The sequence below is a fragment of the Momordica charantia genome, assembly GCF_013281855.1.
Source record: "Momordica charantia cultivar OHB3-1 chromosome 6 unlocalized genomic scaffold, Mcharantia_2.0 BLBB01000006.1, whole genome shotgun sequence".
Classification (NCBI taxonomy): Eukaryota; Viridiplantae; Streptophyta; class Magnoliopsida; order Cucurbitales; family Cucurbitaceae; genus Momordica; species Momordica charantia.
In genome coordinates, this window is record NW_028275164.1 from 10,895,267 (window position 1) to 10,967,355 (window position 72,089).

The 72,089-nt window shown below is 32.7% G+C and overlaps 3 protein-coding genes, 1 long non-coding RNA gene and 3 pseudogenes across 5 annotated transcripts; 1 reads left to right on the forward strand and 6 right to left on the reverse strand.

Annotated features, from left to right (window-relative positions):
• Nucleotides 1-12,915: 12,915 nt before the first annotated feature.
• On the reverse strand, nt 12,916-20,783 carry IQD5 (IQ-domain 5). Of its 2 annotated transcripts, none has more exons than XM_022286260.1 (8): nt 20,614-20,783; nt 19,523-19,646; nt 19,210-19,340; nt 17,186-17,431; nt 16,833-17,060; nt 15,797-15,910; nt 14,505-14,997; nt 12,916-13,367 (listed from the first exon to the last, which is right to left on the reverse strand). In XM_022286260.1, exons 3-8 carry the CDS (start codon nt 19,300-19,302, stop codon nt 13,231-13,233), a joined length of 1,311 nt encoding a protein of 436 aa, XP_022141952.1. In that variant the 5' UTR covers nt 19,303-19,340; nt 19,523-19,646; nt 20,614-20,783; the 3' UTR covers nt 12,916-13,230. The 2 variants fall into 2 exon arrangements, with proteins under 2 accessions (XP_022141952.1, XP_022141951.1); XM_022286259.1 differs by having other exon boundaries at nt 19,210-19,388.
• Nucleotides 20,784-29,755: 8,972 nt separating this feature from the next.
• LOC148210674 (uncharacterized) lies at nt 29,756-31,793 on the forward strand (annotated as a pseudogene).
• A 4,371-nt stretch (nt 31,794-36,164) lies between these two features.
• Nucleotides 36,165-37,014, reverse strand: LOC148210675 (uncharacterized). The gene is made up of 2 exons (XM_088124927.1): nt 36,850-37,014; nt 36,165-36,775 (listed from the first exon to the last, which is right to left on the reverse strand). The coding sequence occupies exons 1-2, from the start codon at nt 36,979-36,981 to the stop codon at nt 36,311-36,313; spliced, it is 597 nt and encodes a 198-aa protein (XP_087981053.1). The 5' UTR covers nt 36,982-37,014; the 3' UTR covers nt 36,165-36,310.
• Nucleotides 37,015-37,017: 3 nt separating this feature from the next.
• Nucleotides 37,018-38,210, reverse strand: LOC111012237 (serine/threonine-protein phosphatase 7 long form homolog pseudogene; annotated as a pseudogene).
• A 24-nt stretch (nt 38,211-38,234) lies between these two features.
• LOC148210676 (uncharacterized) lies at nt 38,235-40,006 on the reverse strand. Its single transcript, XM_088125144.1, has 3 exons — nt 39,043-40,006; nt 38,644-38,799; nt 38,235-38,266 (listed from the first exon to the last, which is right to left on the reverse strand). The coding sequence occupies exons 1-3, from the start codon at nt 40,004-40,006 to the stop codon at nt 38,235-38,237; spliced, it is 1,152 nt and encodes a 383-aa protein (XP_087981270.1).
• Nucleotides 40,007-46,875: 6,869 nt separating this feature from the next.
• Nucleotides 46,876-50,346, reverse strand: LOC148210677 (uncharacterized; annotated as a pseudogene).
• A 9,591-nt stretch (nt 50,347-59,937) lies between these two features.
• On the reverse strand, nt 59,938-61,686 carry LOC148210678 (uncharacterized). The gene is made up of 2 exons (XR_015791297.1): nt 61,562-61,686; nt 59,938-60,131 (listed from the first exon to the last, which is right to left on the reverse strand). It is a non-coding gene; the product is annotated as an uncharacterized LOC148210678 (long non-coding RNA).
• Nucleotides 61,687-72,089: the final 10,403 nt, after the last annotated feature.

Consider the following 72,089-nt stretch of genomic DNA (forward strand, 5'->3'; position numbering starts at 1 on the left):
ATCTTTGCATAAACACATGGTATATAAGAAAGGACAATTATCTCCAGTATATGAGCCCTTTTGGGTGAAAGCAAAAGCAAAGCTGTAAGGGCTATGCACAAAGTGGACAATATCATACCGGTATGGGGTCTCTATGCCCCGTTTTGTTATTTTTTCTTAGTTTGATGGATTTCACTCTGGAAAGTATTGTTGGTGTTCCTATGTCAAACAGCTTTACATTTCTATAATGGTATAATATTGTTTATTTTGGACCGTAAACTTGCATGACTTTTTAAGATTGAAACCGATATTATAAGGCAGTGTTAAGGAACACTTAAAAAAATGATAGTATTTATATTTATATAGTATACATTTTTCAATTGGTCCGTTCATAGGAACTCCCAAGTAAGTTCCTTGCATGATTTAGAGCAATTTTAGGGTGACATTTGAAGGACTTTTCTTAAGGACATATCCAAAACACTAATAGTTTTATTTTGTTTAAAATATAATTTTGGTCTCTGAACTCTCAACTTTTGTTCATTTTGGTCAATGTATTTTTAACAATGGTTCATTTTATTTCCTACACTTTTAAAAGATTTGTTTTGATCTCTGTACTTTAAAAAATTGATCATTTTAGTCCCTATCTTTAAAATTTTAATACAAATTATTTACATAACAGAAACCTTTTAATATAAAGTAATTTTTACATTTTAAGAAATATATTGACGTGTCGTATTGAAAGTGTGATAAAAAAATGAGGCAAAAAAAATATTAAGGGACAAAAATGGTCACTTTTTAAAAATACAGAGACCAAAACAAATATTTCGAAATATGTTAACTAAAATGAACAAAAGTTAAAAGTATATGGACCAGAATAAACATTGTGAAAGTAGGAGGAGAAAAATGAAGCATAGTATTTGAACCTTTTATTTTATGTATATACTTTTTTTTTTTGTTTGGCCTTCTTAGACTAAAACATGTATATTGTAAATGAAAGTAGGGAACAAAATGAACCATAATATTGGCACTTGCTCCTTTCCTAAGTTCGAAGGTTCAAACTCTCGTACCCAATTTGTTCTATAAGAAATGGAAGTTGAGTTTTAAGATCCTCCTGATTAAATTTTTAAGAAATAGTGCACCTGAGAATTTTATCATTTTAGTTAAGACTTAATATATTTTGATGTACATTCTAGGTTTTCTTCTCAACTGGTTTCAAGAATCCAATGAAGATGAAGACAGCAGTGGGTCCTCGTTCAAACCCAAAGCCTCTTCCATGCCAAAGGAGAAGCCATGCAAACAAATTCACAACCATACCGAAACCGGCTATCGTCAAAACCAAGAAAGCAGAACTCAAAAATGGTGCTGGTCCAGTTGGTGGTAGGTTTGAAAATGCCACCAGAAAGACCCGTCAAACCTCCGAATTCAAAACTCCGGCAATTGGTAGTGGGTCTGAAGATGCCATCGAAAATACAAGTCAAGCATTTGAATTCAAAACTCCGTCAATTGGTGGTGGGTCTAAAAATACCACTGGAAAGACAAGGCAAGCATATGAATGCAAAACACTGTCAATTGATGGCGGTGAGTCTGGAAATGCTACTACAAAGACAAGTCAAGCATCTGAATTCAAAACTCCACCTCCAATGTCACCCACAAGAGCTGCTCGAGTAATGGGTCTGAAAACCCGATTTGATACTACGATTTTGAAAGCTCAACAGACACTTTTCAATTTTGGAAATACTACCTTTGTCCACTGTGTTGTTGTTCCTAAGACATGCTCTATAGACGAATAAAGACGAGAGCTGCCAGAGAAGCTCTAGAGAAAGTCAAATCGATGTTTGATTTTAACGAGAATCTTGATTCAATGAGGGACTTCGAACAACTAATTAGAGGAGGCAATAAATAGCTAGCTAGGAAGCTAGAGATAGTTAGAGAATATGTATATATATTGATGATGTACTTTGATACATATATTATTTTTTAGTCTTTTCATGTTTAATGACATATATTTTGGTGTGGGTTAGATGATGAGGGTGCTAAGATTGTGCCAATATAGTTGGGATGATCGGGTGCATCTACTGATTTCTTATCACCAAAAATTTACTTTGTCTCTATAGAACGGAGAATGAGTGACAATGATGGAATGAGCAAGAAAAAGATTGAATTTTTGCATGAAGGACAACAATGACACCCTTTCCATGGAGAGCTTCCATTTCTTGATGAGGGAAGGTGTAGTGTTAGGATTTAAAAAAGAATCATTCAAGTGAGATCTTCTGTAAATTTCAATAATAATAAAAAAAAATTAACAGATTTCTATTTGTCAAAATTATATATGTTCAAATTTTATTTCACATATTTTTTTTAATAAATTTCTTTGGCACTTTAAAATTTTGTTGTCAACCTAAATTTCTATCCATAAAAGTTTATTGTTCTCTTTCTAATATTTTCATTATTTACTATTATTTCTCTTTTTCTCAAATTTCAATCTCTATATACTTTTATTTCTTCTCTCTTCTACACCCCTCTCATTTTTATCTCTTTAAAACTTTATTATTTTTTCCAAAATGTTCTCTTTCTCAAATTTTAACCTTTATTTCTCTTTCTAATCTATTTTTTTCTTGCAAATATATTTCCAATTTTTCTCTTTCAATTTTTCTCTCTTTTTATTCATTTATTTTTCTCTAACAATATATCTCAAATTGTTTTTGTCTAATTCTTTTTTTTTTTTTTTACTTTTGTCTAATTTTGTTCTTTCTATCATTTTTTTCTTTCTCTTAACATGTATTTTGTTCTCAATTTCTCTCTCTCTAACATTTTATCTTTTCGTCTATATATTCTCTCACTAATTTTTTTTCTCTAAATTATTTTCTTCATCTCTCTATTAATCAATAAAATATAAAGTTTATCTCGCTAGTTGCTAATGTGCTAAAATTAAACCGTTAATCAAAGTTTAAGCTTAATATTTTATTACGAATTAGTTAACTTAATTATTGATTTATCCGTTTTTATTACTAATTAGTTAAGTTATTTTTTAGTACAATTAGTTACGTTATTTATTAATTACTAAGGTACCAGTTCATTTTTCAAAAAAAAAAAAAGTACCAGTTCGAAAAAATTACTATTATTTGTAATTATTTTTCCAAAAAATATACATATATCATTAGTTAGAAAATACGTAATTTGCAAATATTGTCCTTTTAAAATAATAGTACCCATTGAAAGTTTTCTTATAAATTAATCTCCAATGGTCCAAAAAAATGTAATACAATGTGTATACTCAATTTGTATGGTGTAGATTTGATTTGGTTTATTGAGAATGTGAACATAGAATTGTAGAATCAGTTTTTATTTTATTTTTAATAGGTTAACATTTACTAATGGCTTTAGTTATAGACATGATGTTTAAATATTATTCTTTTTTTCCAATAGTATAGAGATATACTTTTTTTAGTACTAGTGCTCGCTTTGACAATAATATAGAGATATTGAAGAATATTAATGTGCAAAGAAACGGAAATTAAAACTTTATAAAATATTGAAGATGGAAGTGGAAATTAATGAAAATTATGAATGATTTTGAACTTATTCCGTACTAAAAAAAACTTTATTCCTGCACCTTCAAAACGAAAAACGTACCTCACATAATCACTATTTTTAAAATTTATTTTCTTATTTTATAAAAAATAATTTACAAAATTCTAACTTACTAAAAGATTTATCTTTTATGATCGTGGACTCACAAAATTAGTTTACTTTAAATTGAAATTTTGTTGAATTATTTAAAAAGCTTAATAGTTTGGAATTCAAAATAGATCAAATATCTTGTCTAGAGCTATCCATTAAGATCATAAATTTAAGTAATTAAAAATTATATTTTCAATAATTTGATTTATTTTAATTTTTGTTGTGATTTAAAACAAATTCTAAAATAATTATTTTATAAATAACCTTATTTCATTCATTTTTTTGAATGGTTGATTTCTTTTTATAAAACTTATTTTAATTTTTTATGAACAAAATAATTGAAATTAATGTTTGAATGTGTTATTTTAGAATTTGAATTTGAATTTTTAAAAATTAACTTTTTTGTAAAGCAAATGATAAACTTTTACGATAATTATATTTTAATAATTTGATAATTTTAGTTATTAGTTCCTATATACTAAATAAAACTAAAAATAATGCATTGTATTACTTAGTAGTGATAATAAAATCTATTATGAATGATTTACAAGAGTACATATCATAAAATAACGAAAAAAAATTAACATGGGCAACAAAGTGACATTTTCCAAAAATTTAGGAGAAAAAGTGCAGTTTTGAAAAACAGAGGGATCAAATAATTTTAAATTATATCTTTAAACTTTGTGTTTGAAAATTTGAAGGGATGACAGTTGGAATCCACCAATAAAAATCCCATTTATGTTAGATAAATTAATAATTAAAAAAGAAAAAAAGTCTAAAAAGATAGAAATCTATATAAGATTGGATAGGGATTTCAGTGGGAAGAAGCTGAGAAGAAAAGCATAAGAATTCAATCAAAGGGTATGATTCTTTCTGTATTTTCGATCAAAAATCTAAACAAGCTTTCTTTACTCTCGAAAATGTCTTGTTGATGTTACTAATATCATACATTTTTACATTTTTTTAATTTAAAATTTAGTTTCAATATTCTTTTTCGCAAGAAAATAAATACTGCATAATTCAAATTTATCAACATGAAGACAGGAGATCGCAGTGGGTAGTTGTTCGAAATCTAGGGCTGTTTCATTTTGGTATATTTAGTTTTAAAAAGGGATTATTTTAATTTCATCTTTATTTTTAAAATTTTAACACAAATTCTATACCTGGTGGAAATCTATTAATATAAAATTATTGTTACATTTCAAGAAATATATTGGGTGTAGTGTCCTATTGAAATTGTTAAAGATCCCTCGTTGAAAATATAAGAAACCTAACCAAAGTTTATAATATAAATGAACTAATCTTATTGAGATGGAACTTGTATTGAAAATACAGGGGCGATTTATTGTATTTTATTGTAAATGGAATTTAGTTTTAAGATCCTCTTAACAAGAAAATTAAAGAACTTCTCATCTACTTTCAGGAATCTAAGGAGGATGAAGACAGTACAAAAGGAAGCGAGAACAGTGGGTCCTCGCTCAAACACTGAAGCTCTTTCATGTCAAAAGAGAAGTCATGCAAGCAAATTCACAACTATACTGAAACCAGCTACCGTCAGAACCAAGAAAGCTGAACTCACAAATGGTGTTGGTCCAGTTGGTGATAGGTTTGAAAATGTCACTGGAAAAAAGACAAGTCAAGGATCTGAATTCAAAACTCCTCCGGTTGGTAGTGGGTCTGAAAATGCCACCAGAAAGACAAGTCAAGCATCTGAATTCAAAACTCCACTGATGTCACCCATCAAGACTGCCCGAGTAATGGGCCTGAAAGCCAGATTTGGTACTACAATTTTGAAAGCTCAACACGCACTTTTCAATTATGCAAATATGACTCCTGCCCTTGTCCCTGTTCCAGCTCCAGCTTCTGCTCCTGCCAGTTGCATTATTGTTCCCCAGACTCGCATTAGCTCTATAGAAGAACAAAGACAAGCTGCCAGAGAAGCTCTAGAGAAGGTCCAACCAGAGTTTGGTTTCAACGAGAATCTTGATTCCATGAGGGACTTTGAACAACTAATTAGAGGGGGCAACAAGTAGCTAGCTAGGTTGCTAAAGATAGTTGGAGAATATATATATATATATAATAAATGATGGTGTACTTCGATACATACATTCTTTTTACTCTTTCCATGTTTAATGACATATATTTTGGTGTGGGTTAGATGTTGAGAGTGTTAAGATTGTGTCAATATAATTGGGATGATCGAATGCATCTACTGATTTCTTATCACCAAAAAATTATTTTCTCCCTATAGAATTGAGAATGAGTGACACAAATGGAATGAACAAGAAATTGAATTTTTGAGAAAAGTGGGGAGAGTGGTCAAAGTAGAAAGAAAGATGGATGGAAATTGGAATTTTTTCCAGTTGCATGTAGAAGGACTATAATGACACCCTCTCTCTCCATGGAGGGTGGTCAAAGTATATATTTTGATGTGTACTTCGATACATACATTATTTCTTACTCTTTTCATGTTTAGTGACGTATATTTTGGGTGAGTTAGATGATGAGAGAGCTAAGATTGTGTCAACATAGTTGTGATGGTTGGTCCATATATTGATTTCTCATGACTAAAAATTTATTTTGTCCTGTGATACGAAAGGACAGAACAAGAAATAGATTGAAGTTGGGAGGAAAGTAGGGTGCTTTTTCATTTGCAAAACAATAGCGACACCCTCTTAGTGTGGAGAGCTCACATTTCCTGAATAAGCCAACGTATAGTGTTAAGAGTTAAAAATCAGTTAAGAGATTCTTTGCAGGCAGTCGTAATTGTCTAAAGCTTTAAGCTTACCTGTCGTTTGATAATTGTCTTTTTTTAAAATCTAATACAATCTATATAGTTGATTTGATTTAAATGAATTGAAATTATTGAGTTGGTTTATTGAGATGTGGACATAGTAAAATTGTAGAATCGTTTTAAGTGTTCTATAAAGTTTTTATTTTATTTTCAATATGTTAACATTTACTTACTGTTGTAGTTGTAGATATGATATTTAAATATTATTCTTTTTTTCAAATAGTACGGAGATACGAAGAAAATTAACGTGCGAGGAAATGAAAATTAAAACTTATAAAATATTGAAGATGGAAGTGGGGATGTAATGAAAATTATGAATGATTTTGAACTTATTCCTGCACCTTCAAAACGAAAAAGTATTGTCACATAATTACTCTTATTTATTTTTTCTTTTTTTAAAATATAATTTACAAAGTCTAATATACTAAAAAAATTAACGTTTATGATTGTCGACCTCACAAGATTAGTTTTTTTTAATTAAAATTTTGTTGGATTATTTAAGAAACTTAATAGTTTCCAATTCAAAATAAATCAAATATCTTATATACACCTATCCATTACATTAAGATCATAATTGAAGTAATTCAAATTTTATTTTCGATAATTTGATTTATTTTAATTTTTTAATAGTTTCGAATAATTCAATTGTTTTTTTTATATAGATAATAATGTTATTTCATTCCTTTTTGAATTGTTGATTTCATTATGAAACTTAGTTTAATTTTTTATTAACAAATAATTCAAATGATTTTTTAATGTGTTATTTCATAACTTGAATAATTGAATTTGAATTTTAAAAAAATTAAATTTAATAATGATTAAATTCTTATGATAATTTAAATTTATAATTTAATAATTTACATGATAGTATCTCTTGCCAACTCAAATAAATTCATAGCCCGTTACAATTTAACTATATACTGTGTTTATGCAAAGGATCGCACAACACCGTTTAACGAACCAAGCTCAAACCCGTTCTCCGGCTCGACCTGAACTCAAGAGTGAAGCTGCACAAGAGGGCAAACTCTCCGACGCTCAAGTCAGTGTAGGTCGGACTCAATATTAAGTTCGAGGTGAGATTCGATACCTGAGCATGAAATGAAGCCCTCTATTTATAGTTGGTGGGTCCGACAGTACTTACGACCGGCGGTTATCTGTCTTTTCTCATGTCGAACCTGTCGGATTCCGAGCAGATCGAACCCCAATCAGGTCGAACCTCGGCCTCTACACTTAGCCTTTTTCATGGACAAACTCGGTCTCCTCGGTAGGTTCGAGGTGGACCTAGAATATTCTTTTACTTATTTTTGAACACCACTGAGCGTCCTCCACGTGTACATAACATTTTTCCCCCAAACATACTGAATGTTATGACTAATTGAAAATTATATTACATAATTTAATTTTTACAAATTTATGAAATTAATTCTAATTTTAAATTGGAATCTAAAAGCATCTTTTCATATCTAGGTAAAAAGTCGAAGAAGATAGAAATTTATAAGTTGGTAGGATTTTCAGTGCGAAGAAGTTGAGAAGGAAAGCAAGAAGATCAGCAAGCGAAGATCCATTAGTCAAGAAAGGTCTTAAAATTCTCAGAAATCTAATTTATGATTCACTCTGCATTTTTTTTTCTCACTTTTATGGCCAAATTCTTGCATTCATGTTCTTATGAGATGAACCATCGATTTATTCACTTGACTTCGACTTTAGACAAAATTTTGAAAAAAAAAGTTCTATGATCTGGCCTTTTGTTTTCATCGATTGAAGCTTGTTAGACTGCATGCTTCATTTTCAACCATAATCATTATCTATTGTTTTTGTTTTATCTTTATATTTTCCTATACCTTACATTTATTTTATTATTTTTATTTTGCTCCCATAAAAAAAGTTTATCGATAACATCTTTTTGAAATTCAATCAGTCAAATTTTTTAGATTTAATTAATGTTTATAGCACTTTTTTTTTATATATATTCAATCAATTTTATATTTTATTTTTCCTAAACTTTTCATATCCACATCCATAAGGAACATTAATATTATATATTGATACAAATAAACAAACCTAAACAAATCTTAAATATTAACGGACAATATGAAATATATTTTTTTAAAAAGTAGAATAAATGGAACAAAAACACTTGAACTTTAATTAGATCAAATACTAAAGCTTTGGGAGAATTTTTATGGTTATATTAATGGTTTGGTTTTTTTTTTCTAAACGAAATTAGAAAGATAAAAGTTAAAAATTTTGAAATGTATCAAATTAAATTATAGAGTTCTTCAACCTATGATCTTAAATATTGAGCAGCACTTGGGTTGGTAAGGAGTGCAAACAAAAGTGCTACATTGGTTAAGGAATTAAATGAGTGATTCATGGTATATAAGGAAGGACAATTATCTTTATTGGTACGAGGTCTTTTGGGTGAAAGAAAAACAAAGCTGTAAAGAAAAAGCAAAGTTGTAAGGACTATGCCCGAAGTGGACAATATCATACCATTATATGTTATGTGGTCTCCATGTCCCATTTTGTTATTTTTTCTTAGTTTGATGGACTTCACTCTAGAAAGTATTGTTGGTGTTCCTATGTCAAACAGTTTTACATTTCTATAATGGTATAATATTGTTTATTTTGGACCGTAAAGTTGCATGATTTTTTAAGATCGAAACAAATATTACAGGGCATTGTTAAGGAACACTTAAAAAAAAATGATAGTATTTATATTTGTATAGTACACTTTTTTCGATTGGTCCATTCATAGGAACTCCCAAGTAAGTTCCTTGCATGATTTAGAGCAATTTTAGGGTGACATTTTAAGGACTTTTATTAAGGACCTATATCCAAAACACTCATAGTTTTATTTTGTTTAAAATACAATTTTGGTTCCTGTATTTTCAGTTTTGTTCATTTTTGTCAATAAGGTTCATTTTATTTCCTATACTTTTGAAATATTTGTTTTCGTCTTTGTACTTTAAAAAAGTGATCATTTTAGTCCCTATCTTAAAAATGTTAATACAAATTATTTACATAACGGAAACCTTCTAATATAAAGTAATTGTTACATTTTAAGAAATATATTAACTGTAGTGTCGTGTTGAAAGTGTGATAAAAAAAAAGTAAAAAATTAAATTAAATTAAGGGTTCAAAATGGTCACTTATGAACAAAAGTTGAAAGTACATGGACCATAATAAACATTTTGAAAGTAGGAGGAAAAAAATGAAGCGTAGTATTTGAACCTTTTATTTTATTTATATACTTTTTTTCTTTTAATGTTTGGCCTTCTTAGACTAAATTAACATGTATATTGTAAATGAAAGTAGGGGAACAAAATGAACCATAGTATTGGCACTTCCTTTCTTAAGGTTGGAGATTCAAACCCCGTATTTGGCCCAATTTATTGTTCTAAAAGAAATGGAAGTTGAGTTTTAAGATCCTCCTGATAATAAATTAAAGAAATAGTGCACCCAAGAATTTAATCATTTTAATTAAGATTTAATATATTTTGATGTACATTATTGATTTTATTCTCAACTGGTTTCAAGAATCGATGAAGACAGCAGTGGGTCCTCGTTCAAACCCTAAACCTCTTTCATGCCAAAGGAGAAGCCATGCAAGCAAATTCACAACCATACTGAAACCGGCTATCGTCAAAACCAAGAAAGCAGAACTCAAAAATGGTGTTGGTCCACTTGGTGGTGGGTTTGAAAATGCCACCAAAAAGACAAGTCAAACCTCCCAATTCAAAAATCCGCCAATTGGTAGTGGGTCTGAAGATGCCACCGAAAAGACAAATCAAGCATCTAAATTCAAAACTCCGCCTGTTGGGAAAAAAATATAGATCAATCCATCCTCCGGTAAGTTCTTCAAATAGGAACTATTTGATTTTCTCTTTCCACAGGCTAAAAGCAGATAAGTAAGTAACAATAACAAAGGAATAAGAGATAGAGATAGAAAAGCTTAACACCACACAGATTATACTGGTTCACCCCTATATTTGGACTACGTCCAATCTTCTGTGAAAAAGCAGGTTCAACCATAGTTGAGAATATTACAATGGAGATCTCACTCAAGATATTACTATCTTGCTTCTAAGTAGCCTAACAATGGTTACCTAGAATTACACAATTGAAAATACCCTCACTAAAACCCACGGGATACAAAATCTTTTTTTCACACACTGCCCACAACCACTCAGTCTCTCTTATTTGGATTTTGTACAAATGAAACCTTAACAAAAATGTTCTATTTATAAGAGGCCAAATATGACAATCTTGGTAGGAAAACAATGTTGTAATCCTTATAAGACAATAATATCCTACTCCTTGTAGGAATTGGTAGTAGTGTTGAAAAATCTTTTTTCCTCGTAGGATACGGTCATCTGTTTTGACTCCATTATCCCAACACCGCCAATTGGTGGTGGGTCTAAAAATGCCACCGGAAAGACAAGACAAGCATATGAATGCAAAACTCCACCAATTGGTGGTGGTGAGTATGGAAATGTCACTAGAAAGATAAGTCAAGCATCCGAATTCAAAACTCTGCCTCCGATGTCACCCACAAGGGCTACCCGGGCTTGAAAGCCATATTTGGTACTAGAATTTTGAAAGCTCAACAGACACTTTTCAAGTCTGGAAATACTGCCACTTGTGTTGCCTAAGACATTCTCTATAGATAACAAAGACGAGCTGCCAAAGAAGCCCTAGAGAAAGTCAAACCAGTGTTTGGTTTTAACGAGAATCTTGATTCCATGAGGGACTTAGAACAACTAATTAGAGGAGGCAACAAGTAGCTAGCTAGGCAGCTAGAGATAGTTAGACAATATGTATATATTGATGATGTACTTCGATACATACATTATTTTTTAGTCTTTTCATGTTTAATGACATATATTTTGGTGTGGGTTAGATGATGAAGATGCTAAGATTGTGTCAATATAGTTGGGATGATCGGGTGCATCTACTGATTTCTTATCATCAAAAATTTATTTTGTCCATATAGAATTGAGAATGAGTGAGACTGATGGAATGAACAAGAAATTGATTGAATTTTTAAGAAAAGTAGGACGAGTGGTCAAAGTAGAAAGAAAGATGGATGGTAATCGGAATCTTTTCCATTTGCATGGGGAAGGACAATAATGACACCCTCTCCATGGGAAGCTTCCATTTCTTGAATGAGGGAAGGTGTAGTGTTCGGAGTTAAAAAAGAATCATTCAAGAGAGATCTTCCGTAAATTTCAATAATAATAATAAAAAAATTAACACATTTCTATGTGTCAAAATCTTATATATGTTCAAATTTTATTTCACATATTTCTTTTTAATAAATTGTTTTCGCACTCTAAAATTTTTTTCTTGGTCTAAATTTCTATCAATAAAAAGTTTATGTTCTCTTTCTAATATTTTCATAATTTACTATTATTTCTCTTTTTCTCAAATTTCTATCTCTATATATTTTTATTTCTTTTTCTCTTCTACACCACTCTCATTTTTCTCTCTAAAACTTTATTATTTTCCCAAAATTTTCTCTTTCTCAAATTTTAACCTTTATTTCTCTTTCTAATCTATTTTTTTCTTGTAAATATATTTCCAATTTTTCTCTATCTAAAATTTTTCTCTTTCAATTTTTCTCTCTTTTTACTCATTTATTTTTCTGTAACAATATATCTAAAATTGTTTTTGTCTAATTCTTTTTTTTTTTTTTTTTTACTTTTGTCTAATTTTTTTCTTTCTCTAACATGTATTTTATTCTCAATTTTACTCCCTCTCTAACATTTTATCTTTTCGTCTATAAATTTTCTCACTAATTTTTTTTCTCTAAATCATTTTCTTCATCTCTCTATTAATCAATAAAATATAAGGTTTATCTTACTAGTTGCAATATAAGGTTTATCTTACTAGTTGCTAATGTGCTAAAATTAAACCGTTAATCAAGGTTTAAGTTTAATATTTGATTACTAATTAGTTAAGTTAATTATTGATTTATCAGTTTTGTTTTTTAGTACAGTTAGTTACGTTTCCCTTACGTTTCCCTTGTTTCTCGTTTTCAATTTTCTTGAAAAATATAAACATTTTACAACTAACCATATTTTTTGTTTCTCATTTTTTTAGAACATTCTCAAAATTGTATATAAATTTTGAAAACAACCCAATCAAGTTTCTCTTTTCTTATTCCCATTTCCAAATTTGTTCCACAACATAAACAAAAAGATTGTTTTATCATACTTCAATTTAAGAATGTTGGAGCTATGCAAATCATTTTTCTTTATTAAAAATGAAGAAACAAGAATGTTACCAAACGAACCCTAAACTTCTACACAATAAATGTTTCTTAAAAATGAGAAAGGAGAATAGAAACATTTATTAAATGTTTATGTTTTTCAAAAATTAGAAACCAAAACCAATCTGTAGATCAAAGAATCATGATACCAAAACCAATCTGTAGATCAGAAAATGAACAACAAAAATACAGGGGAGCAAAAAATCAGAAGACAGTGCATTTGAACAATGAATAAGAAGTGCCACAGAGCCACATGGTTGAAGACCATAAATAAAGATGATAATTACAGACTCACCCAACCTTATTCCCTCAGACTTTTGCCAACCATTGCAACAACTCACTCTCAAATAAACTCAGAAATTCAAAGGAATACAGATTCTCTAGTGACCGACCCGATCACGCCCATGGCGTTCGCCATATTTACACGATCCTGCAGCACCTTTCCTTAGACTATATAACTCTTAAGTGTTTTCCTTTTCATTTGGAACGTTTAGTTCACATATCAATTCTGCAATCCGGGCTTAGCAGATTTCTTTGAAATCGACTTGGGTCTGTCGTTGATGGACTTGGTAGCGGTCACTTTGCCTGCAGTTCTGTTCGAATTCCTGACGGTTTGATTTTGACTCCCAGGATCTGCAACTGTTCAAACCAAATGCAGACCAGAGGTTTGCTTAAATCTTCATTATAAAAAGTTTAAGGGTAAAAAAATTAAAAAGAATCAGCTTGAAATGTTTTGATAAGCTCCAGTAAGAAGGAAGTTTTATGTATTAATGTGATATACACTGATCATATAAATATTTTAAGCTATTAATAAGGTTTTAGTTCTATTTAGGTCAATTTGAGAACCATTTTATTTTAGCTTATAAACATTACTTCGACCTTTGTATTTCTTTCTTTTCTTTCTTTTATGATCTACTTTTAAAAAGGTTTCCAAAATCTAAGCCAACTTTTAAAAACTAAAAAAGATTTGTTTATGAAATTTGACTACGAATTCAATTGTAATTCAAGAAGGATTAAAAACACATAAAGAAATGGTGAGGAAGCATGTATAATTTTTAAAAACAAAATCGTTATCAAATGGGACTGACTTTCTATCATCTATTTTAGTACATTAACCTTGGATTAAAATAATCATTTTAGTCTTTCCTGTTAATTTTTTAACAAACCATCTATCAGAAACCTAACGTGGACCTACATTTCTCTTTCATTTATCCTATCAATAGATGTCAATATGGACAAGCGAGCCCAAATGAGGGTTGCTAAGGGTAAGACCATAAACATAAGCTTTACCCGATAAAGTGTACCAGGAGGCAGCTATCGTTCTTCTTAAAGGATTATCTATATTTGAAGGATAAGATAGTCAATAATCTCAAATAGGAAGAAGTTTCCAGAGTTTTCCCTCCGACTTCTAGAAAAGGAGCAAGATGTCTTAACTGCTAAACTAAGATTATGTTTGCTTCTATCTTTCTTCAATTATTTTTGAAAAAAGAGTTGTTCCAGTTGTAGAGTACCGAGCATAACCAACATATCCCTCGATCATCCCCAAAACTGGTGAAGTGGAGACCTACCTACACATTGTTTCAATCCTACAACTCCTCTTTCTACTCAATAAAATATCTAACAGTAATTGCTAATTGCTCTAGATATGATTATTTGATATATCAGGTATGGCTGTTTCAAGATCTTAGCTCACAATAATATCAAATATGACACAACAGACGGATAAACATGCATATAGAATGAGACACTGATAGTAAAAAGAGTTAGAAAACTCACCATTGTTAGGCATGGATAATCGCTTCTTTGCATTTTTGACCAATGGTGTGGATCTCTCTTTCGGATTGCTATGGGATCTTAAACCAGTATCAACTCTAGATTTGACTTCTTCAAATGGCCTCTCAGGGGCAAGTTTATTCTTGGGCTTTTGAATCTGTGCACTAGATACCTCTATAGTGCCAGCTGACTTAGAGGGTGATGATGAACCACATCCATCAGAATGTGAGGCAGCAGTTTTTTGGCTTGAGAGGTTTGATTGATCAGTCACTAAGTTTGTTTTCTTGCCAGTAGTTCTTTGATGAGATTTAGTGTTACTTTTGGCCTCAGCTGATCCGTCTTCACGAATCATCACTCCATCTCTGAGATTAATATCGAGAAAGCGGTTTTCCCATGGACGAACAGCCATCCATCTTTCCAACCAGTTCCAACCCCAGCTGCTTTTATCTGGTTCAAACTGAGAGAGGGCAGCCTGCTGTCTTGATCCTGCTTGCCACTGGAGTTGAAAGAATTGATCAGATCTATGCATTGAATATTAAGATTGAAGCAAACACTGAAAAACCAGGTTAAAATAAAATTTGGAGAGAGATAAGAATTTACATACTATAACCGAAACCCGAATTCAGTCCAAGAATCAATGAGCCTGAAAATTTATACTTCCAGTGCAACTACACTACATTCTTTTCTCAAGGCGAACAGTATTGCCTCAATCAAGCACCAAATAATATAATTGCAACAAAATTCTCAAAATCATAATTTTTGAAACAACATAGAATATGTTGTGTAGTACTTTCATTTGAGCATTTGGAAGGATCAAAGAAATAGGATATGAGCATGCACTCAAGTTTTGTGCTATAATGAGCTCTCTTCAGCTAATGAGATTCTTTCTCAATTTATTTGAACAATACACAGAAAACCAGAGGCAAAGGTGCAGATTTACCCTTTTATTCATAAGAGTAAGAGGTCTAAATTCTCATCCAATGTAAAATAATTCTTCTGGAAAAACACCTCTTTCTTTTTTTTTTTTTTATAACTGGAAGTTGGAACTTTGCTCCCTATACCCAGGGGCACCCATGCCTGCCCCAAGGCCCAAACCCGGGAGACATCAAGGATTTTTTTGGTATTAAGCTCACCAGAAGGTTCGAACTTGAGACCTCTAAGCCGGTATGACAAAAAGAGAAACCAGATTTCAGTTAAGAGGATGAAGGATTAAAGCACAAAACATTCTCCTATTATAACAATAAGTTAGAAATGAAGTTAATACATAGAGCAGATGAGGGATGGAACTATTCTACCTGATGAGCCAGAGCATATGCCATGGCTCTCTCACGTTTAGCTGCAGCCTCCTGCCTTTTCAATAATTTTGTTTGAATTTCTTCAACAGATCCAACACTGTCGCACCAACCTTCCTGTATCATAACCAGGATTAAAAAATGAAATGGTTGTCAAATGGAAACAGGGCCTAGGAGTCTCACAGAAAGCATTTGGCTATCAATTAAAAAACACTTTGCAATGGTAAACTAAGTGTTGCAGCCTCTACAATGAATTTTATAGCTTACTGATATTAACTTATTAATCCTTGTTAATACAACCCTTTTTAAAATAAGGTATAGACTTTCATTCAACATTTTTGTGCCAAACAAACTGAAACAACTCATTGACAGCAGTCATTCAATGGTCTGGTCAAATTCAGATTTCGTTTTCTCAGACACATTAGAATATATCAATAGAACTAAATTGTGTGTTGATATTATGAATTCCATACAAACGTACTGACGCCAAATTCAACATAAAGACAGAAATATCATTCTACATAGTTACCCAATACGTTTTTTGATCAAAATGAAAGAATACAAAAGGGTATACAAAAAGACCGCCCTAGCAAAAGGAGTCAAACGAAACAACCTCCCAAGATCTCTCCACCCCTCTAAAAGTTCTATTGTTTCTCTCCATCCATAAACCCCATAAAATAGCACAAATCCTGTCAAGCCAAAGAAAACGCCCCTTATTACCCAACAATTAATCTAACAAATTATGCACATGAACATAATGAATCAGCTTTATAAAACTCAAAATACAAATATCAAAATGAGAAACGTGGTAGAAGCATCTAAATGTGGCTGTCTTGTCACATAATATTCATCCCGCAAATCCTAGACATACATATTCACAACATTCCCACATGTAAATGTCAACTAATCTCAAATTTATGACTACAACAACGAAAATGGCTTGACCGTCTAAAAAGGGTCTAGTCTACTTAAAAATGAAAACAACAAGAAATGCACATACAAGAATACAATGTTACATGATAAGTTGCTTATTTCTTACTTCAATTTCTCGAACTCGAGCCTGATTTTCAAGATGTTGTTGCAGTTTTTGTTGTGCGGTTTCACTCTCCAATGCAATACGTACACGCCTTGCTCGAACACGAGCCTGTACTCTCACTAAAGCTTGCATACAGCGAAGAGTTATTGCAGCTTGTTTTCTGACAGCATGACCCCTGACAAGAGCTTGAAGTCTAACCAATCCCTTGAGAGCTCGGAGAGCTCTTCTGGCCTGAAAGGTAGTGAGAAAAATATTCGAATAAAAAAGTTAATCAGTGGCATTTTTCATTAAATGATTTGTACAGAAGTATAGAATAAAGTAGGCGAAATACAAGCAGAAATTACTACTAGCAATACCAGAAATCCTCTAAACATTGTTTGGATGCGTATGGCAGCCTGTTCTTCTATATTGTTCTGACGACTTTGCAATGCATCACATGTTTGAAGCGAATCAGAAAGAATAGTAGCAACTTCAGGATCCGAAAGAGTGCAGGACTCTCCAACAAATGGGGTAAAATTAGAATGAAAATCATGCTGAAGTTTTTCAGCATCTATATCGACAGAATGCTTTCTCCGATGCCAAAACTTGTTATTGACTGTCCTCTGTATGTACAAAGAAAATTACACAAAGAAGGCATTAAAACGTTGAAAAACCTTGAAGAACGCTGTTCCATTCTGAACATAGAGAATAGAGATAATTTTTCTCTTCTTTTTTTTTTTTTGGAATAAAAGTAATTAGGTTTTTGGTTTTCTGTTTTTGAAATAATTTTATAAACAATATTTCCGCTATGTATATTTTTGTTTTGTTATCTGGTTTTAATAACGTTTTCAAAATTCAAGCCAATTTTTTAAAACTAAAAAAAAAAATTGTTATTTAAGTTATTTTTGTTTTTTAAATTTGATTAAGAATTCAAATTTACTTCTAAAAAAAGTGAAAAATATACCAAGGAAATTGTGAGGAAGCGATAATAATTTTGAAAAACAAAAACCTAAGAACTGAAAATGAAATTGTTATCAAACAAAGCCTTAACTTAATGTAATTAACTCCACAGGTATATCTGAAAGTTTCAAATACTAAGGTTTAGTTTGAGAATGCTTTGGCCGTTAAATAATTGCTCACAATTGTACATTTAGAAAAATCAACTGTAGTGTGAAAGAAAATTAGAGTTTGGAACATTTCAAATTTAAACCTAAAAAATCAGGTGTCAGTGTTTGGTAAATCAATACTAACTTGTCATAATTTAGCAATAATAATGACAGGTTATCTCAATACTTAATATCCAAATTTGATATAAATAGTTATTTATAATTTTATAAAATTTAAATTAGAAAGTTTTTTTCTTTTGTTTTGAAAATAGTTTAAATTACAAATTAATTATTTGATAAGATTAAGAAAACAATTGTTATAAAAAATTGAATCTATTAAGATTTCACTCCAATTAAAATAAAAGATATAAGAAAAATATAGGAGGCAAAAGAAAAAAAACGTGCTTGTTTCAAAAGCGGCTAATGTGTTGATAATCATTTCGTTTTTAGTTTTGTGAAATTTCATTAGCTAGTTTTTCACGTCTCTTGAAAATTTGACCTAAAATTTGAAAACTTGTTTTTTCAACTTTCAAAACTTGACCTAAAATTTGAAAATGTTTACAAAAATTATATAACAAAACAAAGAAACACATATGTAAAAATAATGTTTCTAAGCTTAATTTTTAAAAAATAGAAAACCAAAAATGAAATGGCTATCAAATGGGACCTTAAATAACCAGTTTTATGAGACACTCTAAGCATTTAAAATTCTCTCATAATTACTTTTAAGTACTGAAAAAGCAATCCCAAACTAGAAGTTCTTAAAGAAGGTTCAATTCCCACTCTTCCCAAATCACTGAGCAGTGAGCATGAAAAATGTTCAAAATCTGCCTAAATTTTCCCACCTTTCTATCAGGGGGATAGTAATGATCACAAAAAGCAACTTAACTTCGACTTTTTAATTCAACAAAATATGCAACAAAAAGGATTCTCTTTTTATGAAATTTTGTTGAAAATACATATGCCAATAACAATAAGTATGTTCCACACAAATTTTCTTAACATAAAGTTCAAAGAAGGGGTAAATTTTGGCATATGTGTTGCTTCAATTGCTAGTGAACTTTAAGAAAAAAAAAATGTTATTTTCATACTAATTATCATATGCCACACAAAGGTTAAAGTTCGGATTTCAGAAGTTTTAAGTATTAATTAACATATTTTTACATACTAAAATGTGAAATTCAAATTCATGTGACAAATAGATAGATCAAGTTACAAGTAAAAGTATGAGGTTGTCAACCAAAAAATAGTGCCATAAAAACCAACATCAATCATGGGTAGGAAGGTATAAATACCGCATTTTCATCATTTTCTGAAGACTGAGATTTTTCAGATTTCTTTGAACCAACTAAAGCTTTGAACCATTTTCCTGAAACACCCATGGTCATTCAACAGTGTCGACTACAAACAGACCAACCACTAGAAACTGTGGTTCAAAGAGAACTCATCAGGGAAGAAAACCAGAATGTAAATCCTGCAGAAAGAAACATAGTTCAACAGCCAAGGAATATTGGACAAACTGGACAATTACATGGTAACTTCTTCCCACATTGGCCAAATGAAAAAGAAAAAGAAAAAACTCTGAAGTTAATGTGAAAAGGCACTAACCTCAATTTGGATCACCAATCTTTCGATGTTTACTTCGAAATCAAACAGCTTTGCCACTTCAGTGCAGTCAATTAAGTTCATTTCAGTTGCACCACGATTCCGAACTTCCCAGAATTCTTGCAACCTGCAGAAGATGAAATTTACCATTAAAAACATTCCCACCACATTACAGATAGAGATAAAATAAAATTTTTAAATTTCAAAACATCCAGTTAACTACTAACAAAGGAACATAAGTAACTTTCACACCATAACAACATCAAGAAGAAACAAAAGAGCCAGCATTTGGAACAGAATTTGAAATGAAATAACTGATCTTGATCCATAAGCACCTGAAATTACATCATCTCATTTCCAGTAACATCAAGCTCCAGCCCATAAAGTTAAAAACTCGTAATATTGTGAACACAAACACAACAGCCTCAGGATATGACACAATGCAAGTTCTGATATCATCAACTCTATCCTCCCATTTGCATGCTTCACTCATGATGAAGAGTAATGATATCAGGTGTGTAATCTGACCCAAGAAAAGGATTACCAAAGGCAAACTTCATAGGCATGCATGAATGGTGAACTTCAATTCTGAAAGAATAATACAGAGCCCTAATCTAGTGCAAGCAAACAGCAATTTGGCTTGTTTCTGAACCACATTTATGAGGAAGTAGGACAAACAAACACACTCCCAGTAGACTTAAAAACACTTAATACTTCTCCAATAAAAATCCATAGTTAAACCCCCAAATGCAAATTCCATCTTCCGACACAATTTAAGCTGCTAAATTGAACATCAAACAGAGTATAACACCAGACCCACAATCAAACATCACCATAGTAGATACAAGAACCCAAAACATCACTTTCAAAATGCTCGAGCAATGCAAGTAGGAAAACCAACAATACCCTTTTAGAAATGAACAAAAATAGGATCAGAACGAGAGTTTAAAGTAACACAAACAGTATAGTAGCCAAACCAGAGCAGATCCACAAAAATTATAGGCCAAATTAGACAAATTGACCAGAGAACTCAGTTCATAGTGAGTGGAAGGAAGTTCAAGAGCAAGAAAGTCAATGGGGGAAGTGGGAAATACCTTGGGAGCCGTCTGATCCATCAATCAGTCAAAATTAGTCAACCCCAACTCACCCTCAATCATTTGGGTCACCAAAAATTTGTCAAATTGGTTGAAGCTTGGTCACTCTAGACTCATTCTATCCACCACCCACCATTTGTTTCAGCAAAACGAGGTCCGTCATCTTCAACCTGATAAAAAGAAGTGAGAAGGACAACGTGAAAAGCGATTAAAAGTATAAATACAAACAAGAAAAATACCCGCTCGGGCAAATTTGAGCGAGAGGGTGTGGAAACCGCCTACGTACGACGCCGTTTTGAGTGGAGAGAGAGCCAATCACGGGACGTGGAAGATCAGTAGCGTCCCACGGAAATGAATTCGGGTGAGAGCCCACGCCCGGCTTTCATGATTGGACGCACGTTAGTTCCAAGTCTTGTCCTTTTTCATTTTTTATTACCCTCACCCAATTTGTTCTTATACTTGTTTAAATTTTCAAAACTAAAGAGAAAAGTTTGATGTGTAGATCCATTTTTAGAATCACTTGTAACCAAATTTATTTTTAATCAAGTTTTAAAAGAGCAATATGGAATAAAACGTCTTAACGGTTGAATTAAGCTTGTGTTGGTTTACTTTAAAATGTATAATAATATGTGAGATACGAAATATGTTCAGGTTGTGTGTTTTTTATTACACTGTTCAATTATTGATATAATTTGTTTTCGGTTAAAAATTAGTTTCATATTTACTTTTATTGGTTCAAAATTTCCTAAACTAAATAACATTGGATTATTGGTTTAACCAAAAACTACAAAATTGAACTAATGATCATAGCATCGTGAGATGAAATTCTCTCTCATTTCTCACTTGAGAGAGAGTAAATTAGTGGTTTTCTGATGATTAACTTAAACAATAAAGTTTCACACTCTCCTTAGTTCAAAGAACATACTTATACTTAGATCTTACATATGTTATTCACTAAAAACAAATATAGAGCAAACTTTTGAATAATGGATGTTAATGGATGTTTTTTGGAAAAATCATAAAAAATCATAAAAACATTTAAATTTGAATAATTATTTCATCATTTTGAAATAAGTTAAAAATTCATATTCTACGTCCACTTTAGTAATTTTTTATTGATTTTTCTTATATTTGTCCATTTTTTTTGATACAATGAAAATGTTGATTTCTTATCTATTAATAGGTTTTGGATTCACCCGACCTACTACGATAAATGCTTGTCAAAAGACATTTGTAATAAATCACGTGGAGAATTCAATTTATTATTTTATGAATTTTAGGTCTTTATTGGACAACAAATAGTTTTGAATTTCACGATTTGTTTAAAATCATGAAACTCATGAACATATATGGACATATAGAAATATTAATGAAAATGTCGACATATCGACCAAACTTAATACCTTGATTATAACATACACATGAAAGTGACAAATGATTCAGAGATCTAATAAGTTGACAACTAGATTCATGATTAATAACTCCAAGAAATAGAGTTATCACACCCGGTAAACTTATAGGGGTGTTTGGTTCACATTTTAAAATGAGGGAAGGTTAGTTAAGACGAATCTATGTTTATTTGATAGTTTTGGAAACTCATATTTGCTACAGTAAATGTTATTATACTGTCCAATTTGCTATAGTACTCTTTATCTTTATCCATACTCTTAGGTTAAATATTTTAACCCGAGCTAAGCTCAGGTTGGCAACAAGTTCGTTTAATATATTTTGTACGATTAATTAATTAAACTATTTTGATTATTTTTGGTTGAAGTTAACAGCTTTTACATAATTATTATTTAAAACGTATTAACTTTTTAATAAATATATTGACTAATTCAAAAAAAAAATAAACTGATGTAATTTGAATGATAATTAATAAATAAATTTAGTTAGCATAGCAAAAAATGAACGCATAATTAAATAAATCACTGAAAGCGTATTAACTTTTTAATAAATATATTGACTAATTCAAAAAAAGAATAAACTGATGTAATTTGAATGATAATTAATAAATAAATTTAGTTAGCATAGCAAAAAATGAAGGTATAATTAAATAAATCACTGATAACATTTATTTTGGGTTGAATTACATGTAAAATAAATTCGTATAAAATAAATAAATATTTATTTTTTAAAATAATTATTAAAAAAATTGGGCGAAGAAATATATTAAATTACTTTTATTATACTGGAAGTCAAACCCAAATTTCATAAGAAAACAAAATTTTAAAATATTTTTTTAAAAAAATAATTTTAATCATCTCAATCAAATTAATATATGAAATATCTATTATTTATCAAAAATTCTAAATTTACCAACTAAACACAATTTTAATAAACTCAAGTTTAACAAAGTAACATCCAAACACAGGTTTGTTTAACCAACTTATTTTCTACTTATAAACTCATACTTAACAAACTCGAGTTTAATAAACGTAAGCAAACCTGTGAGTCAAACACTCCTATAACGTTTAAATTATTATCGAGATTAGCCTTATGAGTCGTCAAGCTTGTTGTCACCCCATTTTCCTATACAGTAACTACCTTTATGCAGTCTTAATTTAATCTCTAGATTGACTAGCAAAGGAATATCGATCATAAAATCTCCTTTATGTCTTAGATAGCAATGTTCTTCCTCATAAAGTCTCACTATGTCTTAGATAGCAATGTTTTTACAATTTTCACAACAGTTATAAACTGTCATAAATTTACAAAAATCCGTAAATCAGTATTTTTTCTACCAAATTTGTGCCTTTACCGTTCGTAACAATTTATTTTTTTCCAGCATCTTTTACTATTCACAACTCTCATAGAAACCTAATTTTCTAGTAGAGATATTTCTTGGCTTAGTAGTTCTTTAAACCTCTTACACACCTTGTAGATTCGAGATAAAGTTTAAATAATTCTATAGAATTGATGACTTAAGTACACAACATAACAAAAATAAACTAAGGACATGTTTAATAACATTCATGTTTCTTGTTTCTCATTTCTCATTTCTCATTTGTTGTTTCTCATTTCTTCATTTTCAATAAAGAAAATAAAACTACACCTTTGGTAACTATTTCTTTTTATTGTTCTTTCCTTTTTATTAAAAAAAAAAAGATGTTGGTAACTATTTCTTGTTTCAGGTCCTCTAGAATTTTAGATTAGAAAAAATTAAAAGTTTTATATTAAATTTAAATTTTCAAATTAAATATAAATTTTTTTATGTCACTTTGTGATATTTATTATATATTTTAAAAAAATGATAATATAATATTTTTATCTATATTTTCTGAAAAAATGAAAATTAAAAACAAGAAGAAGAACAAAATTTTTGATTTCATTATTTTTAAAATTTTGACACAATTTTGAAATCATTTTTTAAAAATGAGAAATTAAAAACATGAATAATTACGAAACAATTATGTTTCTTAAAAACTAAAAACGAAAATAAAAAAAATAAAAAATAGGAATGTTACTGAACAACCCTTAGTGACTTTTCATCTCTTTCTCGAACTTTAAATAGTAATTCTAGCTAGCTATACTCACACACACTTCAATATGACTTCCAATGTTGGCTTTAGTTGAAGACCTCATGATATCTACCACGAAGAAATTTAGTTCAAAGTTATATGTATGAAATGGTTGATAGTTGTCCTACTTTAATGGTGAGTTTTGGAAACAAAAAAATAATAATAATAAATAAAGCATTTCTTATATTAAGTAGGCTTGAAAGAAGCCCTAATCAAGTATTTATATTAAAAATACTTTTGTCATAGAAAGTGTTGAGTTTGTAAGGTAATTGCAAACAAAGTCGTGACTAGGGAAGGAGGTGAACATGATATATAAGATAAGACAATTATCTTCATTGATTTGAGGCTTTTTGGGTGGAACAAAAAAAAGCGATGAGGACTATGCTAAAAGCGGACAATATCATACAATTGTAGAGATAGTGAGGTACTTTGGATACCGTTGTCTTTAACAAAAAGTACATTCCAAATCAAAATCATCACATAATGTTTAGAAGTGATTTACAAGTGCTTATAAAAAACCACTTAAAGTACTTTGCGAGAAAATACTTATAGAGTATTTTTGACCTAAATGCGTGTTAGAATACTTAAAAACAATTTTACGAGTGTAGAATCAAGTATCAAGATGATTTGTCTTTAAACATTTTTTTCACTAAAATGCTAATAATAATAAAAGTACTTTTATAAAAAATTACGTATTTCAAAAGCACTCCCAAACACGCTTTTATTTATTTAATTTTCGAGTTTTTAAATCATTTTTTATATCCAACTAGGACGCTATGAAAATTTTGAAAAATACCTTTAATGGGGTTAAAAGTGGTTTTTTACCCTTTCAGCAATTCATTGCAAGTTTGTCGTGGCACAATTTTGGCTGCTTTATTGATGTCTATAATGATTCAGAGAAAAAACCATCCAACTTTTTCAAAACTACACTATAAAAATTAAAGAAGGAAAACGATAAAGGAAACTACAGAAGAAAAATTAAGACAAAACTCCCAACTACTATATATTCTTCACGAAAGGAACAAAAAGCAGCCTTTTTTCTTTTTCCATCTAATTTTCTCATTTCTTTTTTTGCCTTAGCTGCTTCCTCCTCTCTTTCTTCTTAATAAAATATGCTGTCTATTTCTCTCAAAATTATGCACACAAAGATTCCTCCACTTTTCCAGCAAATCATGTTGGTCAACCAAGTTTGTCCGGTGGTCGCATCGTGTAATATAATTCATTGTTTAGGTGGGGTGAAGCCAAACAACCATAGATTAGCTTAGGCGTAATTCGATCATTATGGTAAAGATATTTATTATGTCAATATTTAGCTATACTTTCTATTCGTGGATTAAATTGAGTTGGGTTAAATTAGTTTTTTTAGACTCTAACTCAATTATTCAAGTTGTAAATTTATTCAACACTAACAACTCTTATTAAATAATGAACTCAACCTATGTACCCAATCATAAAATATTTGGGTATTCGAATTATTCGAATGACTCATTCAAAATATTATAGGACAAAAAAAAAATGGTAATATATAAATATTTTTTATATATTTTATAACATTGAATCAAGATCTATAACTCAATGTTTATTTATATGGTAAAAAATAAATTACACTCCCAAAATTTAAAAAGTTATTTTTAAAATTTGTGGGTGAATAAAATAAAATAAAATAAAACTATTCATATATAATTTTATGGTAAATGAAAAAATGGTTTAAAAATTAATAATGAGTTTGAGTTGGTTTGTATTTAACATCCAGAAAACTGCCAAATAAAAGGCGTCCCAAGCCGAAATATCACAAGTACCACCTCGTCCCGGACCGTCGCAAGGAAAACTATAACCAAAATCCTTTTTATCCGGCATTAATTTGGAACCACGTGCATCTAAAGCACCTTTTACTAAGATCAATGTAGTTGTATGTAAACCTAAAGCAATAGCATGATGAACCAAGAAGTCGCCGGGCCCTATTGTTAAGAATAGTGAATTACTATTCTCATTAACAGCATTTAACCAACCAGGCAACCATATGCTTCGACCCGCATTGAACGCCGGGCCGCTTGTTGAAGATAAAAGTACACAACACATCTCTGGTACATTTTTTAACTAAGTAATTGTTTAAACGCATTTTTATTTTATTATTATTTTTTTTCAAGTAAAAAGCACTTTTATTTGTTTGGCTGGCTATATATTTTCATAAAAATGCTTTTAATGCACTAATTTATTTGGTTGTTCTCTCGTTTCTCAGTTTTTTTTAGTAAACATGTAGAGTGGAGGATTAAACTTACAACCTCTTGGTTAGACAACGAAGATGTTTCCCTACAACGCGCCGCATTTTTTGGAATGTTGGAGAGCCGTTAGAGTATTGTTGGAAGCCATGTCGTTGTTCATCTCTATAAATAGAGACCCCCGCCTCCCATGTAAGATAGGCAAAACTATTCTCTCGAGTAAAAGATCGAGTGCTAACCCTATCTTCGACACATCTCATCCGAGCTTCGCAATTTTCGAGCTTTATCATTTTCACGATCAAACATAGAGTAAGATTTCCTTTCATCATATTTTCAAGCTTCGATTTGAATTGCATAACTCTGGCAACGATTTCTAATTATGAAATACCAGAGACTTGTCTTTCTTCATTCCCTCTTCTTTGAACGAAGAAATCATGGAGCTTCTTCAATGGCAGACGAGATCTAGGTTTTCGGTAGTCTGTTTCTAAGCTCAGCTGCAACTTGCAAGTTGACATTTTTTTTTTTGACAGAAACTTGCAAGTTGAGTTGACTTGGGGTCTGGATTGACCTACATTTTAAAAATAACATTTACTTTTTATAATTCAAAACCTAGAAAGATTCTTCTTTTTCCAAAATAAATAATAATAATAATAATAAATTAATAAAAAACAGTAAAAAAATTTATAGGAACCCCTTCCTAAGCACGAGCAAAGAAAGTAAATGCAAGGAAGTATTCATTTCATAACCTCATTTTCTAATAAAAAATCCCCTAGTAAAAATATATTTGGTTTTTGTATTTTATTGAAGGTATTTAGTCCCGAAACAATTTAGCTCTCGTAATTTTTTCAATGATTTAGTATATGAATTTTAATATGCAATGATTTAGATTTCATCGTGGGAAGGCTGTAGATTTTAAACCATAAATAATTCAAGTATATATAAAAATTAATATTATAGCTTATCAAATTAAATCCAACTTGAAGACATAAATTAGTCAATCATAATCTCTCACATGGCAATGGAGTCAAAGGCCAAAGAAGTCAAAACTCACACGAGGTCCACAGAAAACCTCTACAAAATAAATAAAGTTATTTGCCATTTGAGAGATTTAAAAGATCTAGGAAGCAGACAGAGTCACATTTTCAATTTTGATGAAAATAAATATCAATAAATTGTGCTGTAAACGTTCATGTTGATAGATATGTTTTTTAAAAAATATATTAATAAAAATTTATAAAAAATATTTAAATTAACCAATAAAAATACAAATTTTAAATAAGTTAAAACTACTGGATTCTTGTAGTGATATTATTTCTATACCGGTGATATTTTGTTGCTATTTTTTTAATATTTTGTCGAGTTTTATGATTATGAAAATGTTGATTCACTCCTTATATAAATGTTGAATCCATGAACATAATGTGAATGCCGATAGAAATGTAGATATGTTAGACAAAATTTTATTAATATCCGGTTGGATAAATTAAAGAATTCTCCAAAATTTGCATACTAAAATATCACAAAGATCTGAAAATTGTTTTAGTTTTGAAGTTTGAAAGTCTAAAAGAATTATTGATCGATTAAATCACAAGTTTTTATTCTCATAAACTCTGAAAATCTCTTTGATCCAAGGATAAACTAATTAGTCATTCAATCAAAGTTCATTAAAATTCATATTAACTATTTCACGAGATCTCGATTTTACGGACATGTCGATGGATATTTCGGAAAAAATAATGGAAATTGTGGAAATTGATGGAAATTTTTTTAATTAGCAAATAAAATTGAATTGTAGCTTAATTAGTCTATAATTGATCACCTTTAACCATTAAATGTAAGAATATGACCATTTTACTTATGAAAATATCGATGTCGATGGAAATATCGAAAAAAGATTTTTTCCTTTAATGAAGATTGATCGAAATTATTTGAATATGTAAAGTAAACTTTAATTGTAAACTTTTGACTACTTCTTTAGTGTTTTTTATAATAGGATTCATTTGGAGATGAGATAATTACCGACTTGGTTTCCAAACACATTTCTAAATTCTAATTAACTCGTACCTGTTTACTTTTTAGCTACCCCTCTTTTCAAATTTGAATTTACCCATTTTTCAAACACATTTTCAAATCAATCATCAATCCAACTTTTCAATCAAATTTAAAGAATTTTCAAACACTTCAACCTCGTGATTGTGTCATTTTTCCAAATTATCTACCAATGGGATCCATATGTGCTTCATATTCTACTCATTTGAGCAACTACCGTCAAAACTTTCAGTCTAGGATGACCGGGGAGAACTATTGTAATTTATATCAAAGTTATCAAGATAATGCACTAGATCCTTCAAGATCATCTTTTTGGTATTAATTAAGTTACCTATTCTACTTCATGTTTCACCACTATTTGTATATAATTAATATTTTATTTTTTAAAAACTCTAAGATTATTTCAATCTTTATATATGTCAATATTTCACATATATTGTTCAATTGTGTAAGTAAGGACTAGATTGGATTAGAAATTATCAATAAAGCAAATTCCAAATCTTATTAGTTATACTTAAAATTCGAATGTTTCATTGAACAGACTAAGATTACAATCATCGAGGTTGTGAGAAATTATAGACTGTAGTAGCATAGTAAGAAGATGATGAAAATAAAATAACGTTAAAGAAGAAGATGAGAAAAAAAAAGACATGTCGACATTTGAGTCGACATATCGACCTTTTATCGACATTTTGTCGACATTTCGACATGTCGATGACATGGGGGGAAAATTGTATGCATGTCGAGGCGACATGTCGACGTGTCTCTCGACATTTTGAACCTTGCCTATATCAAAAAATATTTGGTACTTACTGTTTGCTAAACTAACAATTTAGTCATCGAACTTTAGCTGGTAACAATTTAGTTTCTATTGTGAAATTTTAATCAAAATTAAGTATATCGATTTTTATCTTATATCGATTTAGTTTTTGTAGTTTACAAACACATTTGGTCATTTGTCAGTTTATCGATCTAAGTATATAAAAAATTTAACAAAATTTTGTACGATAGGGACTAAATCATACAAATTTAAAACTATTAGGACTAAATTGTTACATATCGTAGTTTGAGGACCAAATTGTTATTATTTTATAAATTTAAAATGATAAAAGGATTAAATCGTCAGAAGCCATTACAAGTGTTTTTTAACCAAATATAAAATGGGAGGGGTTTTGGAGTTTTAAGAAAATTATTGCAGTAAAATATTAAGCTATTGTTTGATGTTTAAGATGTGCGCTAATTATCACCAAAAGTCAACATGAAGTTGAAGATGAGAATTAAACTGCTACATCCTATGTAGTTTGTACTCTTATATATACATCTTCTTCATCCGCCATCGAAGCTCCCATGTTGGAGAAATTATGCAGATCCTTCCATCTTCATTAAGGGATCTATGGACCACATGGGAGCTTCCGGTGATGGTGATGCTCAGTTTGTTTCTCCAATTCATCCTCATTCCAATGGGGTCCAGGAGAAAATACACCTCCAACAACTCCCTCCAATGGCTTCTCTGGCTTGCTTGTTTATCCGCCGACTCCGTCGCCACCATTTCCCTCGGCATCCTCTCCAGCAGCGGTGGTGGCGGCGGCGATTCCCTGGAGCCGAGATTCGTGATTAGGGCCTTATGGGCGCCATTCTTTCTGCTCCACCTCGGCGGCCCGGACACCATCACCGCCTACTCGATGCAAGACAACGACCTTTGGCGCAGGAATCTCCTTGGCTTGCTCATCCAAGCTGGCTTTGCGTTTTACATCTTCATGCTCTCTCTACAACCTACAGCTCCGAATTTTGTAGCCATTCCTGTGTTTGTTGCTGGGATTATCAAGTACGGCGAGAGAACCTGGGTCTTGAGATCTGCTTCTACCAAACACTTGCATGAACAACAAGTTCCCATTAGATCCATGAATTTGAGTAGTACTATTCACAGGTTCAAATTCCCCATACGAATTCACATCCCCGAGCAATCGCCTCTCTTCAATGACCTTCGCCTGCTGCATATTGCTCGCTCCTTCTTCGAGAGAAACAAATTCGTGTTTGCAGACTTGCCTTTGAGCTCCAATGATCTAAAACAATCCCTTTACTACTTTGAAGATTTTGATTACGAAAGCGCTTTCAAAGTGGTCGAGCTTGAGCTTGGATTTATGTATGATTTACTCTACACCAAAGCCTCCATCTTCCATTCTCGCAGAGGTTCTCTCCTTCGTCTTGCTAGTTTCTCTTCCATTGTTGTTGCTACAATTGCATTTTGTACCAGCAACACGCGCAGGTATCCACAAGCTGATGTGTATTTGACGTTCATCTTGCTTTTGGAGCTCTGGGTCTCGAGATCTACTCGATTTTTTTGATTCTATGCTCGGATTGGTGCGTAATCTGGCTGACCCAAATCAATAATTTTCTTGCTCGTACCACCTTGAAAGCCATCTATGGCTTTGGATGGTCTGTTGGGAAGAGAAGATGGCCCAATTCTGTTCCGCAACACAATATAATAAGCCATTGCTTTGAAGATATAAATGGCAGAGACAGCAAGAAGTGGTTGAAAATTAGTTCTTACATCACCCAAATCACAAGTACTGCTTCTTCACAATCCATCTCTGATAAGATTAAAGAGAAACTGTTTAAATATTTCAAGGAAATGGTAAGTGATCGTAGATGCGATCTTGATCATCGGAGAGGTTTATCAACTCATATTCGAAGTCTTCTCCACTGGTGCATCGCCACCCATCTTCTCTATTATCATGATCATAAAAAAGCAGGTTTAGATTCTTCTCTTATGGAAGATGCGAGATTGATGTCGGATTTCATGGCCTATCTTTTAGAGTATCATCACTCGTTATTCTCAGATGGGACGAGTCGAGTATTAGTAGACACCATTGTTACTGACATCAAGGATTTTGTGCGTGGAAAGCAGCTCAGTTCAGTGGATGACATTTTTGACAGTATATGGGCGGAGTTGAACTCGAAGGATTATGACCCATGCAATGTTACAATGTCGGGAGTGGTCTCCAATTTCCTCCAAGGTTGCTCGTTGGCTAAAATGGTTCAGGAATTAGATGATATGTGGGATTATATCCTCAGTGAATGGGTGCAGATTCTGCTTGTAATTTCGTGTGAATGTAAACTGTACAATCACATTGAGATGCTTGGATGTGGCGGCAATCTGCTTACTCATGTTTGGCTTTTGGCACATCATTTTGGCTATGAATTAAAAGCTTATGATAGCAATACCAGGGATACGCCAGAAACAGAAATCTATAATTATCGCAATTGTTAAAACGTCTTGCAGAGTTCTTAGATCAAGTGAGGTTATTGCGCACCCGTACAAGCTTCTCTTGTATGGGATTGCATATTGTTTCAGCTGTAACCACCCAAATTAATATGGGCTACGTTTAGTTTTCTGCTAACGTTACAAGTTTTATGAAAAAGTTGATCACGAAGTATATTCAAATAGTTTACAATCGCTTTACAATGATTTCTCTCACTTTTTCCATGATACAATTGCTCCAGAAGACTAGACCTCTTTAAGTTCATATAACAAGAAAGAGGCATATGATCTCCAGTATAATTACAAAGAAAATATGTCTAAATTTGATAGATAACTTTTTTTTCTTTTTTTAATTAATTATTATTTAAAAAAAACTCCAATGACGGAGATTGGAATTCTCCAATACTCTTCGAGGTGATTAATTTTGTAATGACATTTGTGCCACTCATGATTGTTAATTCATGTTTTATCTTAAGAAGTGAATTAATAAGGTATGAGACATTTAAATTAAAATAAAAAAAAATTCTTTGGACCAAATAAAATAACAGGATAATTTGTGGCAAAATGTGGTAACAATTTTTTTAAACGGGTGTTGTAGGGTGCTAACACCTTGTACTAGTGGGGTGTACATAATCATAAAGCAAAAAGAAAATACAATAAACTAGGGCATATACTATACCCGTTACATTTCTCCAACTTGCCCTAAACTCGTAGTTTGTATTTATGTAAAAACAAATGTATATTCAATAAAGTTTTATTCATTCAATTTGTTGTTGAATTTATAGCATTGCATTGTCCAAAATCCAATAAACTAAACATCCAAGGTTATTATCATGTAACCGGAACAATATATCTATTTGGTGTATATTTGATATACTGGGTATATATTTGATATACCCCTGATATACTAGGTATATATTTGATATACCTCTGATATACAAGTGGATAATGCTCCGTGAATAACCTAAAGGGTCTATAGTATATGTATAAGGCTGGGTACCTTATCCTGACAACATTATGGATACGGTCTACTCTGTAAATGTTACAGACGACTCGATCCAGGTCGTTCGTGTGCAGACATGCGAGTGGAGGTATCATATACAATGAGTTTGTATAAGATCGGGCCGCGAAATAGCCAATCTTTAGATGTAACACCGTTGACTAACAGATTGCTATTTTTCAGGATGACTAGGCAACTCATTCTCAATCCTGAGTGAGTCATGGACTCCTACCCGTGAGGGCTCGTCATTTGATCTGTATGGGTGAGAGTGGCCCGAAACGTCGACTCAATATTCCTACTATTTTGAGGACGAGATCGAGTGGGGAGCTGAGAACATAACTTCACAAGATAGAATTCACTCATCCCCGACTTTACGAAGTAGATGAGTGTTTTCTTAAATGCTGACTCCGGGACTTGAACAAAGGGCCCCACCCTCTCACTGATTCGAGAGGGACTTCCGGTTATTGATCGGACCATAACCGGGTTGTGCATTAGAGAAGCAGTGGTATTTAAGGAGCAAGATGTAACACAGGGGTAAAACGGTAATTTGACCCATCTGTGGTTACGAACACTCGATCCGTTTTCTATTTTCCACTGCGGGATTCACATCTTATCACACCTTCCCTATACTCAATCGACTAATGAACAAAAAATCTATTTTTCACAGACTATTTTTATTTTTAGGTAATCAATCACACCTCGTGGATGGTTGGTGGCGACTTTGAACCCTTATCTCAAAAGAGATCCTTTAGGGAATGACATGGCTGCTCCGCGTTGCGATGAGGTTGGGACACCTATTGATTCTTTAGACCTTGTGGCAGTCAAGCATTCATAGCAACGTTGCTTTTTTATCCTTCGATGTCGGCTCTTCATTTTGAAGCAGAATTCACCAAGTGTTGGATTGTGTATACCCACCAATAGGGAACGTGAGCTGGGTTTAGACCATCGTGAGACAGGTTAGTTTTACTTTACTGATGATAGTGTCGTGATAGTAATTCAACAAGTACAAGAGGAACCATTAATTCTCACAATTGGTCATCGCACTTTATTGAAAAGCCAATGGTGCGAAGCTACCTTGTGCTAGATTATGATTGAACGCCTCTAAGTCATAATTGACACAAAACCAAATATATCCCATTGTGTTTCAACGTTATCCTCTCTACCACGAAGCTTTTGCAGCACCTTTTCTTCTTCATGAGATTTGGTTCCATTTTACTCAACAGAAAACACATTCATGCAAGTGGGAAGAAACCTTTACGGCAAGCCTCTAGAGAACGCAACCCTTGACCAGGGGACTCTATCTTGGGGTCTTTGGCTTTACTCATTTAGGGCTTGGCTCAGAAAGGCTTCGATGTTTTGATCTTTCTTCTTGTTTTCGCCGTCCCACGACGGCTATTAGGTCACCTATTTTAAGTTATAAACTTAAATAAGATGCATAATCAAACATAATTCCTTGAAATTTTCATAATTTTCAATAACTAGACCATTTTTCACAAAACATGAGTCATTCTCGAGTTTTTGGGCTAACATACCATTTTCCCAAGGCTACTTAGATATATATCACTTGTTGAGAATTGGATAAAAAAAAGGAAAAAAAAGGAGGAATGATAGTTATTGGGACAATAAAAGGAGAGGCTCAATTACACCTGTGTTGCCCTTATTTTTGTTTAATATATATACGGTTGTTTTTGCTTCCACCCTGTGGAACAAAAAGGGTTTATAGCAGCACCTAATTTTGGGGTTTTTGGCAGCTAATTTGAGACAACTGCTTGGAGTATTTGACAGAGGTTTGGACAAATCAAGATCGTCTTTATTGGGGTAATTGTATCTTGATCATATTATGAGTTTTCTCATTCTGTACTTAAGTAATTGTGTTAGATTACTTAAAAGCTATGGGGCTTTTGTTGGGATCTATAGGGGATATTTTTTGGGAGAGTTTATTGTAATTCAATTCTTGACAATATTAGTGAATTACCCACATTTGGGTGGAAGACTGAACGTAGCTCTTAGTTGATAAACCAGTATAATTTTATTGTGTCGTATTGTTGTGTTTTTACAGTTTCTTCCTTATTTACATATTATGGTGTGTGTTTGGATATTCCCGTGGAAGAGGAAATTATTCAAGGCCATCAATTTGAGTTTTTGGGCTGTATAGCCCTTTTCGCAAGGGAGGATTGATTTTTACCCACTTCTTTCAAAACATAAGTTTTCTAAACTATGTTGACATCACCCTAGATATCAAATGACCATCATTGCCCCCACTAATTTTTTAGATTTCCCTCATTTTTCTTTAAAACAATGCATTTTCTCCTTCTTACAATTTGAAAACTTTATTGTCCTCTCTTCCTAATACAACTCCCTGAAAAATCTCTCTATATTCTTCTTTTTCTACCCATTTTTCAACTTCTTCTCTCTCATTGACTCTCCCTATTTTTGTTTTATGTTGTTCATAAAAACGTTCAAATCTCGACAAAAAGTGGTTTCTGGGTTTTCTTCCAACTTCTGCGAAATTGTGGGTGCTGTCGAGTCTTCCACTGTGAGCGAAAGAAATCAGAACCAAAACTAAAAAGATCCAAGTCATAGATTGAGATCTAATAGAGAGCGAGTGCGAGAGTGAGATATGAGCGAAAACGAGAAGGAGAACAAGATCTGAGAGATTTGAGCGAGAGTGGGAGCGAGATCTAACCAAGAACGCTGACCTTGAATGAGATCTGAGAGATGTGTGCAAGAACGAGATCTGAGAGAGAGCAAGAGCAAGATCTAACCAAGAACGTTGGGCGAGAGTGAGAACGCTGGGCGATAGTGAGATATGAGCCAGAACACTGAGCGAGAGCGATATCGAGAGAGATTTGATCGAGAGCGATAGTAAGATTGAGATCTGACCTAGAGTGAGAGATAGAGAGATCGACACCTATTCTTGTTGTGGGCCAAAAGAAGTCGGCCGGCAGCGTGAGCCCATCAGAGATTGAAGTCGTTGGAGAAAGATTTGTCATTCTGTTCAGCTCTGTTGAAAAGGAGACCTTTCATTTCCTTTTTGACTTTTTTTTTCTTTTTTCTTTTTTCTTCTTACCATAACTGCTTCATAAATCCGTAGGAAGAAATTGGTATAATGGCCGGAGGAAGAGAGAATGTGCTTTGAGAGTGGTGGAATGAAGGGTTTTTTTTTTTTTAATAATGTGAATTTTTAAAATATTTACCAAAATATGCTTCATCTCAAACTAATTACAAGAATAATGCTTTGAAATTCATAAGTCGTCTCTTCAAGAGATGACCATGTCTTTTTTTCTTTTTTTTTTTAAAATAACGTAACATGTCGTCTCTTAGGTTTTTTTTTTTTACTTTGGTCGTCTCTTGAAGAGACGACCATGGCTTCTTTTTTTTTTTTTATAACCTGACTTTTTTTTTTTAATACTTTGGTCTTTTTTTTTAATACTTTGGTCGTCTCTTTCTTAATTGCTATATTTATTTATATTTAAAAGTTTGTTAATACCATACTGCAATTAGAAAATGATATTTTTAATTTATCAAATTAGAGAATTATAATTAATTTAACAATACTATCATTCGAGATATGAAAAAAATATTAATTAATATGTATAATTACAACTGAATAACCATAATCAACCATTATAGTCTATCAATCAATCTAATGTGTCCCACATGAGGGAGGTCGTAGATGACGATGCGGCTGTCGACGACGAGCTCTCGGTGCCTCTGGTGTCTGTTCATCCTCATTAGGGTTGATGTATTGTCCATACTCACCACGCCCACGTCCATGACTGTCATAACCATACTGTACTAGTGTGTGAATCTGGCTCGAACCAGGAGTCGGTATCATAACCATAGGTGCGGATGGGCCGACATCATCTTGTGTTTGTGTGAAAGGTGGAGCATCATCGAAATTATGATACATAACTTCAGGTTCAGGAATGTCAGGTTCATCTGGAGCATCCTGCTCTATTTGACGACGTCCTCTACGCCTGGGGCCATGAGTAGGTGTAGGTACTCGATACAACTGATGAAGCCTTTGAAGATATCTCCCACTAGTGGTACACAAGCTATTAATATCTTCGGACGATGAGAGGATACTAATTTGTTCAAAACATGCAGCCTGCATAGAAAATGAATTAAAATAAATAGATATTTAAATTGAAATAGTTTGTAAAGCCAAATTGGAAAACATACCGTGGCACCAAACGCTGCTCCTTCTTGAGTGATATAACGTCTAGTAATTGATAAATACCAACTCATGTATCCGGGATCGTAATCACCATCATCGTCCACCAGATGACTAATGGCAATATAATCTCTACGCATGCGCCACCTAGCCACATAAGGTCTTGTATGGTCTTGCTATCCCTGGTGTCGAAGGTCTATGTCATGTATTTTCGGGTCCCAACTAGGAACATCTGGAATTGATTGTTTCATCCCGAATTGCCTAGCAACTCTATCTGGATGATGCCACTCAACAACATGAAAACAGATGAGTGGACTTACTGTGCACCATATCTCGTGGTCGTTGCTGCAATAATCTGGTAGAGATACAATAACCGATCCTGGTGTCAGAAGATCCAACATGTATCTGTACTGAACCAATACATGTGTCGATAATTCAGTGACACAAAACTGATCTCTCCATCTACAATAATACTCTAAATTTGTAAAATTATGTATATATTAAAAGAATTAATGTCAGGGCACAATGAAATAGTTAGATAGGCATACCGTGCAGCTAATGGTCGTCCCACAAGTTCATGTTCCGTGATGTGGCGACGGGCTGGAGCCATGCTTGGGAACCGATCCCAGGCCCATACTTGAAGGAGTATGATCGGACCAGCAATGTCTCGTGCATCAGATAGACATGCCTTGCATAAATGTCGATACAACCATGCCAAGCATACTCCTCCCCAACTGAATCGTCCAACAACCTCAAAATCAGCCAACAACGGAAGGAACATCAGGTGGACCAAGTTATTAGACTTAGCGGCAAATAGGCTTCCACCGATAAGTTGCAAAATGTAGGCACGAGCATATCTAGCAATGGTATGCTCGTCAGCATCGTCATCTAAGTTCCGGAACTGTGAAGCCAACCATGGTAAACTGAGTCTAGATCCTCTAATATGTGAGTCGTCTGGAGTCACACCAAGAAATAATTGATATGTGGCTTTCCAATCATAATGTATTGGCCCTATTACTGGCTCACCATCTACCGGTAACCCGAATTGCACTGCTACATCTTGGAGAGTTATCGTGCATTCACCATCAGGCATGTGAAAAGTATGAGTCTCCGGCCTCCATCGCTCCACAAGCGCAGTGATTAAGTGCCAATCTAATTGAATAAATCCAACTTTGGCAAATCCATAAAAACCGGAAGCACGAAGTGCTGGCTCAATCAAAGGATGTAATGGAATAGTGCGATCAAATACTGCCTCTCTACGCCTACAGTGCAACTCCTCGTTACACTGATCTTGCCAAACTAACTCTGATCGATGACGCGCTTGACAATACAACACTGATCGATCCATCGGACCTGGATTTAGCTCCATGTTCTATCTCTATAAAATATGTCATTATGCAGAATAAGAATCATAATATGAAATCACTGAAAATTTAAATCATAATGTAATCATTAAATAAATAATGTCATCATTCACAATTGAGTCCACTTTTCAATTCCAATGTTTCGAAAAAAATTCATGCAAGTGCTATTCATTTGATTAACCTCTTCAACACACTTATTGTACTTTCGAACTTGGGATTGAGAACCGGCACGATATACCATATTTTTCAATTTCTTACTCTTGTATTTTTTATTGAAGTTGCTCACAACATGTCGTAAGCAAAATCTGTGATGAGATTTATGTCCTGTCCAACCATTATCTGGATTATTAAAGGCTGATATAATACCTCCGTGTCGGTCAGATATCAAACATGTTTCCTCGTGTGTAACAATCTTTCGTAGGTTTTTTAAAAACCAACCCCAAGTCTCGCGATTCTCCTCGTCAACAATGGCAAAAGCAAGTGGCAGCAAATGTTCATTTGAATCAACTGATGTTGCAATCAAAAGTTTCCCTCTATACTTTCCATAAAGGTGAGTTCCATCAATTTGAAGTACGGGGCGAAACGTTTTAAAAGCTGCAATACAAGGACCAAATGCCCAAAAGACGGAATGAAGAATGACATGACCCGGCGTCCCATAATTCTTGAGTTTCCACTAAATGATCGTTCCTGGATTTGTGTGTTTCACCATATACATCCACTTCGATAAATGCTGATATGACTCATCCCAATCACCAAATACTCGAGACAATGCCTTCGTTTTCCCGTCTCAAACTCTTCTGTAAGAAACATGATATCCAAATTTTTCTTTTATCAAACCTTGAAGTGTCACTATTTTTATGGTAGGGTTGTCTCTCACTACGTCACAAATTTCGAGACTAATCATATTTGAATCCAATTGAGGATGACTTTGATTGAGTTCAGAGTAAACACAAGAATGTTGATCTTCGTACTTCGTGATTTCCCAAAGGTTATAACAATTGTTTAGGATCACACGGAGTCGCCACTTGCATCCATCTTCCCACTTCTTGCATCTAATTACCCACTTCGATGGTGTCGACTCAACAACTTCATATGGGTGGTGACTTTTAATAGCAAACCTTTTCACAATATGTTGCATTGTTTGTTTATCTTTGCATCTGAATCCCTTGTACAACAGATCATGTTCTACAGCCACTGGCTCAACGACCAGATCATGTTCTGTAGTACTATTCATAATGTCCATTCCCAGGTCGTTGAACATGTCTGAAGGGATATTGTGTTCACGATCCTCGAAATCCAACTCATCAAACTCATCATCTGTTGCCGTTCTCAATTCAACAAAATTATTTTCAGCAGGTAGGTCTATATCCTCTCCTACATCATCACTTTGGGGAATAGTTGGTACAATTTCTGGTTCAATTTCAGGGTCAAGGCATTGGCACTCGCTGAGACATTGACTAGGTGTGTCATCAACTATGTTTCTAACACACACAAATAATTCCACTATCTCTGGGGAGGGCACTGCAATTGAGAACATCAACTCTAACGCATTGTGATTCGAAATAGGAATAGGAATGTACTTAGTTGATCCTGAGGGTGTGAGAGTAGGGTGTCTATAAACTATGTCTAATTCATTGCCGCTCACATCTATGTTCAATGATAATCCAATCATTTCAACAAAATGTCCAAAATCAATACCACTATTAACAGTGAAACCTCCACATGGCGGTCGATTATATTCAATCCCATTTACAATACAACCATTCATATACAAAACAATTGCCAAACATTTAGATGCCATATTTTATCCTATAACAGAACAAACAAAAGTTAAATTTGGTAACTAAATCTAATTACACAACTTAATAAAAAATAAATTAAAAAGTTTTAGTTTTAGTTCACTAACTAAATAATAATAGTAATTAACCAATTAATTACATTACTTAATAATATCTAAATGCAACTTTTTTAAAACATGTATAGACTATCTATCTACTAATGTAATTCTAAATTTATTAATGTTACGTAATTCATTTATCAATACAACACAATTATAAATTTAATATAATGAAAAAATAAAAAACAACAACATAAACAATAAAAAACATAAAACTATTTTTAAATAAGTGAAAATCATTTCATAAACATAAAACGACAAAATTAGTGTAATTCTAAATTTATTATTGTTATGTAATTTATTTATCAATTCAATATAAATATCAATTTAATATAATAAAATAATAAAAACGACAAATTAAAGAAAAACAGAAAATTTGTTTAACAAAAAAAAGTAATGGAAAATCATAATCATGCAATAAACATAAAACAAAGAAATAAAAGTAATTTAATTTAATATAATAAAATAATAAAGAAAAACAGAAAACTCGTTTAACAAAATAAAAAATTGAAAATCCTACTCTAAACGACAAAATCAATGTAATATAATATACATATCCTAAAAATCAAATATAATCATGATATGAATAAAAAAACCATGAATAATAAATAAATCCAAAAAAGAAACTAACCTTTTCTGTAGGTGGTCCAAATTGAAATTGATGAAGTGGTGGTCCCTATATTTTGTTAAAACTAAATTATTGCAACGAAAACAAAACAAAACAACCAAAAAGAGTGGAATATACTTACCAGAAGAGGTTGCGGCGGCTAGATGGTGGACTAATCGGCGGAGACGACGGCAGCGGTGGAAAAATCGGAGGCGGCGGCTGAATGTATTTTGGGAGATATGGGGATAAGGGTGAGGGGTTAGGGTTTTTAAAACGAAACCTGTTTTAAAAACCCACCCTTGGTCGTCTCTTTAAGAGACGGCCTATGAATTTCAAAGCATTATTCTTATAATTAGTTTGAGATGAGACATATTTTGGTAAATATTTTAAAAATTCACATTATTAAAAAAAAAATCTTGGAATGAAAGATAAAAAGAGAGGAAAAAAAAGAAAGAAAATCTATAAAAAAAATTAGTGGAATGAGGGTTGATTTGATATTTAGGGTGATATGTCAGTAAAGTTGAGAAAACCAAACCAATTATCCATTGCGAAAAGGGTTATACAACTCAAAGATCCCATTTGCGAACGTTATCAAACAAGTCATAAATGACTATCATTGTCTCTCCACTAACTCGACTTAAATTTTTACTTTTTTTTTTTCTCATTTGAATCTTCTCAGGTAATTACTCTCTCTCTCATCTCTCTTCCTGTTTCCTTCTCTTCTCTTTTCTCTTTCTCAGATTTTTCTTAAACATAACAAAATCAAAATTTCCTTATTTTAACTCTCTCTCATCTTCTCTCTTTTAAAACGGATTTCCAACTCTCTCTCCCTCCAAATTTTCACAAAATTAAAATGTACAGAATTTATAGATGTTTCTCTATTTTTCCTCCTCCTTTGTTTTGCATTTTTTTCGACATGAATCAATGAAATTCTTTTTTTGGTATTCTTTGACCAACGAAGTAGGCTATTTGGGTTCTCTACATGAGAAACTTTATTTTTTTTCCTTGAGAAAATCAACCGGTTGTGATAAAGTGAGATTGAAGGAGAGAAGAGAGAAAAGAAAGAGAACAAGAGAGAAAAGAGAGCGAGAGAGTGAGAGAGAGGGAGAAGAAGACCGAGAGAAGAGAGAGAGAATGAATCCTGATTGTCGCAACGTCCTTGCGACGCGGAGGGGCCGACGTCATCCCTTAAATGGTCTCTTTTGAGGGATGGGTTTGGAGTCGCCACCAACCAACTATGAGGTGGGATTGGACACCTAAAAAAATGGTCTACGAAAACAGATTTCGGTTCCGTAGAGAAGGTATTAGCACCCTACAACACCGAACGGTTACCATATTTCATCTTAAATTATCTGATTTTTTTGTTTTATTTTAAATATCTCATATTTCTATTAATTCACATTTTGCTATAAAATATGAACTGAGTGGCACGAAGGAAAAATTGCCACCTCAAGAATATTGGAAACTTATCTCTCCTCATCGGAGTTTTTTCGAAATATTTTTTTTATATTTTGCTTATTTATTAATTTTAAAACAAAGTGAATTTGAAAACTTTGTTTTATTCTAAAACCTTTTTATTTGTTTGGAAAGTTTTAAAATTTTATCTTGCATTTTGAAAATCATTTATTTTAATTAAAATTCATTTTAAATTTATCTTTCTTTTAAAATGATTTTAATTTTATTTTTAAAACAATTTATCTCTTATTTTGAAACCAATTTCCTTTTATGTCAAAAATTGTTTTATTCATTTTTTATGGCGAACGAAGAGATAATTAAAATTAAGATAATTAAAATTTAATTTGAGGATTTTCGTGCACTTGCACGGAGTCATAACTCCAGAAAGCACATTACTCAGCCCTCATTATAGAATTTGACATAGTCAATTTAAAATTAATTTGAACATAAAATCCTTAATTTTGAAAAAAAAAACAGCACTAAAATAAGTATCAAACTCATTCAATTTTCGCCCCAAAGCAAAAAAAAAAAAATTCAATTTTCAGACCCAAAACACCGAAAATAGCCCAAAAAAGTTCCAATTTTCAGCCTCAAAATAGTCCCAAAAAAATTGTTAAATTTTACACCGAAAACAGTCCAAAAAGTTCATATTTTCAACCTAAAAACAGTCCCAAAACTGTTAAATTTTACACCGGAAGCAGTCCAAAAAATTCTAATTTTCAGCCCAAAAAACAGTCTCGAAAATTGTTAAATTTTACAGCAAAAGATCACATGCAAAACAACCTAAAAATTCTACCAAGATGTATGCGAAAAAGAAACAAAGATTTTACCGACCTGAGGGAGATTTGTCAAAGGTCGTCGGAAAAAAGGGTCTGAACGTCGGAGGTTGGACTTTCATAGGTTCTCACCGTCGCGTTCCACTGGATCGTGATGGGATATGAGAGGAGATAGATGATACGAGGGAGGATGAGTTCGAGAATAGGGAGGAGAGAGTGGGTTATTGGCGAAACAGAGAAAAGAGAGTGTGTTTTCTAAAAAGCAATTTTAATTCAAAAATCAAGTTGAAATCATATTTTAAAATTCCCGAAACCTTAACTGAAAATCTACAAAAAGAGAATCAATATGAAATTCAGAAAAAACCTTAATCAATTTGAATTTCAAACTTCAAATCTCGTACTTTTTAATATTTCCTTTTCTATTTTAAAAATATTTTCGGTGTATTTCAAAATTTGAAAATCACATAACTTTAACCGAAAATCAAATTGAAATTCGAATTTCAAATCCCATGATTGTTCTAAAATATTTTATTTTGTTTTTATCTTTTATTTTGTTTATTTTATCTTTTTTTAATTTTTAACGAAAGACATAAATATTTTTTCAATTTTATTTATTTAGAGAAAATAAAATTGGGCCGGACCTTATACTAATTTTTTGAATTCTGTTACCGATTTGAATAGAGGCGGAGATTTTGGAATCCCGATTCCAAAATGTTAGGATTTTATTTTTCTTTTTTTATTTTACAAATTACAAAATAAATAAATAAATTTTGAAACAATTTTATCAAATTTAAGTTCAAAATATTAGCAAATAATCAAGATCCATAGATTAAAGATTTCGCTCATTCATTCTCGTTAATTTTAATCATAAATGGTTGTTCACACGAGATTTACAGAAAAATTATATTTCCTGGACTAAATACAATTTTTATTGATATTTCGAGGTTCATACATTCTCTAATATTTAATCATCTTATTCTTTCCCTTGTTGATCTTGATCGACTTCTTGGTGGCTTGTTGGTCTAGATCGGCCTCTTGGCGGCTTGTTGATCTTGATTGCCTCGTGAGATCATGATTGAATTGGCCTCTTGATGTTGATCTTGATCGGCCTCTGACTTGATGATCTTGATCGACTTTTGGCTTGATGTTGATATTGATCAGCCTCTGGATTTATTGATCTTGATCAGCCTTCTGGCTTCAGCTTGTTGATCTTGATTGACCTTCTGGCTTCATTGATCTTGATCTTTTTTGGCTTCTCCTTGATCTTCAGAGAGCATAGATATTTTGATCTTATGTGTGGAGAGGATTTTATCTTATGCTACATCCGTTCCAAAGATGAATTAGATGGTGAATGAACTCCTCTATTTAAAGTGAAGAAGACCCAGATGTAAAAATCAAGTAATGAGGCCGAAACAAAGAAGTCAAGCGGCCTAGGTCGACCGGCATCGACTAGTTCTTAGCCGTAGGCTGAGACTCCGACAAGGGCTCTCCCACTATTATACCCGACCTAAACCTATCCCGTCTTGGTGAAACCCAAACTGGCCCTCGACCCAACCTTTGGCCCACAACAAAGTTCACATGTCCAGAAGTGCTCTTGGTTTTGCAGGATCCGCATTCGTTCATGTATCTGCATTTGGTGTGGATTTAGCAGGAATGAGAAGGAGCCTAAATTCGGTATCAACACAAGTCATCTTTAATATAGAGCAAGACATATAGTTTTTTATTTAATTTCTAAATAGATTTTTTTAGTACAATAAATGAGTTTGAGGGATTTGAATTCATGATCTATTGGTCAGACACATGTGTTAATTACCGCTAAACTAATCTCATGTTGGTAATTTCTAAATAGATTCTAACAAGTCATATAGTTCTTCTTCTTTTCATCTTTTCATCTTTTTTTTTTTTGTTGTTGTAGTAGTTGTTGTGGGGTATGAAGATTTGAAGTCCTCAGGAACGGTATAAGGAAAGATATAAGTACCATGTACCTTTGAGCTATACTCTCATGTTAGGAACTCACAAACACTTATTAAATTTAAGAGCCAAACAAATCATCCAAATACTTCGTGTTGAGAAAATTAAAAATAATAGAAATAATTATTTGGCTTATCCTCGTCATGATACAACAAGTCAATGTTATCTAACTCTAACCACTCTACTGTAGAGGTTGCAAAGCTCTCCAACAAAGATACCTCTATTTTGGCCCATTGCTCTCACGAGAGAAAAATAAAAAATATGAGAAAGTAAAAAAAATATTGGATTATGTGTGTTGTAAATTTCATGGAAGTATTTATACAAAAATTTTAGATTTAAAAATTGAATACGTTATTAATTAATAAGAATTTAACTTCTCGCTAAAAAAACTAAAGTTTTTCTCATAAACTTGGCAATACAAAAACTATTCACTCTCTCATTTTAAAGTTAAAAACTCTATTAATAAATGATAAAAATATTAAAATGTTATCACTCTTCCTAAACTTAATTATTATTTTTAGTTCTACGATGTTCGGGATAAGATCTGATTCTCTGACATTTTAGTAGAAGATATATGCATTACTCATGTTAGGGGTAGAAAAACAGTCTTGCTGCATGGAGAATGAAGGAAGGTCGGAAGGATAAGGTCCTACATGGGAACTACTTTTGAAGGGACCAACTTTCAATACTTAGCCACAAATGCTTAAGAGACATTTCCTGCAACGAAATTATGACCCAAGTTCAACCACAGGCACCCAAAAACTTGACCTTCAAGACGACATCAATTACCGCCTGTCGGATCCCCAACTTACAAATAGAGGGCCTCACCCCCGCATCAAATATTGCATTCTATCTTACACTCCATACCATGATCGAGTTTAACCAGACTTGAGCTTTAGAGTGCTTGTCTCTATTGTTTGTATAGGTCTTTCCTTGTCAAATGATATCTAAACTCTCCCAATTACCGTACCTTGACCAAGGTTTGACCATAACCATTTTATTACACAAATAATTCAGTTGAAATATGATCTGACTTCTTAAAACTTTAACAAGATAAAGGACAAACAAAAAATATTATATTCAAAATTAGCTTTTAATAATTTCATGCTTAAAAAAAGTTATAGCAAATGAGGGGCTCGAAGAACTTTCCCTTGAATTTAATTGCCCAATTGACCCCACCCCCAACACACTACGTCGCATTTGAGCATAAAAAAAGACCTTGAATCTGCTATGTCATTGGATTCACAGATTAATATATTGTACTATCTTGTTCACCAAGCTCAAGAAGATAAGGGCGAATTTTAATTATTCCTCATACACCGAGATCTGGTCCTTCTAGTTGCCACTTTTAGGTGATATGGAGCGGTGTATACGAATGTCACTCGTTACGATGATGTACTGAGGAACCAGAAATTTTCAATTAAGAACCGAGAGATTGAATTTGCATGAAAATATCATTCTAATGGTGTTTCCTTTACAATTACATTCATTAAATCAAGTGAATATGCAATTTGTGTGTTTCCGATTTCTTTCTTACAATTGTTTTTGGATTCGGTTACCTAAATAAATTCTGAAAACAACGTTTGCCTGTGTTTTTAGAATTACAATGAACAAAACTTTGATAAATATATTATTTCATGTTATACACCAATTTCATTTTTCCTAAAACTAAAAGAGGTAAAATATAATATATTGTAAAATAATAATTATATAAAATTTATAACAAAATGTTTATAAATTAATTAAAATTATTTAGATTAAACTAAATGTTTTAGTTGTTAATAACTATAAGTATAGTTTACAAATCTAAACGTTCAAGAAATTTTTAAATTGAGATTTAATTTCTAAATCTATTACCATCGGAGAATAAAAATACAAGTCTAGTTTAACTTTGATTCAATTCTTTTTCTTTTCAAGATAACCAAATATACAGCCTTAATTTATGTTTCATGCTTCATACAAGAAAGAAAGAATGTAAGGCATATTATTCGAGTTTCTCCAAATAATTTCTCAAATAATTCCTCTTACTTCTGGGTGACTCGACAGCATTATAACTTCTAATATCCTTGCAAAACTCTTTGATTTCTGATTCTTGCAGCGCAGTGGTGACATTGTAAACCCCTCTGGCATAGCCAAGATGATGCATCAAAAGCCAAACATGAGTGAGCAGATCGCCGCCATGGCTGAGCTGCTCAATGTGATCATATGATTTGCACTCACCTGAAACATTAACAAGCATCTCCACCCACACATGGCGGATCATCTCCCTCCTCTCACCTTCCTCCAACTGATCTCGGAGCTCCCGTGCCAACAAACAGCCATGGCTGAACACCGAGGAGCTTCCCTTTTCTTTAACGTCTCGAGGTTCATCGTCCTTCAACTCTACCGACGACAACATACTCTTACAAGCATCGCCAACTGTGTGTGGTGATTTTCTTTGCAGAAAATTAGTGACTTCCTTGGCAGTGGCATGAAGCCTCATTTGGCTCATCCCGTTGGGGAACAGCGAATGACGCGACACTAAAATGTAGGCTAGAAAATCAGACATTAATTTTGTATCTTCAGTAACAGAAGAGTTGTGATCAGAATCATAATGGTAGCAGAGATTGGTCGCGATGTGCCAGAGGAGGATGTTTTGGTCAGAGTCCAATTCGAGGCTCCAACCGAGGTGATCGTATAAGCTGTGTTTTCTTACCATCCAATCAGGTTTCTTGACGGTCCGTTGATCTTGATCTTGGGTTTTTTGAAATTTTGTGGGTAAATTTAAAATAAATGAGAAAAAACGGGTGTATACTAAAAAATTTGGAGTTTAAGGGTGTTGCGTTTGTCAAACAGACGCAACTGGGTGGATTGTAAAGATGCGTCTCTCGTGTCAAAACGAAAAGAAAACGATCGGTTTTTCTTTCCGTAGAAGGTGGTTCAATTTTTTTAAAAATAATTTTTTTATTAAATTACATTAATATACCTATTTTTTTAGTATTTTAAGTTGAGATTTTATTATTTATATTAATAAATAGGTCATATGGTTACTTTTTAAGATTTTTTTTTTACAATAAATATTTTAATAATTAACGTTTTTTCTAGTAAAATCTAAATTAAAATTTCATAACTTACCTAAATTTTTAAATTTTCTATTAAATATACTTGATAAATACAAACCTGGAAATTCACAAAAATAAATACATAGTTAAAATGAAAATACATATCTTGAAATTTCATTGATCACAATAAAACGAACCTAAAAATTCATAGACAAAAATTAAGATTTATTTTTAATAATTCTCCCATTACAATATAGTCTAATTTTTTAATCTTTATTTAAAATAAACTATATATAATATATCATTATATACCTCCCCTCATATATAATTGAAACATTTCAAATTCTTTATCCTTGTTTTACCCCTTATGTGGAACCTAATCGACCTACAGATGAAAAACCCCAAGATTAATTGATTTAACTCATTAACTATATTAATCAAAATTCATAAACGGCCACAAACTTTTAAAGAGACAATAATTCTAGTCCTCTAAAATCCTCTAAAACTTTCTAAAATCTCTAAATTTAAACATTATATTTGAAATATGTATAATAAAATATTTATCTTTAATAGTGTGGATTTATTTTCGAAAAAAAATATAAATTTATGACATTAGACATCCTCAAAAACATTTTAAATATTAAGAAATCTACCAAATCATGTCTAGAGTAAATTTATTAAAAAAAAATAGTACAACAAAAAATTCATACTATTAAACTATCAAAAACTAAAACTACCAAACCTGACCAAAGAACTATGACTTATTTTAAATCTATGTATTTATTTTTATAAATTTCCAGGTTTGTGTTTATGAAGCATATTTAAAAGAAAATTTAAGAATTTAGATAAGTGATGAAATTTTAATTTAGATTTTACTAGAAAAGATGTTAATTATTAACCTAATTAAAATACAAAATAGTTATATTAATAAAAAATAATAAAATCTTTATTGTAAAAAAAAATCTTAAAAAGTAACCGTATTTGATCGACCTATTGTAAAAAAAAAAATCTTAAAAAGTAACCGTATTTGATTCACCTATTTATTAATATAAAATAATAAAATCTCAACTTAAAATACTAAAAAAAAGTAGGTATATTAATGTGAATTAATAAAATAATTATTTAAAAAAATTCTTGAACGGCGTTCTATTTTCCGTTTGGCTGTGACAGATGCGCATTCATTAAAATCCACCTGGTTGCGTCCCTTTAACAGACGCAACACTCTAAAACTCCAAATTATTGCGTATACACCCGTTTTTTCTCATTTATTTTAAATTTATCCACAAAATTTCAAAAAACCCCTTGATCTTCCATCTCTGAATTCTCCTTCAAATGTTGGAAGATCCGTTTTTTTGAGTTCATCAGAGATGGATTGTGAATCCCTGATTTTGGTGATATGAGAAGTCGTTAACAAGTTGCAGAATCCACCAGTTATATCTTGTAAGCAACGATTTATTAGATTGTACTGCGCAACAGAATTCGACCATCTTCTCTTTCCAATAGACCAGCCGGAGCCACATATGGCTTTGAAGATCCGACGAGCTAGAAAGTTATCGCTTTTGGTCAACCAGATTATGAACCAATCCGAACGCAGTAGCAGAAGAAATGAGTAGATTTGAAGACCCAGAGCTCCAAAGAGCAAGAAAAACGTCAAATACACGTCGGTGGGAGGAAATTTACGTACATGGCCGGTGAAAAAAGTGGCAATTATTGCAACAACAATGGAAGATGAAGTAGTAAGGCGAAGGAGAGCACCGGGGTACGAATGGATAATGGAGGCTTTTGTGTAGAAGAAATCATGCATAAATCCAAGCTCGAGCTCGACGACTTTGAAAGCGGTTTCGGAATCATATTCCGCAAAGCACAAAAGGGTTTCTTTAAGATCTTGGATATTCAAAACCAAATCTGCGAACACCCATTTGTTTCTCTGGAAGAAGCCGTGAGCAACATGCAGCATACGAACCTCACTAAAATGAGGCGATTGTGTAGGGAATATTGACCTGCCAGCAAAGGAAATAGGAACCACTTGATCACGCAAGTGATCGATGGAAGAAGATCTGAGAACCCACGTTCTCTCGCCATACTTGACAATCCCAGCAACAAAAACTGGAACTGTTATGAAGTTCAGAGCCGTAGGTTGCAGGGCTCGAAGACAGACGTAAGAGGCAAGACCAGCTTGAACGAACAAGCCAAGGAGGTGCCTGAGCCAGAGGTCGTTGTCTTGCATGGAGTAGGCGGTGATGGTGTCCGGGCCGCCGAGGTGGAGCAGCAAAACGGCGCCCAAAAGGCTCTAATGACATATCTCACCTCGGCGGAATAGCTGTTATTGTTATCGTTATTGCAGTCGCCACCGTTGTTGTAGTTGGAGAGGATGTTTAGGAAACGGTGGCGACCCAGTCAGCGGACAAGTAAGCAAGCCAGAGCAGCCATCGAAGCCAGATGTTGGAGGTGTATTTTCTGTCGTGCCCCATTGGAATGAGGGCCACTTGCAGAAGCAAACTACACAGGACCAATGTGGGAAGCTCCCATGTGTCCACAGATTCGTTAGAGAAGATGAAAAGATCTGCATATGTATGATCAGATCTGGTGAAGAGGCTGTTGAAGTTTATAAATAGAAAGATATTAGAACCAACAAATCATGGTCATGGAGCTTCTTCAATGGCGGACCGTCTAGCATTTCAAAACCTACAATTCAAGAGGGGAACTTTCTTCTTTTCCCAAAAGAATAATAAATAAATAAACAGTGAAATTTTTATTGAGATCCGCAGTGCTGCCCAAGCACGAGCAAGAGGAAAGTAGGGCTCAAAATAAAGAACTAGTTTGTTTGTGGGTGGGGCAAGTAAGGGAATCTTCATTTTTATACCCTCATTTCTAAAACTTCTATGCATTTGTATTTCTATTAAGACAAAAGGGTAAACAACATATTTGGTTTTTGTATTTTATTAAACTAACTATTTAGTTTCTAAATTTTAGCAGGACCCTTTAGTATTCTTGTAATTTAAAATTTGTGACAATTTAGTGTGTAAATTTTGATATGCAACGATTTAATTTTTTATTATGAAAATTAAGGCTATAAATTTTAAATCATAAATACTAATGCTTGGTTTGGGATACTGTAGTTGGTAAAATAATTGTTATCTACTTTTTCTTACAAAAAAAATATATATATTTAGCTCTTAGTGGTAGGGACAAAATATTGTATTCATCCCCATTAAATATTTGACAATTGAAAAAAATTAAAAAAGAAATAGAGGTGAGGTATTGGAGAAGAGAGAAAGATGAGGAAGTGAAACGTTATAGAGTGAGAAAAAGGAGAAAGTGAGAAGCAACAGCGAGGGAGAAAAGAGAGGAGAAAATAGGAGATACTGATGAGATTTTGAGGTTCCATCAAATAATAAAAATTAAAGGGATAAGTACACATGTAAAACTCGTTAGAGAACCTCTATATAAATGGGTTAAATATTAATAATTTACAGGTTTGTCAAAATGGAAGATGGAACTTAAGAGTGATAAAGCACAACAAAAATACCGATCCAACCGATTAAAACTGACTGAACCGATATTGGTCGGTCAGTTTAAGAAACATGTTGATCGCTAACGTTCGATCAATCTTCTAGTATTAAAGGAAACCGACCTATTGATTTATAAACAAAAAAAATCAACTTGCTGCAATGAAAAACGAGAGAAAAGGAATGAAGAAAGGGAGGTAGAGAGGCTAAATAGAAGAAAAAGGGAGAAAGAGGGAAACAAGAGGGAAAAACAAATTCAAAAGAAAGAAAGCGAGAGAGGAAAGGGGCTAATAGGCAGCCACGCACGTGAAAAAGGTATAAAAGAAAAAAAATCAATTTAAGTTTCCAAGTGATTCACGCTCTATAAAATAAAATAATATATATACTTTTTATTTATTTTATTTTTTTATTATTTTTTTCCGCTTTCACACCTTATCTTTATCCTTACTTACTTAGGGGCTCTCTATTATCTTTTTTTTTTCTGAAAAATATTTAACTCCTTAATAATAAAGAGCAATTTTATCTTCGCCACCATTAAATGTTTGACCACTAAAAGTGAGAAATACAAAAATACATGAGTTTAAAATTTTCAATAATGGCGATGACAAGATTAATTGGTCTTACCATTAACCAGCGGAGTGTTTTTGTTTTTATATTTTCAATTTCTCTCTCCTCCCTTTTTCTTTCCCCTCCAACTTTCCACCTTCTCTTTGGTGTTCTTCTCTTCCCTCCTCCATCCTTCTCCCCCTCTTCCCTCCTTTGACTCTCCTTCCTAACTCTTGTATCTCAATCATACAAGCACCATGCACCATGGAATTGCTCTTCTTGAGTTTAATATGTACCAAAAATCAATTAGAATTGATTGACTGAATTGTCGGTCCAACAGTAGGTTTGTACAGAGGTAAGGAAAAAAATCGATTGGTCGAAACCAAATGGTCGGTAGTCGGCATCAGTTTGAGCTCAAAATTGATGCCGAACAACAGATGATCACCTCTAATGGAGTCCACGTGAAAATTAACAAACTACCAAATGCTCATATATTTTTAATAAATAAATAAATAAATTACAAATAAAGAAAAAAAAAATCTAATTTCGGGCCACCTCCCATATATCATTTTTACACCCCAAAATCCTAATCTCTTTCCCTGTCAAGCTTAGCCGTCCCTCTTTCTTTTCTCTCCTTTCAGCTGCCTCCCAGGAGACTCCCTCCTCATGACCTCCCAATATACTCCCCATCATGACTTCCCAGCAGACAACCCCTCTCTTCGACAGCCTCGTGTGCGATGACCTCCGATTGCGGCATAAATCTGCTGCAGCTGCGCAGCACCCATACCGACGAACCTACAACACCTTCCTTCATCGGTGGCAGCTCAACCTCGGTAGCTTCAATGGTAGTGAGTGACGACAGCTCTTCCCCTACGACAGTGACCCATGAAATTCGACGACAAAGCAACCTTGGGACAAGATGCACACAGCGCAGCCAAGATCATCGACACCTTGCGGACGGCGGCGGGACACCCTTTCATCAGCGATGTCTCTCCATGGCACCAGATCTATAGCTGCGACAACCCTCGATGTTGTGCCTCCACGACGACAGATCTGCAGCAACAACCGTTTCAACCACATGTGACCCACGACCCACGACAGTTACTGGGAGCCTGCAAATTTGAATCAAGGGGGAGTATTGAAGGAATGATTTAAACTTAGTGGCAGTAAGACAGTAAGAAAGTAAGATAATGGATAATGACACCGTGGTACTAAATTAGTGGGACGATGACTTCTAAATTTAGGGAACACTACATTTAGTAGAGTTAGTGGTCATGTATACATGCTATTTTTGTTATTGTTGTAAACTTATATAAAGACACAACATCATCATTTTTCATATGAATCAAACTAATGCGTTTGATATTATCATATTAGTTTTGCCTCTGGATTTAGTTTTTTGCATAGGTTCCATTGTCTGTTCCCAACATCCTCTCCCCTAAGACAGAATCTCGACGACAGTGAAGACCCTTTGTGAACGACTGCGTGACCTTAGTCTGACCCAGAAGATTCGATCCAGTAGTAGTGAGTGACAGTGACACTTTCCTCCCTCAGTGTGGCAACAGCTAGATTCGACAACTTGGGACAGATCTACGATGACAGTCCATATCTTTTTTCTAGTTGTTGCTCGCTGCCGAAGGAGCAAATGAGGGAGGGAAGTGGTGTAAAAATAAGACAAAGAGGGGGAGACTAATGATGTATATACCATAATATATTATAAAAATATATATTGCACTATATATTATATAACACATTGGGGATACATTGTTATCATACTATTAATTCGATAAAAAATATATATATATTGTATAACCTTCTAGTTTAGTATATAACAATGAAAAATATGTATTATATTATCTTTTGGAGTAGTATATATATTTCATACCGTATATTAGAAGATTAAAATGATAAAGATATTATATAATGGCCGCTAGAATATATTATTATAATCTAATAGTTTAGTATATATTATATAACATTTTAAATGAGTATAGTTTATTATACTATTGAAGAAAAAATACTTGTAGAAAAAAAGAAGGTAGAAAAAAATAATAAAGGGAATAAAATAATTAAAATATATAGAAAGAATATTTTGGAGGAGTATTTGTTTATCGTATTATTAAAAAAGGTAATGGTAGCGGGTAGCAAAAATAATTCATGTATTTCAAAAAATGTCACCAACTTTTCAAACTTTCGAATATAGCAAAATATTTGAATTTTTATTTTCGGAATTTATATTATTTCGATTTTACCCTTATGATATCTGATATACATTCAATGTATATCTGTATCTGATATAAATCCAATGTATATCTATATCTGATATATATCTAATATACTTTTGATATACTTCTGATATACATTATCAGATATATTCATGATATACATTATCATATGTATGTATTATACCTCTAATATATATATCTGATGTAACCTCTAATTTATGATATACTAAATATATTTGCAACTAATATACTAAATATAAGGTATATCAAATGTTTAATTTTTAGTGGATTTCAGTTGTTTAAATTCCAATAATTTATCATTGCAATTTGTTGATTGATATACTAATATTATCAATAATGTTGATTACTATATCACTACTATTTATTATATATTAATATTAATTAGATACTAAATATAAGGTATATCAATTATTTAAATTTATAATGTATATTAGATTTCTAGCTCTAGCTTTTTTTTTAGTGTGCATGATCCACATAAAGCTTTTATACAATAACTTTATATTTTAAAATGTTTTCTTTTCACCCTTGTTTTCGTATGAAAAATAGTTGATATAATAGTATTATATCACACACATATATCATAATTATATTAATAGATATCATGGCTATATTAGAGGTATATCAATGATAAATTAGAGTCAAAGCGAGCATAGCTCAGCGGTAATTGACATATATCTTCAACCATGAGGTTGTGAGTTCGAATCCCCTCCTCAAATATATATCAGTATTATATTAATGTTAAATCATGTAATCATATATAAGTAGATATCATAGTTATATCAATGATATATCATTTGTATATCAATGGTAAATTAGAGACATACAAGTATATATCACATATATATAAATGTTCGGCGTGGTAAATCAATGGTTATCATACGTATATCAATGGTAAGTCATACTAGAAGTTCAGTAGAGTAGTCAAATATATTGCAGATATATTACAATTGTATATCAGATATATTGCAGGGTAAAATTGTAATCTTAAAATTGGACCTCCCTTTTTTGTTGAAAAAAATGCTATATTTAAAAAAACTAAGTGTGGTTGTTATTTTGTTTATTTTACTAAATATTTTGGCTATATTTGTAACTGTCCCTATTAAAAATAAAACGTTAGACAAAAAAAAAACACCACTGAAAAAGAAAAGACACCCGATAAAATTATACGTCGGAAAATCCAAATAAGAATTTTGGAAAAATTAGACAATAAAAGATTTAGACATATAAAATCTTTTATAAGTGTAGGAATGCTATGCCTTAATTCAAAAAAACATATATATGGAAAGTATTCAATAAAAATAAACCTAATAAATTTGGATTTTTGAAAAAAAGGGTAATAACGTCACAACAAAATCCTGAAAACCTGCGAGTGAGCCAAATAGATATTTGTGAAAAATTGATAATTCTAGTTAAAAAAAAAGAGTAATCTATACTATACATAAGAGGGACTATAATAATCTATACTATATAAAAGGGGTTATAAGAGAAATTTGTTTCTCCTTATTTTGTGGTTTTAATTTAAGTATTTCTATTTTTATTTTGGGTACAATTTTGTCATTCCGACATAATTTTTCTCTCTCACCTTCCCATTTCTCATTCTTTCTCCCGTGACACTTCCTCCAATTTCTCTCTCTCCCTCTTTTTTCTCATTTTCTTTCAAAATACTTTATCTTTTATGTTTACAAATTCCACTTTCTTCAAATTCCACGGCACTCCCTCCAATTTCTCATTTTCTTTCAAAATACTTTATCATGTCAAATGTTAGGATATAAAGAGTTAGAATAAATTATAATTTATTTTTAATTATAATTAATAATGAATTTAAAAAGCTTTGTAACTCTTATTTTTCAACAACTATATAAATAATGTTTTCTTACTCTTTGTCCCAACTTTTCTTACGAACTTAAGCATTTTTTATCCTTCGATATGTTTTTATTCTTTAATCAATATCTTGTGTTTTTTTATATTTTAGTTAGATTCTTTGATCTAACGTTTAACTTTTAGTTTTTTTTTTCAATGCAATGTTAATAATTATAATTGCAAAGAATACTTGATTACCTACAATATATAAGTAATTTATTATTTTTTTTTGTCGCTCTTTTTCAATGACTCAAATAAAAAATCAAAACAAATTTTCTTTTTTTTATGCATCATTATGTTTAGGAACAAAAAATGATGAAAAATCCATGAATATATGTTTTTTAGGAAAAAAAATTCAAGTAATATCGAGGAACATGTGTTAAGTTGTTTAGTCTTACTTGTTGTATTTTACTTATGGTAAATTCAAGATTGGCTATTTCGCGGTATCCATAGTGTACCAAGATAAGGTACCCAACCTTATTCATATACTATAGACCATTTATGTTACTACTAAAACATTATCCACCTGTGTATCGAATATATATTACATATATATACTGTATACCAAATATATATGATGTATATTAAATATATACTGTACATCTGTTATATACTGTTCCAGTTACATGATATAACCTCGGATGTTAGTTTATTGGATTTGAGTTAATGCAATTCTCAGAGAAACATCAATAAACAACTTTATTAAATAAATATTTGTTTTATATTTACAAATCACGAGTTTAGGGCATAAAATCCACGGATATAACAATTAAATTATGCTGAGGGTATAATTGGTCATTGAATTCGAGAGTGATTTGGGAACAAAAATATGTTAGCACTATACAACACCTATAAAATCGATTTCAAATCATTTATGATCCACAAAAATTAATTTTATATTATGTTCTAATGTCTCGGGTTTATTTATTTTTAGGAAATAAACTGATATGTTAATAAAAGCAGCAAGACTGCAAGAGTCATTATTTAAGCATAAAAACCATTGAGGAACTACAGGTCCCCAGGCGGCACTTTCTTCCTCTTCTGACGCCTACTCCCGAGCAAGCACATGAGCCAATTTATTCGCTTGGCACTTGATTTTCTTGACGAAAACCACTGTATTCTCCTCCATAAGAGTGCGAATTTCATCAATAAGCCAGTAAATTTCCGTAAGATAAATAACGAGTCTATTTCAAGATAAGTTGGGATAAATAATAATCTCGGATGTTAGTTTATTGGATTTGTAGTTGCAACTGTGTATGACTCTCTTCTGTATTGTTGTTTCTGAAGAGTTGGTTGTTGTGGAGTGATTAAAACTGTTGTAAATGCCTTCCGATTTTGTGTCCATAACTTCTGCGTAGACAAGATTTTCCCACAAAGCAACTCGACTTCTAAACTCCAATATGTGCCACAATATGACCACAACCTTGTCTAACTCTTGTTCCTCGCTCTCGTTCACCATCCAATCCCAATAATCTTGAATTCTCTAGAAGCTCAGTCCAGTTCGGGAATCCTCTTCGTGATTTTCAAGAAGTGACAAAGAAAGAATAGGAGAAAGGAGTGTAGGATTGTTATGGGTCGCGTCGCTCACACTAGTTCAACCTAAAAGATCATGAAGAGGCGATCCGAATGGTACTCGAATCCATTTACGATCCCGAGTTTCCAGACTCATCGCCCACTTCTACTCAGGTCGAGGCCGCCACTCGATCCTAAGACTTGTCATGGTATTTCCACGATTAAATAATATTTCATTCTAGTTGTTGCCACCACCAACACAACAAGTACTTGGGTTAGTACGAAGAAAAGAACTCCACACTGTATTTGTTACCTTGCACCCCTAAAAAATAAATGTGTAGTTGCCTCCTCGTCTTCCCTGCATAAAACACACAAAAAGTCAGCTCTTATTCGCTTTTAGTACAAGTGTTCAAATTTTAAGTCTTAATCAAGTCTCAATCAAAAACCAAAAGGGTAAAAAATTATATTTCTAAGATTTAGAGCATTAATATTCAAATTGAGAAATCTTTCCCAAAATCTATAAATTTAATTTATAAAAACAAACAAAAGTAAAATTAAATAATTTAATTCAAGGCTCCTAATCAAGAAATATCAAACTTCGAATTCACGAAAGAATTTGAAGATATAAATTTAAAGTTTAAGAAGTCTAACTTGAAAAGGTAGGACATTGTAGATGGACAAATATAGGGAACTTGTTTGGGGGTAAACGTACCCAAGACACGTGGAGGACCCTTATTAGTGTTTGAAGAAACTGAATAAAAAGGATTGCCTAGGTCCATCTCGGCCCTGCCGAGGAGACCGGGTTCGCCCGTTATAAAAGATTAAGTATGGGCACCAAGGTTCGACCTAACTGGGGTCCGACCTGCTCGGAACCCGACAGGTCCGATATGAGAAAAGAAATATAACCGCCGGTCGTGTGTGCTGTCGAATCCATCACCTATAAATAGAGGGCTTCATTTCACGCTCAGGTATCGAATCTCACCTCGAACTAAATACGGAATCCGATCTATACTGACTTGAGCGTCAGAGTATTTACCCTCTTGTGCAGGTCCACCCAGGGCTCAAGTCGGAACCGGAGACCGGGTTCGAGCTTTATTCGCGAAGAACCGTTGTGCAAACCCTTGCATAAACATTTGGCGCCGTCTGTGGGGAGATAAGATCTAAGTCATCCCGATCTAAGAAACATACGCAAAGATGGTGCAACCAGCAAGCTCTGTTAATACGACAGAACGGAGGGGTGTGAACGCTGATAATGGCACTCAGCGAGACCTCGACGCAAGAATAGTCGAGGACCAGGTCCGAGCAGGGCAAGAGGGAGATCTGCCGCACAGATCTGCCCACCATGCAAACCAAGAGTTACCCCCTGCTCACCCGAAACCCTCACAGGCCAACCGAGGCCGAGGTGGGACCTCGAGAAAGACCTCCCAAAGGGCCAACCAGGTAGCAGACCCTGAAGCTTTGTCTACTCTCTAGCGCGAGTTGGATGATATGTGCCATCAGTTGCGCAAAATGGAAGAAATGTATGCCGAGGCAACACGTGCTAACCGAACTGTGTCTCCCTCTAGGGTCCCGGGCGCACCCGGTGAAAAGAGAGCTCCATCTATCCAACCTGGCGACCGCGAGCCCATTCCCAAGGATGAAGAAGTGGATTACAGCTTGCGGGATAACGATCTGAGAAAACATCTCACTGAAAAGAAGAAGAGAGCATCTCGGGAGCCGAAAGACTCTCCTTCCTACTCCTCAGAGTTCTCGAACTCGAACCTAAAGGCTTAATCAAAATACAAGCCTCTGATGCCAGAAGTTGTGATCACTAGAGAAGAGTTCGACCTGATGAAGCACAAGTTCGATGAGCAGGTCGAGGCGCTTAAGGCCAGGTGCGAGAAGAAAGAGTGCTCGTTCGACGATGGCGACTTGGGAGAATCGCCATTCACCTCGAAAAATATAACAACTACTATTTTTAATAGTCATGAAATATTTATAGTAATAGTTTTAACGGTCAATATTAACAGTTTTAACTATCATGAAAATCTTTAATTTGACAATATTTAATTGTCATGAATACTTTTATATTGATAATTTTAACTATCACGAAAATCTTATATTTGACAATTATTTAATTGCGACAGATTTTTTTTTTATCACAAGTTGTGTTAAATAAAGGTTTTTAATGTCAAAAGAAAGTTTATAAAGTTTATATATGACAATTTCATGATTGTCACATTTCAAAAAAATTCTCTATATCCGTAAATATTAAAATATAACAAAGTTGCATATAATAGCATCAAAGTTTTCATATAAATATACAAAATAAGTATGATCAAATTTGTATATTATGATATTTTATACAAATAGTATACTATAACTACAATAAGAGAGTGAAACATATGTTTTAGACTAACCTAACAAACTATATTCACATTACATCAAGCTCGTACATGTCGAAACTATGCCGAAACTCTTCCCTATACATTCTCCTTTCTCTAAATGTTGCTCCCACAAGCTACTCCTTCAACAAAATAAAACGAACAATTAAAAAATATTAATATTAACTCTCATATTTATTTTCTAACTCCAACATGCATTATATTAGTGAAATAGGTAGTCAGACAACTTTGCTAAAAATCATTACGATAAATCAATGATATAGATAAAAAGAACAACAACTGTATAGATATACGAATATGAAATGCTCGTTACAACAAACATTAATCCTTGACAAATATAAAAAATCAACCCACATGATATAAATTTGGAAGGGTCATAAATCATACAAACAAACAATAAAAACACTAAAAATCAACAAGCATTGGAAAGGGACCTTTAACTATCCCACCATTGTCAAGCATTGAAAGGGTCATGAATGATATAACTATTGTCAAGCATTGAAAGGGTCATGAATGATATAAGTATCTTTCGAGGGAAAACATCCTTTAACTATCCACCATTAATGCTTTAAGAGAGATCTACCATTATGTTAAGCAAAAAATATGTAGTTTGTTGCATGGTTTGCCAAGTAAACCAACAATAACTTGAGAACAAATTAACCAAATAAACCAAGTGTAAATTCTCTTAAAAGCAAGTGTAAATTTGGATATACCAAATAAGCCAATAATAACTTGAGAACAATTTTTTTTGATATCATAGACACAAATTTTTGGTTCAATCCATAAAGGATCTAAATCCATTTTAGGTCATCCACTATGTAATCAGTTTTAACAATGACAAAATATAAACAGATAATAAGCAAACCTTATTTCTATAATTAACACACTTTCCTAGCGTTTATTTAGTGTCACAACAGAGAGCTAACAATCACAATAAGCACCTAAGATCTTTTTCTTTCCCTCAAATCACTCACACAAAATCATTCTTTCACAAAAACAAAGAAGCAAAAAGAAATACCAAACGTTTTTTCCCACCAAAAATACGCCCCCACAATTTGTGATAGTTTTTTTTTCTCCCAAACATTTTACTGTTCATAACTGTCATAGAAGCCAAGTTTTCTAGTAGCATGCATCTTCCAAAACTTGAAATTTTTCCCATTAAATCTCAAACGCCCTCGAAATAGTGATGTGACTTTCCACTGGATCCCATGATTCTGCAACCTACAGCTCTGATACCACTTGTTAGGAAAATTACTCAATAAGAATATTTTCCCCTTCCAATATTCTTTAGTGAAAACTAAGTCAATCAAATAATAAGAGAAATGTAGGGAAAGTGCAGTAAACGACACAATAGATTTATACTCGTTCATCCCAACTATGGGCTAGGTCCAGTCTTCCGCGACAACATATTCTACTATGATATTGAGATCATACAATGGACAATATAATAATCTCTCAAATCTAGAGGTCTCGATAAAAGCCACCTAGCTTCTAGGAACTATAATAGTAGAATCCTAGGAAACAAGAATGCAAAGCCTCACAAAATACTCACGATAATTGGTTGTCGACTTCACTCTACAACCACCGAGATCTCGCCTTTGAAACTCTACAAAACACTATTGTCACGCCTCTAAAATTAGTGCACCAACACTGCTCTGGCCGCCCCTTTGATGTATGCGACAACACATATAAACAAAACCTAAACAAAAGGCTTTATTTATAGGAGACAAAAATCTTAATTCTCTTAGGAAAAAACAATATTATAGGACATAGCTCCCTTATCCCAATAGAAAGAAGAATAACATAACCCCAAAATCGAAATCACCTTGAATCACCCATTTTACGTCATTTTTTTTAATTTTCTTAAATTAATAAGTTGGTTCAATGTCGTTTTTGGTGAAAAATGATGCGAGTTGACCCATTAATACTCTACTAAAAAAATACATCTCTTGGAGTATGTCCCAATTAATATTGTACTTATATTGTATTTAAATTAATTTTCTAAAGGTAAATATTATAATTTTCAAGAGGAAATAATCATATATAGTTGCAGAGTTTGATTGTAACCATTCACATGGTGTAGGAGTCATTTATGCAATTAACAATTTATTATTAACTGTAACTGTGTTATAATGGTTATAGTTCATTGCACAAATTTTTAAGTTTAATTTAACTAACTTCTATAATTTAAGGTCATCATGAATATATCTTAGTGTAATTGAATATATCTTAGTGTAATTGAGATCAATTTTGTTCCCTGATATTGGAGGTTCAAATCTTCATATACCCAAATTTATTATACTAAAAAAAAATCTATACATTTAAAGATTGATTTATGTTGGGATTGATGGAGTCAAAACGACGTCGGAACGAGCTAGGGATGAGTCAGGATCAAGCCGGGATGCATCGAGATCGAAGCGGGATAAAAATAGGGGAAAGCGGGACATTACAGGTCATAGTAGCCGAGAAGACAGCGTCGCGATGGCCCAGAACAGCGCTATAGCATTGCGACGCTGTCCTGGTGGGCGCGTAGGTGCGTTTTTGAGTCCGTAGTGCCATGACGCTGTTTCGATGTTTATAAATAGCAATCTTTGGGTTTTAGGATTTACCAGCCGAAAGAGGGGTTTTTATCAACCGATTTTGAGCGGGTTTTGGTAGCTAATCAGTAGCAGCGGCTCGGGCATTGGCAGAGACATTGGGGTTGATCAAGATCAATATTATCGGATAATTGTATCTTGATTCTTGTGAGTTTTCATTCATGTTCCTAAGTATTAATTGTGTTAAAATACTTAGAAGTTATGAGGCTTTTGTTGGGACCTTGAGGAGATATTTTGGGGGAGTGTTATTGTATCTAATCCTTAACAATTATTAGTGAATTACCCGCATATGAGTGGAAGACTAGACGTAGCCCTTAGTGGTGAACCAGTATAACTTGCTATGTCGTTTACTTGTGCTTTATAGTTTTCTTCCTACTTGCATGTTGTGGTTGTGTTTGAATATTTTATGTGGAAGGGGAAATTATACAGGATAGTTAATTTCCCGACAAGTGGTATCAGAGCTGTAGGATTGCAGTATCATGGGAGACAAATATCACGCACACCATTACTATGAAAGAATTCTGAAGTTCATCACGGAGAATTTCAGTTTTCAGAACATGAAGGTAAAGTATCTTCTTACATGCAAGAAGATACGTAAGACTTTTGGGGAGAGACCAGCAGGGATGACGAGTATTGGAATGAGATGGATGAGCATGCCATTGCGAACATCAGAATGTCGTTGTCTATGAATGTTTGTAGTCTGATGGCGAAAGAGACTACAACGAAGGAACTGTTGAAGGCCTTGCAAGACAGGTATGAAAAACCTTATGCAAATACAAAAATACTTCTATGGACGAGGTATTTCAACATCCACATGGGGGAGGGAACCTCGGTGAATTCCCACATTAATAAGCTTACCGATATCTTGAACAAATTAGAAGGGATGAATGTCAAGATTTATGAGGAGGTGACGACTATGAGGTTGTTGACATTTTTGTCTGACAATTGGGAGACGATGAAGACCGCGGTGTTGAATACGGTAGGGAAAAATAGCTTGAAATTTTCAGCTATTTGTGATGTCGCCTTATATGAGAAAGTCAAGAGAAAATTAGGGAAAATGTCTGCATCTACTTCAGGGGCAGAAAACGAGGTGGAATCAACTTTGGTAGCTCAGAACAAGGGGAAGGCCTAGATGAACTTAGAGAAGTAGCAACATAGATATAACAAGGATAGTGAAAGTTCCAGTGGAGAAGTGAAGTGTTATTACAAGGACACGTGAAACATTTTTAGAGAAAGTTCAAATAAGATTTGAGAAGGGGAACAATTCTACAAACGTCGTAACAGAAGAAGATCAAGTTGAAGAGTTTCTGGCTTTGTGTTGAGAGAAATACATCTGTAGACCAATGGGTAGTGGACACAGTAGCATCAGTGCATGTTGCTTCAGACAGACGCTGGTTCTCATCTCTTACTACAGATGATTATGGCTCAATGAGGATGGAGAATGGGAGTATCTCTAAGGTGATATGAATTGGAGATGTTTGTTTGAAGACAGGCAAATGGGCTCAGTTGGTGCTACGAGGTGTCAGGTATATTCCTAGCTTCAAATTTAATTTGTTATCCGTAGGGAAGCTAGACGATGATGGCTATAACAGTGAGTCTGTTAGGGGTTGCTGGAAGCTCAAGAGGGAATCTAGGGTGGTCGCAACAGGCGAAAAGAGATCCTATGTTTATGTGTCTGAGTTTGAGGTTGTCAGGGGATCTGAGAGACAGAGGATGCACAAAGTAGCTGCAGATGGTTTAGGATGAGACTTGAAAGAATCAGCAGCATTGACAGTCATGATATATTAGAAGAATCTGCCATCAGTTCAAGTACAACAGCTGGGAAGTAGAAGAAAGGGAAAGGGGAACAACTAGTGGGGTGTTCAGTAAACTGTCAGGATAATGCCCCAGTTGTCAGACGGATGAGCAAGTTGATAAAGTCTCATAGGCGAGATAGTGCATTGAGGGAGAAGATTACAGTTGGTGCTAAAGTCAAGGGTAATGTCTTCAGAAAGGTAATGGACTTGGGTGGAGTGTCAAGTCATCAGGGGAACCTTCCTTCAGAGGTTGTTGGTTCGATAGAGAAAGGAAGCGACTAGAACTACTTAGATCAAGTGGGAGCACGTGGTTGTGTCTCTAACATCTGAGAGACAAGATCACGTAGGATTGCTCAATCTCGGGGCAATCACAGACAGAGCTTGGGTAGGGCGAGCAGTGTGGATCAGTTCGTTGATAGAGCAGTCAAAACTGTGCTTTGACAGAGGGTATGAAAAAGATGATGGGACACTATTGATGCAGTGGGAGGCAGAGAATTGTCGCTTTGTTTCCAAGTGGGAGATTGTTGGGATTGGTGGAGTCAAAGTGACGTCGGAATGAACTAGGGATGAGTCGGGATCGAAACGGGATGAAAACAGGGGAAAGCGGGACGCTGCAGGCCATAGTGACCGAGAAGACAGCGACGCGACACCACTGTAGGGCGCTACGACGCTGTCCTGGTGGGCGCGTTTTTGCGTCTGTAGAGCCATGATGTTGTTTTGATGTTTATAAATAGCAGTCTTCGGATTTTAGGGTTTTCCAACCGGAAGAGGGGTTTTTAGCAGTCGATTTTGAGCGGGTTTTGGCAGCTAATCAATGGCAGCAACTCGGGCATTGACAGAGACATTGGGGTTGATCAAGATCAACATTATAGGGTATTTGTATCTTGATTCTTGTGAGTTTTCATTTGTTACTAAGTATTAATTGTGTTAAAATATTTAGAAGCTTTTGTTGGGACATCTAGGGGATATTTTGGGGAGTGTTATTGTATCAAATCCTTAACAATTATTAGTGAAACCCACATCTGAGTGGAAAACTGGTCGTAGCCCTGTAGTGAACCAGTATAATTTGCTGTGTCATTTACTCGTGTCATTTACTCGTGCTTTACAGTTTTCTTCCTATATTGTGGTTGTGTCTGCATATTTTATGTGGAAGTGAAAATTATAGATCTCCCAACAATTTACCTGCAATTTTTTTTTATTTTTGTTTGAAAATAGCTTGTTAAAAGAATTGATAATATTTTAAGATTTAAGGCATTTTTTCTCGGGAGGAAAATCACTGGAGTCGTGGCTTGTTGGAGAAGAAATCATAGGAGTGTCGGCAGTAGGAATATTCAAACAAAATGTTTTTCTTAGCCCCTAAAGAAGCGTAAGTTAATTGAATTTGAATTTCGATGTGAATTTCGTTTACTAACTTTAACAAGTCCTGATCCAATTTCATTCAAAGCTAAGAATTTTCTCGGAAACCCCCTTTTCTTGAAAGCCAAGTAACGATATTTAGGTTTTTTGAAATTATTTTCGATCAATCGATTAGAGGTTGGAATGCTCATCTCCATAAATTGTTGAATTGAAAAAGAAACCGAAAAATTAATATTGGGAGATAGGGAGTTTTAATTTCTTTCACAAATAAATATTCAAATATATTGATGAATATATCTAACTTATTTTTTACTTAAAAAAAATGTAGGATGTGGAAATGTAAACCTATGAAAAAGAAGTATATTGTCTTTATGATGAGCTAGGCTCATTTTAGGTGATGGATATACCAATTCAAGAATTAGTTAAATTAGTTACGTCATTAGTAATTTCTTTTTTTAATATGAATTAAAAATTCAAAATCACACCCTACTTTTTTGTAAGGATTATAAAAAAAGTATCAATGGATTAAAAAAAAAAACAAATGAAAATAACACAAATTATCAAAATTTTCCCATTTAAAAAATTTTAATTTGGTTTGATAGGTTATAAAAACTAATTCTAGATGGTCGAGTTAATTTGGATTACATTTCCACATTTTTTTGTTCCACTTAAAAGAATGTCATTTGCACTACAAAAATAAAAAAGAAGTGTCATTGTCAATATTTACGTGGAAACAAAATTATAGAAATTTCCTTTGGAAAAAAAGTTAAAGAAATTTCCCCTTTTTATTTTCCGATTGCTACAAAAGAAATTTCATCGAACCTCCGACCGAATCTCCCATATCCTCCTCCATGGTCGGACCCATGTTGGGGAAGAACCATGACCCCAATTTTTTAATAATACTTTTAATATTATTTTCTAGAAAAATAACAAAAAAATAAGGATAATCGAATGAATAGTACATTTGGTTGGTGATGGAAAATAAGAATTTGATAGAAAACCATTGTATTTAATGTTTTCATTGTTTTTTTTTGGTAGAGGTTTTAGAATCTGAAAATTACTAAAAAAAAAAAGAAATATGTCAATTTGGGTTTTAAAAATTTTAGGGGAGAAAATTCGGATTCTGTTTTTTTAAAAACAACTTTTGTATGTTTTCAATGTTTTGAATTCAAAACTTTAAAGAAGAATTAGATTTTAAAAAATAAAAACTTTGATAGATACGCTATTTCATATTATAAACTCATTTCATTTTTTTGTTAAAATTAAGACACATCTAAAATATATAATATATTATAAATTATATAATATTGTAAAATACCAATTCCAACAAAATTTATAACATTTATGTTAATAATTAATTAATAATATTTTAGATTAAACTAAATATTTAGTTGGTAACCAATTACTTACTAATATATTACAAAACATCTTAAATTTGTTTATTTTTAATTGAGATTAAATTTTCACATATGCTACCAAACTCATATCTGAAAATAAGGATCACAGCCTTGTTTTCATTAAATCCTTGTTTTTAGATCATTAACTACACTCCTCAGTTATAAATTAAACTGCAATCCAAAAACATTTTTAAAAAATGAAGTCATCAAAGAAAACTCACCAAAAACAAAAAATAGAATTCAGGTAAAATATAAAAAAAAAATGCTCCGATATATGTCAATATGAACATAGCTCATTGGTTAAGTATAATAATATATCATTGACTAAAAAGTTAAGAGTTGTTTGGTCGGAGGTTTCTAAAAGTTGTCTCGGATTAAGATGTCTGAGATTAAGTTATCTAAGAATAAGATGTTAAGGAATGAAATATAACTTATGATTGTATATATGTATTGGGTTAAGATGCTTGATTGATATAACTCAAAATAAATTATATATATGTTTATTGTTTGTCTAGATATATGAATTTTATGTCTCTAGCCCAAGCAAGTCAGCGATAATTGATATATATCTCCTATGATGAGGTTGTGAGTTTGAACCCCCACCCCAACAAGTTGTACTAAAAAAATTAACACTAAAAAAATTAACAGTTAATCATATTTAATTTAAAAATAATAATATAAATTAAATTCTTTTAAGTTATTTATTATTTTATATTAACGTTCTAAATTCTAAATTCTAGTCATTTTGACAATTTAGTACAATAATTAATAAATAAATAATAATAAATGCTATTATACTAGAATAAAAATAATAATATCAGTAGATAATGTACTAAAATTAACTCCCAATAATTAAATTTGATCATTAAATAATAATAAATGCTATTTAACTATAGTTAATTTATTTTTATTTGAGTAAATTATTAAAATTATTTTAAGTAATTATGTTTCAATTTAAATTTATTATAAATAATATATCTAAATTTATATCATTTATTTTATTTAGCAATCAATCTTAATAATTATCATAAAAGAAATATGTTAACAAAATTGATCATTTCCATCCATTTAATTGCTTCAATTTTTTAAGTTTTGTTTTTTAAAAAATAAGTATATACTTTAATAAATGTATTTACTACAATAAAATAATTAATTTAGTATATTATTAACAAAATGTTAATATTGTTTAATTAATTATGAATTTAATTGAAATATTTTAACTAATTTTAGTTAATTATTTTTAATAAAATAGACAAAATATTACATTAAAAAATAATTTATTTAAAAGAATAGAGAGATGCGAAGGGCATAACACAAAACTAATAGAAAAATTCATGAAAATAGAATGACAAATAAAGTCCTTGCGGGAGTAATAATTGATGCGTGATTCTAAGACAAAATATTTAAAACCTATGTTCATGCCACCAACAAAACCTCCAACCAAACAGTCCCTAACCCTCGGTTTGGAATCTCATTATTTGGAGAGATTTCAAAATCTCATTTCACTTGATTGGATACATAAAAGAAAATAATTTGAATTCTGTTTTTGGTTAAAATATTTTCCGTTTCAAATAAATTGGATTTGAGAAGATTTTAGATTAAACGTAACTAATTTCGATTTTGTTCTACTTGGATGGAAAAAATACTTATTACTATGACCTCTTTGTTTTGTACCTCCTAAACCATAGTTTCAAGTTTTGATTTGCGGTAGGTTTTTCTTTTTTTCTTTTAAATTCCAATAACTATAAACTACTCTCCTTACAGTTTTTTTCTATCACCATTCAAATAAACAAATGTTGATTTTCTTTTTTGTTTTTGGTGTATTTAATTTTTCTTATATTTCAATACTGTTCACATATTATATATATATATATATTTGGTAAATTTTTCTTCTTTTATTATTTTGCTTTTATTTTTTTAGTACTGCATATCGTTAAAATAACTATGATTAAAAACAAACACATTACTACAAATAAATTGAAATTGTTTGATTTTAAGTTTTTTTTTTTTAATATTTGAATCAAGACATTTGCAAATTTTTTTTAGTTTAAGTTCTAAAATAAATGTGACACTGACAATTTTTAATTTTTGTTAGGTTGATTTCATTAAATTATTTATGTATTACTTGGTTCAAATTACTAGTTTATATTATTAATAATATAATACTCTACAAAATATTAAGGGCATAATAGTAAAATGTTGTACTTTCTTTTCATTTCCAGTGAAGATCTAAACAATAAATTTTAATTTCAATTATTTAGAATCATTTTGGTTCCAAAGGCAATTAAGAATTTGAAATCATTTCCATTATTTAAAATCATGGAATTCGAAATCATTTCCTACCAATTCCCGGTGCCGAACAGAGCGTAAAAATTTAAATCTTTACCCACCACAAGTTGTTGAGCTTAAAAACAAAAAGAATTTGGATAAAGTATCAAGCATGCCTCATAAACAGAATTATTAATTCTAATGAATAATTGATTTCTATTAGAAATTGTACAATTTCTCTATGGCAAATTTTGATTACTTAATTACTTATAAGTTACTAGTTAATTGATTTATATTTTTTTCTCTTTCACGATATAACACTACAAATGGCGATGTGTTTGTCACTTTGTTGAATACAACTAATTGTTATGGCTACAATTGGACATTACATGATTTTTCGGTTTTCCCAACGCCAAAAAACGTGGGGAAAAACCAAAAAAAAAAACGTCGAGAAAAGTTGTTGCCGATAAAAAGAAATTCTTCAGCAAAAGCATTGCCGCAGGTTCATTGCGATAGGTTTTCCCGACACTTTTTGAGAAAACGTCAGCCAAATCAAACTATGCATCGGCAAATTTCAACCTTTCCTGACACTTTTGACAAGAAGTGTAGGCATACGTTATATTTTATATTTATTTTGTTTTAATTATTTTATTTTCGTAGTACTTGATACTTCAATTGATACTATTGCAATAGTATCATTTAACACGTAAACAATACAATAAAGGTAACATTACAACAACAATGGAAGATAAGGTAGTAAGGCGAAGAATATGACCCCACTGAGAATGGATGATAGAGGCTTTTGTGTAGACGAAATCATACATAAATCCAAGCTCAAGCTCAATGACTTTGAAAGCTTCTCTAGAGTTAAATTTCATAAAGTAGTGAAGTGTTTGTTGAAGATCATAGGAGCTCAGAGCCAAATCTACAAACAGTTGTTTTTGTTTCTTTTGAAGAAGCGATAAGCAATATGCAGCAAGTGGAGGCGACTCAAATGAGGGTTTTGTGTGGCTTCATGATCCACGTTGATTTGTATGGGAAATTGAAGACCCAAAAATGCTTAGACTTTTCAGTCTTGACTTGTACGAGGCTGAAACAAGGAGTTGAAAGCAATGGGTCTCGGAGACGTATTGGGAAATTAATGCACTCCAAACATTTTCCCCTTCCATAGTTATATCTAGTTACTTAAGCCAATTACACAATACAAGAGAAAAATAGGAAAAAGCAAAAAACAACACAAAGAATTTATACTGGTTCACCCCAATAGTTTATGGGCTAAGTCTAGTCTTCCGCTCAGATGCGGGTTCCACTATAATCAAATATTGGATACAAAGCACTCAAATATCTCACCCTGATATTCACCCTCTAAAGGTACATTAAAAGCCTCATAGCTTCTAAGTATTATAACACACTATACTTAGGTACATGAATTAAAAACACTTACTAAATCCACGGGATACAGACTCCTTTCCAACACTACCCCTAACCACTTAAGTCTCTTTTATTTGGATTATGTACAAATGAAACCTTAACATAAGGCTCTATTTATAAGAGGCAAAATATCCCAATTCTTGTATGAAAACAATATTGTAATCCTTATAAGACAATAATATTCTACTCCTTATAGGAATTGATAGTAGTGTTGAAAATCATTTTCTTTATAGGACATGAGTTTCCTGTTTTGGTTCCATTATCCAAACAATCTCCCAATTGGAGACAAAACATTGATCTTGCCTCCCACTGCACCAACAGCGTCCCATCATCTTGGTAACCCCGCCAAGGCTCAGTTCTTACTGCACCAACAGTTTCTAACTTATCAACGATTTGTTGGCACCAATCAAGGCTCTACTCCCACTATACCGACAACTTCTAACATCTTCTTGGCACCAACCAAGGCTCCATCTGTGATTGCTCCGAGACTGAGCAATCTTGTATGGTCTCGTTTCTCATACGCTAGAGACACAGCCGTGTGCTCCCACTCGAGTGTTCCCTAATGCTCCCTTCTTCACTGGCACCCAACGACTCCTGAAGAAAGATTTCCCCTTTGATGACTTGGCCCTCCCACCCAAGTCTGTTTCCACTCTAGAGACATTACCCTCAACCCCATCACCAACGTCTTCACCCTAGATGCACTCCTACACCTACGCGACTTCATCAACTCGCCAAACCGTCTGACAACTGGAGCTCAAAACTGACAACCTGTTGAACACCTCACTGAGTTGTTCCTCTTACCCTTTCCTTTACTTTACAACTGTTGTACTTGAACTGATGGTAGTTTCTTCTGATCTGTCCAAGTTGTCAATGTTGCTGATTCTTTCATGTGTTGTCCTAAACCATCTGCAACCTTGTGCATCCTCTGTCTCTCAGATCCTCCGGCAATCTCAAATTTTGACACATAAACTGAAGCTTCCTTATGGCCCACTGCCACTACCTCAGATAGCCTCAAAAGTTTACAGCTACCCTTTGCGAGCTCACTCCTATAACCATTGTCATCCAGTTTTCCAGCAGATAATAAATTCTTTTTGAAACCTGGAACATACTTGACAGCTCGCAACACCAACTCGGTCCCCTGTCGGTCTTCAAACAAACATCTCCAATTCCTCTTACCTTGGAGACACTCCCATTTCCCATCCTTAGCTCGACATACTGACTAGTGAAAGATAAGA

Bases quoted from the DNA above. Each gene is read 5' to 3' on its own strand.
- LOC148210675 (XM_088124927.1), bottom strand. From the start codon at position 36,981: ATGCGTAGAGATTATATTGCCATTAGTCATCTGGTGGACGATGATGGT. The intron at 36,776-36,849 runs GTATGTTTTCCA...TTTTCTATGCAG, and splicing joins GAGCAGCGTTTGGTGCCACG to GCTGCATGTTTTGAACAAAT.
- IQD5 (XM_022286260.1), bottom strand. From the start codon at position 19,302: ATGACCATGGGTGTTTCAGGAAAATGGTTCAAAGCTTTAGTTGGTTCA. The intron at 17,061-17,185 runs GTATTGCTAGTA...ACTACCTTTCAG, and splicing joins CAATGTTTAGAGGATTTCTG to GCCAGAAGAGCTCTCCGAGC. The intron at 13,368-14,504 runs GTGAGTTTTCTA...TGGTTTGAACAG, and splicing joins ATTATCCATGCCTAACAATG to TTGCAGATCCTGGGAGTCAA.
- LOC148210676 (XM_088125144.1), bottom strand. From the start codon at position 40,006: ATGGCATCTAAATGTTTGGCAATTGTTTTGTATATGAATGGTTGTATT. The intron at 38,800-39,042 runs GTTTGATAAAAG...CTTGTATTGCAG, and splicing joins AAAAATAGTGACACTTCAAG to CTTTTAAAACGTTTCGCCCC. The intron at 38,267-38,643 runs GTTGGTTTTTAA...TTAAATTTTCAG, and splicing joins GGAGAATCGCGAGACTTGGG to TGATTTCATATTATGATTCT.